General features: G+C 49.0%; 3 protein-coding genes and 1 long non-coding RNA gene across 4 annotated transcripts in view; 1 reads left to right on the top strand and 3 right to left on the bottom strand.

Moving 5' to 3' along the window:
* The first annotated feature begins 14,963 nt into the window (after window positions 1–14,963).
* Window positions 14,964–15,711, top strand: CYREN (cell cycle regulator of NHEJ). The gene is made up of 2 exons (XM_084276001.1): window positions 14,964–15,111; window positions 15,351–15,711. Exons 1-2 carry the CDS (start codon window positions 15,064–15,066, stop codon window positions 15,576–15,578), a joined length of 276 nt encoding a protein of 91 aa, XP_084132127.1. The 5' UTR covers window positions 14,964–15,063; the 3' UTR covers window positions 15,579–15,711.
* A 358-nt stretch (window positions 15,712–16,069) lies between these two features.
* TMEM140 (transmembrane protein 140) lies at window positions 16,070–22,698 on the bottom strand. The gene is given in 4 exon segments (XM_084275642.1): window positions 16,070–17,419; window positions 17,422–18,005; window positions 19,386–19,500; window positions 22,606–22,698. Coding segments are annotated over 2 exon segments (606 nt in total). The 5' UTR covers window positions 17,980–18,005; window positions 19,386–19,500; window positions 22,606–22,698; the 3' UTR covers window positions 16,070–17,371.
* A 5,484-nt stretch (window positions 22,699–28,182) lies between these two features.
* Window positions 28,183–40,952, bottom strand: LOC311201489. Its single transcript, XR_014617864.1, has 3 exons — window positions 40,874–40,952; window positions 39,568–39,712; window positions 28,183–28,735 (listed from the first exon to the last, which is right to left on the bottom strand). It is a non-coding gene; the product is annotated as an uncharacterized lncRNA (long non-coding RNA).
* A 28,702-nt stretch (window positions 40,953–69,654) lies between these two features.
* Window positions 69,655–70,360, bottom strand: part of PDE6H (phosphodiesterase 6H) — a gene marked incomplete at both ends in the record, with an annotated part of 1,433 nt that continues 727 nt past the window's right edge. Inside the window, one exon of the mRNA XM_084265546.1 lies at window positions 69,655–69,731. Within this exon, the coding sequence (XP_084121672.1) occupies window positions 69,655–69,731 (77 nt within the window). The remainder of the gene's footprint in view (window positions 69,732–70,360) is intronic.

The raw sequence follows: 70,360 nt of genomic DNA, 5'->3' as shown, positions 1-70,360 counted from the left end.
AGAGATCCAAGAAGGAGGTGCGTTGGCTCGGCTGTGTCAAGGAGCCTGTGCCAACAGACTCCTGTGCCCAGGCCCTGGTCCCTGCCTCCAGCGGGACTGCCCAGCCATCCAGCATGTCCAAGGACACCGCAGCTTGGCAGCCTGAAGCCTACGGAGGCCACATGAGTCAGTGGGGCCTCCATAATGTACGGAGCCGGCGGAGTCAGTGTAAGCTGTCTCTGCTGGGGATAAGGCCTGCTGAGCTCCACAGCAGGTCCAATGCAGGGACAAGGCTGTCAGATGGCAGGAGGGCAGGGCAGAGCAGGGCAGCGGGGAGCGTCTGCCACCTCCTGTCCCAGACTGGTTTTTCTATCTCTATATCTATAAGGCACCTATCACCGTATGGATAAACATTCTTTGGAACCCTCTGTGGAGCCGGCAGCCCAGCTCCTCGGCCCCTTGCGACTGTGCTGGGCTTTGCCGGCTCTTCCAGCCAGGGGCTTGGAACCTTTGCTACTTGTCTGTGTCCTACCCGTTGTGGCGGGGTCTCTTCCGGGACCAGCAGCAGCAGGATGGCTGCAGCGCGTCGTCCAGGTCAGGGTGGGAGGCTGGGCTGTGCAGCCCGTCCTGGCCTTTGCCCTGGTGTTCGCCGCAGGGCACGGAAGTCTGTCCCGATGGTGACTGGTCCCTCAGGCTCCGGAGGAGCCCGGCGAGGCGCTGCATGCTGCGGCGGGGATGACGGGGGCACAGCCCGCCCCACTCCGCTCTGTCCCGCTCCGCTCCGAGGTTAGAGGTTACGGGAGATGCCCGGCTGCCTCTGCTGATGTTGGACAGGGAGGGGGAGAGGACGAGCAGAGCACGGCAAGAGCTGAGCCCCGAATGCTGAGTGCCAGGTGGACGCTGTGGCTCACAGGTTCTGATGCTCCCAGCCAGAGAGGTGCTGCCGCTCCTGGTGTGGTGGCAACAGCACTGAGCGATGGCGGCTGCAGCAGGTGGCCTGGCAGCGGCCAGCGCTCGTGACATCACAAAGGAGCAGAGTGACGTCAGCTGGGAACGAGCAGCCATTGGCTCTGCCTCCACCGTCAACGCGCCATGGCCGGGCCAATCGGTTTGAATGTGTCTTCAAAAACGTGCCCCTGAGGGGAGCGAGAAGATGTGAGGAACTGCAGACACCAAGGGCAGGGAAGAAGGAGAGGAGTGGACATGAGGTGCTTCCGGTGCTGGAGAGAGAGTGTCCTGGTTTTGGTCAGGATGGAGTTAACTTCGTTTGTATCAGCGGATGGAATGCTGTGTTTGGGAGTTAAAATGAAAGCAGTGCTGATAACACCCTGATGTTTTTTGTTGCTGTCAGACAGTCAAGGACTTTCTCAGCTCTTCGCATTTCTCTATTCATGAGAAAGGAGGGGCGAAGCCAGGACAGGTGCCCTAAACCGGCCAAAGAGAGTATTCCACGCCAATTACATCCTGCCCAGGATATCAGGGGGCTGACGGGAGGAAGAGCAGGGGTGGCTCTGGGATGCGCGGTTCTTGGGGAAGGTCAGGTTCCGGGACAGCTCTGGGTGGCACGGCCTGAGTTGTGGGTTTGGTGAGAAACTGCATTGTGGATCAACAGCTTCATATATTTTTGCTCTAAAGTCCTGTTAGCATTGTTACATTGTATCTTTCTGTTATCTTAGTAAACTGTCCTTATCCCAACCCACGGGCCTTTTAGTTTCTTGGTTTTGGGGTTATTTGCCTCTTCTTTTTCCCTTCCCTTGCCTCTCACCCCCCCTTCCCTCTTTCCCTGCTCTTTTCCTTTAAGGAGCAGGCAGCTGCGTGGATCTCGGCTCTCAGCCGGGGTAAAACCACGACAGAGAGAGTCCCCTGCCACCCGTGGAGAAGACCACGGTGAAGCAGGCTGTCGTCCCCACAGTCTGCAGCCCATGGATAATGACTGGGAGCCGAGATCCCATCTACAGCCCACGGAGGACCCCACGCCAAAGCGAGTGGAAACACCTGAAGGATGCTGTGACCCCATGGCAGCCGGCATGGGAGCAAGCTCCTGGCAGCGAAACCTGCAACCCGTGGAGAGACCGACCCACATGGGAGCAGCTTTGCTGGAGGAACTTGTGACTCTGTGGGGGACCAGGCTGAAGCAGTCTGGGCCTGAAGGTCAGCGCCCCACGGAAGGGATCCAGGCTGAGGCAGTTGGTGAAGAGCTGAAGCCCCATGGACAAGGTTGAAGAAGTTTGTGGAGGACTGTCTCCCGTGGGTGGGACCCCACGCTGGAGCAGGGGGAGAGTGAGAGGAATGCCCCACCCCGGCTGAGAAGGGTGAGGAACTGGATGAAACCCCCATTTCCCGCCCATCCCTGTGCCACAATGGGGTCATGCGGGAAGAAGGGAGCGAAATCGTGACTAGAGTGAAGTCAGCTAAGAAGGGAGGGGTGGGGGAGGTGCTTTAAGATCTGGCTGCGCTTCTCATGACCCGACTCTGGTGTCACTGGGTGTGCAGTGCAGGGTAAGAAATTAGAGAGTTTTGTCTCCTTTCTTCTGTGCTGAGTCTGTTTTGACCGGGACTCTAATTGCGGACTGATCTCTCCCTGTGCTTAACTCCTGAGCCTCTCAGTATCTATTGTCTCCCCTGTCCATCTGCAAAGGGGAGTGAGAGAGTGGCTTTGGTGGGTGTCTGGCCTCCAGCCAGGGTCAAACCAGCTCAAGGTGCTATTCAAGAGCTTTACGTGCTCCCTTCTTCTCCCTTACATCCTCTGCTGTGCGCCCAGGTCCAGAGTCAGTTGAAGGACAAAGTGGGTGGTGGGGTTTGGACCGTCTTCAGGGGGCTCGGACCCTCTCGAACCTTCAGGGACCCTCTGGAGGCCATACTGGGCACGCGTCCCACCGCTGGGTGGAAGGTGTGGCTGTGCCAAGGACTTCCCGACTGTGCAAGGAGACAACACTCTAAAAAGGAACGTTCTCCCCACTGGACCAGAAGACATGGGACTGAATGGGATGCTGCAGATATTGCGCTCTCTCCCTCCCTCTCTTCCTCTTTTCCACACTTTTCTCTTCCTTCCCCCCTTCTCTTGCAGGCTTGTGTGGGCCAAATAAAAGTGACTTGATGCTCGACTCCGGTGTGAGCCTTAATTCTGTTCCCGAGAAACACCAAGACCTGGTCAGGATAAAACACCTCCTTGAACCTCACTCAGGGGTTAAGCCCAGACACCCCCAACCACCCGGAGCACTTTGAGGTCGCTTGGAACGCAGCGGGGTTTCACCTCTGCCAAATGGGTCTATGTAGTTGTGGATGGTGACATTTATTAGGGATAGTGAGCTGCAGCAGAACACTTGGGTCGAGATGTCGGGCAGCGGCTGCACGAGGCGGAAGGCCGGGGTCTCCAGGCTTCATTTGTCTCTGCGGGAGCACTGTGATTTCTGGCGCTGGCACTACCTCTGCTCCCGCAGCAGCTCACCACTGGCCGCAGGTTCCGCTGGATCTGGAGTAGGGCTGGAAAAGGAAAGGCTGCCTGTCAGTTTTACAGCAGGCTGGGCCAAAGGCGGCACCGCAAAGTGGATCCTGCAAGCGCAGCACGAGCGCGCAGATCCAGACCCCGACCAGCTTCTCCAGCTCCTGGCTTTCACTCCCGCATTTCAAAACGGAAAAGACACACCACACACAGAAGGCAGGAACAGCAGGTTTGCTGTTTCTCTGCAAACAGCCTGGGCCCCTGTCAGGAGAGTCTTTCGCTCTACCTTGGCTCAAGACCTGTCCAGTTCCTCCTGCAACTGCAGTATGTGTTCTGTCAGGTCCATGATGCGGCGCTTCTGCATTTCCAGTGAGGCTTCTGCCAGGGTGTTTTTTTGGAGAGCGCTGGCAAGCTCCCGCTGCAGCTGCCTGACCTGCCTCTAAAGGGGAAGACACGGTGTGCCGTGAGCATGGGGAAACCGGTAAGATGAAGAGAACACGAGAGCTTCTTTTCCTCGTGGGAATGCATCATTAGGTCTGCAGGGCAAGCACTGCCCAACAAAGTCCGAAGCAAGAACTTCTCTCCTTACACTGACAGGCTCTGCTTACAGGTGTCCGCATGATCCTCCCAGAGACTTACCTGGAGATCTTCTGAAAAGTCCACTTGAGTGGAAGCCTCCTTCTTTGTCTGCAGCTCTTCCCTCTCCAGTGCAGAAAGCTAAGTAGGCAAGAACACAGGCAGATAGACAGGGAGACAGTGGGGAAGGGATTCCTCAGCAACACTGCAGCACCGCACCGCATTTCAGTGCTGCAGCTACAGAATGTGACTTCTGCATGGCAGAAGTAAGTACCTCAGTCTGACAACAGGAGGCACCATCTCCATGTTGAGCTCCTGCTGCTGGAAGAACACCTATAAAGAAAGTAAGAAACATGAGGCGGCTGTGAGTGCTTATTTCACCCTGCTCTTCCCTATCCGCTTCGCTCCAGGGAAGCGCCCAAACGTAAGCGTTCAGTTCATCAGGAAGTTACCACTGTCGCGCTCCCCGGCAACGGACTGCGCGCACGCTCCAGCTCTGGGTGCAGGTAGCAGCAGAAGTACATCCCACAGATCGCTTAGATCTAGAGGTTCCATCTGTGGAATTCAAAAGGCGTGTGTGAGAACCGGCACAGACTCCTTCCCGACCCGTTTCCACGCACAAAGCTCCCGCGTCAGCGCACACACCTAACGTGGGCTGAGGCGACAGAAGGAAGGGGAAGGGCAAACGAAGCAGCGCGCTCGGCATCTCTGTTGTGCAGCCCTTTCAAAAGGGGCCGAGGTGCACCTGCCCAAGATGGAGCAGAGCTGGGCAGCAGCAGCAGTGGCCAAGCATCTAGACGGCAGGCCCTGTGGGCATTTCTTACACTTCAGCGGAGGCGAAGAGTGGCTGGGAAGCTGCTTGTTGCAAAAGGGCCTGGATGTGCTGGTGGACAGGCAGCCGAGTGTGACCGGCAGTGTGCCCAGGCAGCCAAGAAGGCCAACAGCCGCCTGGCTCCTATCAGACACTGTGTGGCCAGCAGGACTAGGGACGTGACTGTCCCTTTGCAGTCGGCGCTGGTGAGGCTGCTCCTCTACTAGTGTGTTGAGGTTGGGCCCCCTGGCTACCAGAGAGACACTGAGGTGCTGGAGCGTGTCCAGAGAAGAGCAACGAAGCTGGTGAAGGGTCTCGAGAACAAGTCAGGAGCAGCAGGTGAAGGGACCTGGGGTGGTTTAGCCTGGAGACAGGGAGTCTGAAGGAAGACCTTAGCGCTCCCTACAACTACCGGAAAGGTTGTAGCCAGGCAGGTGTCTGTCCCTTTCCCCAACAGCAAGGGACGTGGCAAGAGGAAAAGGAGTCAGGTTGTGCCAGGGGAACTTTCGATTGGTTCTCAGGACGGTTTTCTCTGCTGAGAGGGCTCTCAAGCACGGGAACAGGCTGCCCAGGGAAGTGGTTGAGTCCCCATCCCACGAGGTTATAGAAAAGATGTGGTGCTGAGGGATACGCTTGAGGGTTGGCCTTGGCCCTGCTACCTTTATGATCTCTTCCAACCTAAAGGATTCTATGAGCTATGATCCTACCCGAAGATTGAAGAGAGAGTCATTGTCCTCTTCTGCTCCTGCTGCTGGCACGATACCTACAGAGGAGGTAAGAAGCGCAAAGCTGCTATGAGTGCTTAATTCCCTCTGCTTTTCCCCTTCCATCATGCTCTGTGCTCAAAGGAACGAGTTGTCATCTTGTTACTGGGAACAGTGCTTTGTCCTCCTTGCCTCCTCCATGGAAGGAGGACGTACCTGCACCTGTCCCTGCAGGTTCCCCCAAGGGACAATCGGCAGTTTTCTCTGCACAGGAGCTCTGATGTACTGCTGGGCCTCCTGTGAACGCTGCAGAGCTCTCCCCCATCCTGTCGCAGCTCTGGCATTCGTCCTGCTGCGTGGCAATTCTGTATAGAGAGATCCAAGAAGGAGGTGCGTTGGCTCGGCTGTGTCAAGGAGCCTGTGCCAACAGACTCCTGTGCCCAGGCCCTGGTCCCTGCCTCCAGCGGGACTGCCCAGCCATCCAGCATGTCCAAGGACACCGCAGCTTGGCAGCCTGAAGCCTACGGAGGCCACATGAGTCAGTGGGGCCTCCATAATGTACGGAGCCGGCGGAGTCAGTGTAAGCTGTCTCTGCTGGGGATAAGGCCTGCTGAGCTCCACAGCAGGTCCAATGCAGGGACAAGGCTGTCAGATGGCAGGAGGGCAGGGCAGAGCAGGGCAGCGGGGAGCGTCTGCCACCTCCTGTCCCAGACTGGTTTTTCTATCTCTATATCTATAAGGCACCTATCACCGTATGGATAAACATTCTTTGGAACCCTCTGTGGAGCCGGCAGCCCAGCTCCTCGGCCCCTTGCGACTGTGCTGGGCTTTGCCGGCTCTTCCAGCCAGGGGCTTGGAACCTTTGCTACTTGTCTGTGTCCTACCCGTTGTGGCGGGGTCTCTTCCGGGACCAGCAGCAGCAGGATGGCTGCAGCGCGTCGTCCAGGTCAGGGTGGGAGGCTGGGCTGTGCAGCCCGTCCTGGCCTTTGCCCTGGTGTTCGCCGCAGGGCACGGAAGTCTGTCCCGATGGTGACTGGTCCCTCAGGCTCCGGAGGAGCCCGGCGAGGCGCTGCATGCTGCGGCGGGGATGACGGGGGCACAGCCCGCCCCACTCCGCTCTGTCCCGCTCCGCTCCGAGGTTAGAGGTTACGGGAGATGCCCGGCTGCCTCTGCTGATGTTGGACAGGGAGGGGGAGAGGACGAGCAGAGCACGGCAAGAGCTGAGCCCCGAATGCTGAGTGCCAGGTGGACGCTGTGGCTCACAGGTTCTGATGCTCCCAGCCAGAGAGGTGCTGCCGCTCCTGGTGTGGTGGCAACAGCACTGAGCGATGGCGGCTGCAGCAGGTGGCCTGGCAGCGGCCAGCGCTCGTGACATCACAAAGGAGCAGAGTGACGTCAGCTGGGAACGAGCAGCCATTGGCTCTGCCTCCACCGTCAACGCGCCATGGCCGGGCCAATCGGTTTGAATGTGTCTTCAAAAACGTGCCCCTGAGGGGAGCGAGAAGATGTGAGGAACTGCAGACACCAAGGGCAGGGAAGAAGGAGAGGAGTGGACATGAGGTGCTTCCGGTGCTGGAGAGAGAGTGTCCTGGTTTTGGTCAGGATGGAGTTAACTTCGTTTGTATCAGCGGATGGAATGCTGTGTTTGGGAGTTAAAATGAAAGCAGTGCTGATAACACCCTGATGTTTTTTGTTGCTGTCAGACAGTCAAGGACTTTCTCAGCTCTTCGCATTTCTCTATTCATGAGAAAGGAGGGGCGAAGCCAGGACAGGTGCCCTAAACCGGCCAAAGAGAGTATTCCACGCCAATTACATCCTGCCCAGGATATCAGGGGGCTGACGGGAGGAAGAGCAGGGGTGGCTCTGGGATGCGCGGTTCTTGGGGAAGGTCAGGTTCCGGGACAGCTCTGGGTGGCACGGCCTGAGTTGTGGGTTTGGTGAGAAACTGCATTGTGGATCAACAGCTTCATATATTTTTGCTCTAAAGTCCTGTTAGCATTGTTACATTGTATCTTTCTGTTATCTTAGTAAACTGTCCTTATCCCAACCCACGGGCCTTTTAGTTTCTTGGTTTTGGGGTTATTTGCCTCTTCTTTTTCCCTTCCCTTGCCTCTCACCCCCCCTTCCCTCTTTCCCTGCTCTTTTCCTTTAAGGAGCAGGCAGCTGCGTGGATCTCGGCTCTCAGCCGGGGTAAAACCACGACAGAGAGAGTCCCCTGCCACCCGTGGAGAAGACCACGGTGAAGCAGGCTGTCGTCCCCACAGTCTGCAGCCCATGGATAATGACTGGGAGCCGAGATCCCATCTACAGCCCACGGAGGACCCCACGCCAAAGCGAGTGGAAACACCTGAAGGATGCTGTGACCCCATGGCAGCCGGCATGGGAGCAAGCTCCTGGCAGCGAAACCTGCAACCCGTGGAGAGACCGACCCACATGGGAGCAGCTTTGCTGGAGGAACTTGTGACTCTGTGGGGGACCAGGCTGAAGCAGTCTGGGCCTGAAGGTCAGCGCCCCACGGAAGGGATCCAGGCTGAGGCAGTTGGTGAAGAGCTGAAGCCCCATGGACAAGGTTGAAGAAGTTTGTGGAGGACTGTCTCCCGTGGGTGGGACCCCACGCTGGAGCAGGGGGAGAGTGAGAGGAATGCCCCACCCCGGCTGAGAAGGGTGAGGAACTGGATGAAACCCCCATTTCCCGCCCATCCCTGTGCCACAATGGGGTCATGCGGGAAGAAGGGAGCGAAATCGTGACTAGAGTGAAGTCAGCTAAGAAGGGAGGGGTGGGGGAGGTGCTTTAAGATCTGGCTGCGCTTCTCATGACCCGACTCTGGTGTCACTGGGTGTGCAGTGCAGGGTAAGAAATTAGAGAGTTTTGTCTCCTTTCTTCTGTGCTGAGTCTGTTTTGACCGGGACTCTAATTGCGGACTGATCTCTCCCTGTGCTTAACTCCTGAGCCTCTCAGTATCTATTGTCTCCCCTGTCCATCTGCAAAGGGGAGTGAGAGAGTGGCTTTGGTGGGTGTCTGGCCTCCAGCCAGGGTCAAACCAGCTCAAGGTGCTATTCAAGAGCTTTACGTGCTCCCTTCTTCTCCCTTACATCCTCTGCTGTGCGCCCAGGTCCAGAGTCAGTTGAAGGACAAAGTGGGTGGTGGGGTTTGGACCGTCTTCAGGGGGCTCGGACCCTCTCGAACCTTCAGGGACCCTCTGGAGGCCATACTGGGCACGCGTCCCACCGCTGGGTGGAAGGTGTGGCTGTGCCAAGGACTTCCCGACTGTGCAAGGAGACAACACTCTAAAAAGGAACGTTCTCCCCACTGGACCAGAAGACATGGGACTGAATGGGATGCTGCAGATATTGCGCTCTCTCCCTCCCTCTCTTCCTCTTTTCCACACTTTTCTCTTCCTTCCCCCCTTCTCTTGCAGGCTTGTGTGGGCCAAATAAAAGTGACTTGATGCTCGACTCCGGTGTGAGCCTTAATTCTGTTCCCGAGAAACACCAAGACCTGGTCAGGATAAAACACCTCCTTGAACCTCACTCAGGGGTTAAGCCCAGACACCCCCAACCACCCGGAGCACTTTGAGGTCGCTTGGAACGCAGCGGGGTTTCACCTCTGCCAAATGGGTCTATGTAGTTGTGGATGGTGACATTTATTAGGGATAGTGAGCTGCAGCAGAACACTTGGGTCGAGATGTCGGGCAGCGGCTGCACGAGGCGGAAGGCCGGGGTCTCCAGGCTTCATTTGTCTCTGCGGGAGCACTGTGATTTCTGGCGCTGGCACTACCTCTGCTCCCGCAGCAGCTCACCACTGGCCGCAGGTTCCGCTGGATCTGGAGTAGGGCTGGAAAAGGAAAGGCTGCCTGTCAGTTTTACAGCAGGCTGGGCCAAAGGCGGCACCGCAAAGTGGATCCTGCAAGCGCAGCACGAGCGCGCAGATCCAGACCCCGACCAGCTTCTCCAGCTCTCGGCTTTCACTCCCGCATTTCAAAACGGAAAAGACACACCACACACCGAAGGCAGGAACAGCAGGTTTGCTGTTTCTCTGCAAACAGCCTGGGCCCCTGTCAGGAGAGTCTTTCGCTCTACCTTGTGTCTAGACCTGTCCAGTTCCTCCTGCAACTGCAGTAGGTGTTCTGTCAGGTCCATGATGCGGCGCTTCTGCATTTCCAGTGAGGCTTCTGCCAGGGCGTTTTTTTGGAGAGCGCTGGCAAGCTCCCGCTGCAGCTGCCTGACCTGCCTCTGAAGGGGAAGACACGGTGTGCCATGAGCATGGGGAAACCGGTAAGATGAAGAGAACACGAGAGCTTCTTTTCCTCGTGGGAATGCATCATTAGGTCTGCAGGGCAAGCACTGCCCAACAAAGTCGGCAGCAACAACTTCTCTCCTTACACTGACAGGCTCTGCTTACAGGTGTCCGCATGATCCTCCCAGAGACTTACCTGGAGATCTTCTGAAAAGTCCACTTGAGTGGAAGCCTCCTTCTTTGTCTGCAGCTCTTCCCTCCCCAGTGCAGAAAGCTAAGGAATCGAGAACACAGGCAGACAGACAGGGAGACAGTGGGGAAGGGATTCCTCAGCAACACTGCAGCACCGCACCGCATTTCAGTGCTGCAGCTACAGAATGTGACTTCTGCATGGCAGTTGGAAGGGTAAGTACCTCAGTCTGACAACAGGAGGCACCATCTCCATGTTGAGCTCCTGCTGCTGGAAGGACACCTATAAAGAAAGTAAGAAACACAAGGCGGCTGTCAGTGCTTATTTCACCCTGCTCTTCCCCATCCGCTTCGCTCCAGGGAAGCGCCCAAACGTAAGCGTTCAGTTCATCAGGAAGTTACCACTGTCGCGCTCCCCGGCAACAGACTGCGCGCACGCTCCAGCTCTGGGTGCAGGTAGCAGCAGAAGTACATCCCACAGATCGCTTAGATCTAGAGGTTCCATCTGTGGAATTCAAAAGGCGTGTGTGAGAACCGGCACAGGCTCCTTCCCGACCCGTTTCCACACACAAAGCTCCCGCGTCAGCGCACACACCTAACGTGGGCTGAGGCGACAGAAAGGAGGGGAAGGGCAAACGAAGCAGCGCGCTCGGCATCTCTGTTGTGCAGCCCTTTCAAAAGGGGCCGAGGTGCACCTGCCCAAGATGGAGCAGAGCTGGGCAGCAGCAGCAGTGGCCAAGCATCTAGATGGCAGGCCCTGTGGGCATTTCTTACACTTCAGCGGAGGTGAAGAGTGGCTGGGAAGCTGCTTGTTGCAAAAGGGCCTGGATGTGCTGGTGGACAGGCAGCCGAGTGTGACCGGCAGTGTGCCCAGGCAGCCAAGAAGGCCAACAGCAGCCTGGCTCCTATCGGACACTGTGTGGCCAGCAGGACTAGGGACGTGACTGTCCCTTTGTAGTCGGCGCTGGTGAGGCTGCTCCTCTACTAGTGTGTTGAGGTTGGGCCCCCTGGCTACCAGAGAGACACTGAGGTGCTGGAGCGTGTCCAGAGAAGAGCAACGAAGCTGGTGAAGGGTCTCGAGAACAAGTCAGGAGCAGCAGGTGAAGGGACCTGGGGTGGTTTAGCCTGGAGACAGGGAGTCTGAAGGAAGACCTTAGCGCTCCCTACAACTACCGGAAAGGTTGTAGCCAGGCAGGTGTCTGTCCCTTTCCCCAACAGCAAGGGACATGGCAAAAGGAAAAGGAGTCAGGTTGTGCCAGGGGAACTTTCTATTGGTTCTCAGGACGGTTTTCTCTGCTGAGAGGGCTCTCAAGCATGGGAACAGGCTGCCCAGGGAAGTGGTTGAGTCCCCATCCCGCGAGGTTATAGAAAAGACGTGGTGCTGAGGGATACGCTTGAGGGTTGGCCTTGTCCCTGCTACCTTTATGATCTCTTCCAACCTAAAGGATTCTAAGAGCTATGATCCTACCCGAAGATTGAAGAGAGAGTCATTGTCCTCTTCTGCTCCTGCTGCTGGCACGATACCTACAGAGGAGGTAAGAAGCGCAAAGCTGCTATGAGTGCTTAATTCCCTCTGCTTTTCCCCTTCCATCATGCTCTGTGCTCAAAGGAACGAGTTGTCATCTTGTTACTGGGAACAGTGCTTTGTCCTCCTTGCCTCCTCCATGGAAGGAGGACGTACCTGCACCTGTCCCTGCAGGTTCCCCCAAGGGACAATCAGCAGTTTTCTCTGCACAGGAGCTCTGATGTACTGCTGGGCCTCCTGTGAACGCTGCAGAGCTCTCCCCCATCCTGTCGCAGCTCTGGCATTCGTCCTGCTGCGTGGCAATTCTGTATAGAGAGATCCAAGAAGGAGGTGCGTTGGCTCGGCTGTGTCAAGGAGCCTGTGCCAACAGACTCCTGTGCCCAGGCCCTGGTCCCTGCCTCCAGCGGGACTGCCCAGCCATCCAGCATGTCCAAGGACACCGCAGCTTGGCAGCCTGAAGCCTACGGAGGCCACATGAGTCAGTGGGGCCTCCATAATGTACGGAGCCGGCGGAGTCAGTGTAAGCTGTCTCTGCTGGGGATAAGGCCTGCTGAGCTCCACAGCAGGTCCAATGCAGGGACAAGGCTGTCAGATGGCAGGAGGGCAGGGCAGAGCAGGGCAGCGGGGAGCGTCTGCCACCTCCTGTCCCAGACTGGTTTTTCTATCTCTATATCTATAAGGCACCTATCACCATATCGATAAACATTCTTTGGAACCCTCTGTGGAGCCGGCAGCCCAGCTCCTCGGCCCCTTGCGACTGTGCTGGGCTTTGCCGGCTCTTCCAGCCAGGGGCTTGGAACCTTTGCTACTTGTCTGTGTCCTACCCGTTGTGGCGGGGTCTCTTCCGGGACCAGCAGCAGCAGGATGGCTGCAGCGCGTCGTCCAGGTCAGGGTGGGAGGCTGGGCTGTGCAGCCCGTCCTGGCCTTTGCCCTGGTGTTCGCCGCAGGGCACGGAAGTCTGTCCTGATGGTGACTGGTCCCTCAGGCTCCGGAGGAGCCCGGCGAGGCGCTGCATGCTGCGGCGGGGATGACGGGGGCACAGCCCGCCCCACTCCGCTCTGTCCCGCTCCGCTCCGAGGTTAGAGGTTACGGGAGATGCCCGGCTGCCTCTGCTGATGTTGGACAGGGAGGGGGAGAGGACGAGCAGAGCACGGCAAGAGCTGAGCCCCGAATGCTGAGTGCCAGGTGGACGCTGTGGCTCACAGGTTCTGATGCTCCCAGCCAGAGAGGTGCTGCCGCTCCTGGTGTGGTGGCAACAGCACTGAGCGATGGCGGCTGCAGAAGGTGGCCTGTCAGCGGCCAGCGCTCGTGACATCACAAAGGAGCAGAGTGACGTCAGCTGGGAACGAGCAGCCATTGGCTCTGCCTCCACCGTCAACGTGCCATGGCCGGGACAATCGGTTTGAATCTGTCTTCAAAAACGTGCCCCTGAGGGGAGCGAGAAGATGTGAGGAACTGCAGACACCAAGGGCAGGGAAGAAGGAGGGGAGTGGACATGAGGTGCTTCCGGTGCTGGAGAGAGAGTGTCCTGGTTTTGGTCAGGATGGAGTTAACTTCGTTTGTATCAGCGGATGGAATGCTGTGTTTGGGAGTTAAAATGAAAGCAGTGCTGATAATACCCTGATGTTTTTAGTTGCTGTCAGACAGTCAAGGACTTTCTCAGCTCTTCGCATTTCTCTATTCATGAGAAAGGAGGGGCGAAGCCAGGACAGGTGACCTAAACTGGCCAAAGAGAGTATTCCACGCCAATTACATCCTGCCCAGGATATCAGGGGGCTGACGGGAGGAAGAGCAGGGGTGGCTCCGGGACACAAGGTTCTTGGGGAAGGTCAGGTTCCGGGACGGCTCTGGGTGGCACGGCCTGAGTTGTGGGTTTGGTGAGAAACTGCATTGTGGATCAACAGCTTCATATATTTTTGCTCTAAAGTCCTGTTAGCATTGTTATATTGTATCTTTCTGTTATCTTAGTAAACTGTCCTTATCCCAACCCACGGGCCTTTTAGTTTCTTGGTTTTGGGGTTATTTGCCTGGGACTGGGAGCCGAGATCCCATCTACAGCCCACGGAGGACCCCACGCCAAAGCGAGTGGAAACACCTGAAGGATGCTGTGACCCCATGGCAGCCGGCATGGGAGCAAGCTCCTGGCAGCGAAACCTGCAGCCCGTGGAGAGACCAACCCACACGGGAGCAGCTTTGCTGGAGGAACTTGTGACTCTGTGGGGGACCAGGCTGGACCAGTCTGGGCCTGAAGGTCAGCGCCCCACGGAAGGGATCCAGGCTGAGGCAGTTGGTGAAGAGCTGAAGCCCCATGGACAAGGTTGAAGAAGTTTGTGGAGGACTGTCTCCCGTGGGTGGGACCCCACGCTGGAGCAGGGGGAGAGTGAGAGGAATGCCCCACCCCGGCTGAGAAGGGTGAGGAACTGGGTGAAACCCCCATTTCCCGCCCATCCCTGTGCCACAATGGGGTCATGCGGGAAGAAGGGAGCGAAATCGTGACTAGAGTGAAGTCAGCTAAGAAGGGAGGGGTGGGGGAGGTGCTTTAAGATCTGGCTGCGCTTCTCATGACCCGACTCTGGTGTCACTGGGTGTGCAGTGCAGGGTAAGAAATTAGAGAGTTTTGTCTCCTTTCTTCTGTGCTGAGTCTGTTTTGACCGGGACGCTAATTGCGGACTGATCTCTCCCTGTACTTAACTCCTGAGTCTCTCAGTATCTATTTTCTCCCCTGTCCATCTGCAAAGGGGAGTGAGAGAGCGGCTTTGGTGGGTGTCTGGCCTCCAGCCAGGGTCAAATCACCACAAGGTGCTATTCAAGAGCTTTACGTGCTCCCTTCCTAGAATATCGAAGGCTGCTTCCTTTGCGTTCGGGTGAGGTTTCGGAGCAAAAGATGGCCTGGGCGGCTGCAGAAGGTGTTTTGTCAGCTGCCCGCGGTCGTGACATCACATAATAGCAGAGTGACGTCAGCTGGGAACGAGCAGGCATTGGCTTTGCCTCCACCCTCAGCGCGCCGGGCCCGGCCGAGCGGTTTGAATCTGTCTTCATAAACCTGCCCCGGAGGGGAGCGAGAAGATGCGGGGAGCCGCAGACTGTTTCTGCCCGCACTGCGTCCCTGCCTGCCCGCCCGGCTGCGCTGCGTCCCTCCCGTCCCGGTGCCGCGCCGGCCCCTGTCGCTACTCGGGGTTCGTTGGGGCGCTGCCTCGCCGCTGCCCCGCGCTCGCAGCTGAGCGAGGCGGAGGTGCGGGGGCGATGGGAGGGAGCTGCCTGCTGCCAGAGGCCTCCGGCTGGGGACACGGGGCGGCTTCCGGCGGCGCGGGCTCCACCCTGCTCGCCCCGCTGCTGGCGCGCGAGCAATGGCGGCGGGCTCACGGCGGCGGCTGCTGCCGGGCTGGATGGGGGCGGCGGGGGACGAGCGGGAGGCGGCGGCGGCGGCGCCCCGCCAGGCCGGGCGGCGGGCGGCGGCCGGGCTCAGGTAGCGCCTCTTGATTCGGGTGGAACGGCGGGGATGGCGAGCGGGCGAAGCGGCTTGGCGGGCCCTGCCCGCGCCCTGCCCGCGCTGAGTGCGTGTCTCCCCGCGCGGTGCTCAGGGCGGCGGCGGTGTACTGCATGACCGAGGCAGAGCTGGTGGACGTGGCCCTGGCGGTCCTGGCTGAGGTGAGCTCGGAGCCCCGGGAATGTTGCCCTGGTCCTTGCCCGGAGGCCGCTGGCTTTTGTGCCCTCGGCTGCCCCGCCGGGCACTACGGGACAGAACCAGTCTCCGGGGTGGACCTGGGGACTGGCAGGAGCTTGCCCCCCCTCCCCCGCCCCCCCCCTGCCCTGCCACCTTGGGTGCTGCCGATGTGAAGCCACTTGTAGCTGAGTCTGGCTGCTTTCCCTTTGGTCTGAATGTGCAGTGTGAGAAGGCTGAGGAGAAAGCCCTATCTAGGAGCGAGGAGAAGGGGCAGGAGGTCCAGCCAACCCCAAAGGAGCCCCCTGGAAGCACGTCCAGCACCGGGGGAGGCAGTGATCCCAGGCCGGCTCTCCCGTCTCCTCCTGATGCTGGTGCTGATGCCGAGAGACTCGGCTGGGAGGACTCTGAGGATGATGTTCTGAAATACGTCAGGGAGATCTTTTTCAGCTGACGTTGCTTCCTCTGCAGCTCCCCAGGAGCAAAGGGGACAGTAGGGAGGGTGTCCCCTCTCCCAGTACTGAGGATGGAGGGTAGAGAGTCTGGAGTGGGATACTTACCTGCTGTGTTGGTGGCCTGTGGAGTTGGTAGGAGGCCCATGAAAGCTGTGGGGGAAAAGGAAGGGGGCACTGGCTTTTCCTGGTGTGTGCTGGGTTGGGTGGGATTAAGTTAGGTCCTGGTTTTGTTTGGCATCTCAGACCAAGGACACTTGGGTTTCTGTGAGTGTCCCTTTGGTGGGCCAGTGTTTGGACTGGAGGGGAGTAGAAAATTGGAAGCCCATCAGGGTCTTTGCTGGCTCTGCAGAGCTGCATAATCATGGTTCAGCTTTGGGACTCCCTTGCCCTTGCAGCCCCTCTGTGACAGCTGTGCCACAGGAACACAACGCTCTGTGTAAGGAAGGGATCCCAGCCCGAAACGGGGATAAACCAGCCACATGAGACCAGGGCAGGTAGGAGAGCCTTTATTGGAGTGAAGAAAGAGTGAAACCAGCATCGGCAGCCACAGCCCCCTCTGTCACACACAGCAGGAGTGGTAACAGACCCTCACATTCCTAAAGGGGATGGGGAGAAAGCAGGTGCTTCTTTATGCAAGGTTACAGCTATGGCAGGGAGCAGTGCTGTGCAGCACCATGGCTGGAATGGGCCGGTCCAGTGCTCTGGCTGTGGCTGTGCCGGCCCAGCTGGGGCACTGCAAGCGGGCCTGAGGCAGCCCACCCTCACCCCCAGCACACGTGTGGTGTGTGTTGGGCTGAGCTGAGCTGAGCCTACAGTGAGCTGCCCTCACGCAGAACCAATCTCACCTGGAGTCTCAAAGGCACAACACTGTGTGTGTAGTGTAATAAATTAGAGAGTTTTCTTTCCTTCACCATGTGTTGAGTCTGTTTTGCCCGTGTCGTTGATCACAGGATGATCTCCCCTGTCCAACTAAAAAGGGAAGTGACAGACTGACTGTGGTGGGCGTCTGGCCTCCAGCCAGGCCGAAACCACCACACGCCCTCACAGAACCAGTCTCGCCTGGAGTCTCAATGGCTGGGGGAGTGCTGGGCTCAGCCCTGTAGTATCAGTGGGATGAACCCAGGACTCTGCACCAAAATCCTCTGCTTCCTTGTAGACCTCTCCCCCCACTAGGCCTGTGTTGAGGAGGTTGTTGGGCTGCCCCTCTAGCTGTGCTGCTGCTGCTGGGCTTGGATGTGGGCCGCTTCACCTCATGAGCTACAGCAGAGTCACTCCAGATACTGTTCTGGCAGGTGAAGTACACACAGGTGCTTGGGGTGTGAAGAGAGTATTAGCACTGCACCTCTGGGGCTGCCACCGCTGTGATGGCAGCGTGAAGCCCCACAGCTCCTCATGTCAAAATTTCCTCAAGAGTCCAGGAGCTGGACAAGCAGCACAGTCTCCTTGGGCGACTCCAAGAAAGGAAGCTGGCTTGCCTTTCTGCCTGCTACTACTGAGGCTGGGTATGGCCAGAGGGACGTACCCGCGGTGTGCTGCTGCTTCTGACCTGTCCCCCTCCCAGTCGTCTGGGTCAGGGCCGGAAGTGCGAGCTGGGGTGTTACAGGCGGCCGTTTCCAGGCAGCTCCCAGGCTGTGCTGTGCACGTGGGGACCTGCTGCCCACTCCCCGCAGGAGCGGCAGCATTTGCAGCTGAATGCCATGGCCTTTGGTCCAAGGAGCAAATTCCTGCCAGTGGCTAAAGCTGTAGTGGGACTGCTGTTGGGTTATCAATAGCTCTGGTATCTTTCGTGCTGTCAAATCTCATTGTCCTTCCTCAGTAAAAGGGCTTTGATACGTGTGTGTCCTTGGCCCAGCTGAGGAACATAATAGCAGTGAGAATCTGGAGCAGTAGCAGAGCCTGAGTCCCAACCAGTGCCAGAAAGCCCCCTGTGAAATCAGAGAGGTGAATCCAGTGTGAAGTTTGGAAAAGAAATATACCCAGGCCTCCGGACAGGATTATTGTCTTGATGGTGAGTATGATGATCATCACCTTCCAGTCATCTCTCTCCTCTGTGCATTTCAGATGTGCAACAAAAAGGGGGTAGAAGATGCAAAAGACCAGGCAGGTATACACACAAACCCTGGCAAACACCAGTCCTGGTAGGCTGATGCCCATCACCTGTAGCAGCTTGTAATCTAGGCACTGCAGCCCCTCGACTGTCTCATTCCACAGGCAGAAGTTGTAAAAGCCGATACGTTTGTCAGGAAGGTTGACCAGGTTCCCAGCTTCCCACAACAGCGCGTAGAGCATCAAGGCCAGTGCCCCGCCAGCCTCGAGGAGGGTCAGCACACAGGGCAGGTGCTTGCTGCTCCTCTGTCGCAGCAGACCCATCCTGGTGTCCTCATGCTTTCTTGGTACCATGGTGAAGACCGCTGCAGGGATGCCTGCTGCAAAATAGAGGGGAACCTCTTGGTTTTCATGTGCTATAGCATCCTTCCCAAGGTGTGCTCTTGAGCATGTGTCACTGAGGTCTCAGGACTACCTTTGCAGACAAAGCAGGAGTATCTGGGTCCTACCTCTTGCTGTGCTACACGTGTGCTACTGAGCCAAGGTGAGTGCATTTTTGGTCATAAGTAGCTTAATGATGTCTTGTACATGGATAAGCACTGGAAGGAGAGTGTGGCTCCCTTGGCCCCACACATGCCCTCTGTACCACCATCTCTCATTGGAGAAGAGAGGCATTTGTCAGCAAACTGCAGTGCTGGGAGGGGAGCAAAACACTGCTGTCTGGTAATGAGATGGTTAAGACCCGTGACTGGAAAATGCCTTTCTTTCAGTTCTGGTTGGACAGGACATCTCTTGTGATCTTTGGACAACTGCTTAAAATGCAGGCATGACAGGGTCTGAAGTGCAGAGCTCCTGTACCTTCCCACACCTCCCTCCCCCCCCATTGTCCTAAAATATGTGGTGCCATGGAGAAGGACTTGGGGATTCTGATAGATGAGAAACTTAACATGAGCCAGCAGTGTGCTCTTGCAGCTCGCAAGGCCAATGGTATCCTGGGCTCCATCAGAAGAGGGGTGGCCAGCAGGGACAGGGAGGTGATTGTCCCTCTCTACTCTGCCCTCCTGAGGCCCCATCTGGACTCCTGTGTCCAGATCTGGGGCCCACAATACAAGAAAGATGTGGAACTGTTGGAGAGGGTTCAGAGGAGGCCATGAAGATGATTAGGGGGCTGGAGCACCTTCCCTACGAGGAGAGGCTGGGGGAGCTGGGCTTGTTCAGCCTGGAGAAGAGAAGGCTACGGGGTCACCTCACTGCAGCCTTCCAGTACCTGAAGGGAGCGTAGAAACAGGAGGGGAATCAACTTTTTAAAAGGGTAGACAATGGCAGGACAAGGGGGAATGGATTAAAACTAAAGAAAGGAAGGTTTCGATTAGATATTAGGGGGGAAGTTTTTACAGAGAGAGCGGTGAGGTGCTGGAACAGGCTGCCCAGAGAGGTGGTGGGTGCCCCGTCCCTGGAAGCGTTCAAGGCCAGGTTGGATGGGGCCCTGGGCAACCTTGTGTAGATCCAGGCCTGGAGGTTGGTGGCCCTGCCTGTGGGAGGGGGGTTGGAGCTCTATGATCCTTGGGGTCCCTTCCAACCCAGACCATTCTATGATTCAATGGTTACCACCACTTTCCAGCATCCATGTGCCCCTGAGGCCCGTGCACACCCATACTTTTCTGGGCACAGCCTCGCTCCCCACTGAGGCCGGTAGACCCATCCACAGCCATTGGCCCTCCTCTGGGCTCCCTGGGGACATGGGTGCTAGGGGGACAGACCTGCGATTGCTGTGCTCCTCGCTCCTCTCTGACTGCCTGGAAAAAAACAGCTCCCTGCTCCCGTCCCAGAAAGGCGGCTTGTCCTCAGCGCCCTCTTGCAGGCTTCTGCTTCATGCTGAAAAACAGGGAAGTGGCATCACGAAAGGGTGTCACTGGCTGCATAGTCATGTGGCTGATACCACAGCACTGGCCACCCAGGTCTGCACAGAGGCACAAACATGGGGTGAGGAGCTCGGAGCCCTCGGCTTCAAGCTCAGCCTCTGGCTTGAGGCTCTGCAGACAACCGCTTTCCTGCCTTTGCCATGCGTTGGCTCCCATGAATCTTGTGCCTGCATGCTGAAGAACAAGGGTTTGTCGTGCTCCTGGTATCGCCTCTTGGTCTGTCTGTCTTTACCCATGTTCTCCTGCGGCCAGGCATTGCTGTTCTTCCTCCCCAGGTCCCACAGGGGCTCACGCCTGCCCACCGTTCTCTCTGCCATCCCGCCTTGCATCCCTCAGTGGGAGAACAAGCTGCACTAGGAGGGGGCTCTCTTAACCCATCAGCTCCCCAGCTGTTGGTGTCAGGAAGCAGAGCTGGGACCAGTGCAGCCCGGCAGGCTCCTGGCTGCGCCCACCCACCAGGTTCCGTGCGAAAGGCAGGCTTGTAGTGACAGGGGCCTTTTGTTCAATCGTCTCACGTTCCCCTTTATTTACGCCCCCTCCGTAAAATTGAAAAGCAATTAAAAATGGTCCTAGTTGCATGTGTTTACTGGAGAGGAAATGGAGAATTAAAATCCTAGCAGGTTCGTGGAAATACTTGGCAGGGGTGAAGGACAGCCACCTCAGAGGCCCTTTGCTGCTACGTGACCTCTGTGTGTGAGAGCCCAGGGAAATAACCACGGTGTCTCTGCCTGCTCCTGTGCTTTGAAGATCATGTCTTTAAGGATCTGTTTTCTTTTTGCTGCTGTGGTAGTGTGACACTACTTCCACCCCATGCCCCTACCCCACCACCCTGAACTGCTTGGTACAATTTCCACCCCCATTTCCTGGCTCACATGCCTAGGCAGCTGATTAGAGCATTAGGGTACCCCCTTAGTGTGCCTGGCACTGGCTTCGTTTGGGAAGAGTAGCAGTCTCTTACATCTGTACTTGGATCATGAAGCTCTTGCTCTCCTGTTGTTTGGGGACAGTGATGACAGTCACCTGCTGACAGCCTGCTCATGGCATTAAAAGGGCTCCTGATAGAAAAGTTCTGAGCCAGTGCAACAGGTAGAAAGTACCAGAATATTTTGCCATCCCATCTGGGCCATAGCAGAAAAGTACCTGACAGACATCAGTTATCTCAGGTCCTGTAAATAGTGATTCTAAGTGATACCCTTTGAGCTCTCCTGGATCCCAGTGGGCTGTGACCAGCGTCTCCCCTAAGATGCATGTGGGGCATGCACAAACTCCTGGAGGACTGTCGGCCAACAGAACTGATGTAAAGCCAGGGTGAAGTCACAGCCTCTGAGACTCAACCATCACCTGGCTGAGGAATGCCAGTGCATTGTATTTACTCTAAACTCAAGCAGGGAAATTTTAACTATAAGCTATCTGCCTTTATCCACCTCCCTGTCCATGTCTTTAAATATACACATTTGCTTTTATGAGTGTGGGTGTCATATGTCACTGGGCTCAAATATTTCTGTCTTCATGTACTGGCATGTTTTCTGGTCAAATATATGTATATATGTACCTATACACTTTGGTTTCAGACACTTCATAGTAAGCCAGTGTGGATAATGCACCTTCCAATCTGTAACTAAGTTGCTGTTTTTATTACAATGTAAATTACTGAATACTTTGTAAATCTTTGAATCAGTCAATCATTGAATGCTGGTAAAATTCAATCTTTGATTTAACTCATGCTATTTATAGATTTTTAATTGCTACCAAGTCACAACCATGCCAGGTACTTTCATCCCCAACACCAGCAATGCCCCCCTCTGCCAAATTGCGGGCAGAATTGCCCCTCAGTCCCCTGCTGCCTGGTCCACACCCCCCCCCCCCCCTTCCCCCAATCCCCTAGCCCAGCAGGGAAAACTGGGTGTCTAGGTGCGGCTGTGACAGGGACAGAAACACACCTGGTGCAGGTGCCCTCTGCCAGCTGGGGCAGAGACCGCAGGGCTGGCCTGGAGGCAATGTACCAGGGTGGCAGCAGGCACAGCACTCAAAGCTGGTTTGGGGGCAGCCCGACTGACATGGAGGGGATAAACAGGAAAGAGCTGTCACTGGGTGTTCAGCTGGGGCTTTTTTCAGGCTTCTGCAGCCCCTTCACCTCTTAAGGGGACACCCGTGCCTTTGGACAGGACAGGCTATGCTTCTGCCTCAAAGGGGCAAGGAAGTGGGACCTGAGCATGTCACAGCAAGTCCCAGTCTGGCTTCACCCCCTTGTTTCTGGGCAGGCATCACTGAAAGCACTGGAATTCAACATGGGCAGCTTTCTGCTTCAGTCTCCCAGGCAGAGAGAGGCTCTATGTGCGTAGCTCCAGAGCTCCCTGGGGTGCCTGTGTACAAGATGGGGTTCGTAGGAGCCCTCTATGCTGCTGGGACGGCGAGGCCCTTTGATGGCTTGCAGGCAGGTCAGCACCCTCCTAGGCTGGGGCTGTGCCTTTCCTGAAGCAAGCTGCTGGCTGAGTGCCTGGGCAAAGGCAGCGGGACAGGGAGACCAAGGCACGTAGCTCCGGCACGGGGTCTGGACTCTCTGCAGGGACAAGCATCTCTGTGGAGCTGCCGAACCCTGCTGGAGCCAACTGGCTGTTTTGAATGCGAAGGGGCGAGGGGGTGGGCATTTTCTCTTGCACTGAAAAGTCCCCCCCTCAGAAGAGCTGGCTTTCCCACATCCACCTTGTCCAGCTGCCGTGCAATAGCAGTCGGACAGGTCGGCAGTTTTGGATTTGGCACCTTTCCTTCAAGCCACCTTCACCCCCAGGATCCCTCCTTTCCCCCTCAGCAGGATCAGGTGCAGGGAAACCTCAGGTGAAGAGAGGCAGCGCACAAGCTAAGTATTACTGGCAAGTAGAAAGCAGCCAGCAGTACGAGCATTAGACTGCAGAAGAACTGCCCCAAAAGTGTCCCACAGCTGGGGACTGACCTGCTCCCTCCCACACATTTGCATCCTGCAGCACTGCCTTTTCCTCTGGCAGCTCCCCCCAATGCTGGCAGCATTAGAAAAGTGGGGAACTCAGTGGAGGATACTTACAGGCTGCCCATCCAGCTGGGTGTGGAGCCAAAACAGGCTGGAGAGGGCTGAGGTGCTGCCCTGGCGAGCTGAGCGGGTCTGTGGCTGCTTCCAGGTCCTGTGCTGTCTGGGATCTGACACCACTGCCCCCGTTGCGTCGCAGTCAGCTGCTTCTATTTTCTGTTTTGGTTTTGAGGGCCATGGGAACCATGGGATGCAGTGCTCCTCCCCGATACTGCGTCATCTACATATGAGTAAACAAGCTGAGCCTACTCAGCGCCATTGGAACTGAGGGCAGGTTTGGACTTTCTTCTCCCAGCCGTGCTAACCGAGGAGGCAAGTTTGTTTTCTTTGGATACTTCTCTAGCTGGCTGACTGTCCCAGTGCTGACCCTGGTACTGCAGTGCTGCCAGAGTTCACTGACTGGTTTGCCCTTCTTGCACTTTGAACACTGCTCCCTTCTGTCTCCGTCCCGCACCCAGCTTTGCCCCAGCTCCCCCTTGCCCACAGGCACTGCCTATGCAGGCACAGCAGAGGAGACACAAGGTGCGTGCTGCGGCGGGAAACCCATCAAACCTGGAGTTATGTAAGGGGAGAAACTCTCCTTCCTGTCATGAGCCATAACCCTTTGTCCTGTCCTATAAGCAGCCTTGGTGGTAGGTCTGTGAGGAGAGGTGTGTTTTGGGCTGGGGGGGTTGTGTGTGATATGTGTAGGACACCTAGCCATGAAGCTGTTCACAGAGTCTCACATAGTAATTCCACTTTGAGGCATAATCTGGAAAACTCCTGGGAAGTTGGGAAGGGGGACAGCCAGGACAGCTGACCTCAGCTGACTGACCGAAGGGATCATATTCCTTACTCTATGAGGTCATATAAAGCTAGGTAAAGAAGAAGGAACTGTCTGTATCCCAGCCCATGAGTTTTCTCACTTTTACCCTTCCACTTCTCTCCCCTGTCCTGCCGGGAGACAAGGATCGAGCGGCTGCGTGGTGCCTAGCTGCCAGCTGGGGTTAAACCACAACAGTCCTTTTTGGCACCTGACATGGGGCTGATTGACAGCTTTGACTGGAATGTGCTAGATGGAGTTTTTAGTCGTTATAGCTGTTTAGCTATTAATTGGCAGCGCATGCTGTGGAGCTTCCTTGCCTTTCTGTGTACTGGAGTCCAGTGCTCGTTAGCAGCTGCTCTTTGCTCTCTCTGCTCCCTGTGCTGCTGCTGTGCTGTGCTGGGAACACGCTGATAACAGCTATGGCAGTGTGCCTGGGCTGGCAGACTGCCAGGACACCGCTCCTGTTCCTGTGCTGTTGGACTCGACACGCTGGAATTCCTGTGGGACTGTGACCTGTGGATGAGCCCATGTGAAAGTGGGATACCCAGAAGCATCTGTGGCCATGAATAAATCCATGCCTCAGCAGGTATATCTCGAAGCATGAATAAGTCCATGCCTGAGCAGGTGTATCTCAAAACATCTGTGGCCATGGTTATACCTGTGCTGCAGTCCTCTGAAGGGACTGTGAGCCAAGGATAAGTCCACACTGGAAAATATACATCTTGAAGCATCTGTGGCTGTGGATAAGTCCATGCTGGAGCCCCTCGAAGCATGGGATCATGACAGAATGAGTTTACTGCTGAAGGGGCTGAGGCTGTGGACAAGGCCACGCTGGAGCAGACACGCCTCTGAAGGCACTGTGGCCCATGGAGAAGGCCACTCTGGAACAGGTGCACCTCAGAGTTACTGTGGCGGTGGATGAGCCTGTGCCGCAGCAGGTGTACCCCTGCAGAGACTGCGGCTCACAGATAAGGTTCCACGTGGAGCAGGTACAGCCCTAAGGGACTGCAGCCTGTGGGTCAGGCCAAGCCAAGGCAGGGACATGGGCAGGAGTTCCTTGCTACGTTTAACCCCGCCGTCTGGGGCAAGCCCATGACACGTGGTGGGGCTTATGGTGGGAGAAATCAGTGCAGCAGAAGGCTTGCAGCAAGTAAAGGCCAGCAGGCCACGACTTCTGAGCTGAATGTGGTGAGTAGCCGGGACACAAAAAGAAGCCTTAGGCTTCATATAATAGCTGCCATGTAGTCCTGGGGCTGCTGACTGTGAAATTGAGGGATAAGTAGAGACCACCAAGGTGAGACCTCTGTTCCAGTGACAAAGCATGCAGTGGCAGGAGGTATGTTTGTGCTCTCAGGAGAGGTGGTCACGCAGTTTGGCTTCACGCCACTCACTTTTCTGTCATTCAGGAAGGAAAAGCTGACCCACTTGTCCCTGGGAGGGCTTGTAATGATGACCTGTGCCTATGTGTCTAATTTTTTTTCTTTGTTACTGCATTTGTCTCACTATAATGCTATATAATTATTCCCCTCATCTCATACAGTGCACATGCTCTTTCCTTCCAGCAATATGTTTTAAGTATTTTAGGTATTTGGCCCATCCTTTGTTCTTGCAGATACAAATAAATTAGGTTTTATTTATTACTGGCAATTCTAACTCAGCTCCTCTGAAATGCTCAAAACTCGATGGTCCTGATTTTGCAGCAATAGGTTCTGAAATATGGATTTAAATGGCATATGCTGTAGCCACAGAGATGAGGTAGAGAGAGGAAGCCCACTGACTTGCTTACTGGGCAGTCCTCAACTGCTAGGAAATTTAAAGGAGACAAAACTGAATAACTGTCTTAAAGTGGCGTATTTTTCATATCCCAAGGGTCTTTACAATGTTACAGACATTAAGAAAATGCAAACCCTACAGGTATGTGGCTGTGACCAAAAACATATTACCCAGGTACGGTAAGAGCACGTGCATGGCCATACTGGTTTAGGCCATCTATCCCAGTACCTGGACACCAAGGTGGCATACGATGCTGGTAAAGTCCACAAAAACTTAGACCACATGGGTTGGGAACATTGGACTTCATCAGGGTCAGTGGGCAGCTGCAGATCATCAGGATCACAGTAAATAATTTCTCACACAGCTAGCTCCCTCAAGTACTGAGTACTGCAAAACACAAGGACCAATATCCCATCCACACTCAGGCTGCCCTAGAAGCACCCCAGAGCACCCTTCCCCAACCAGCCCCTTATATGGGGGAGTGATGTCAGGTGGTGTGGAAAACAGCCAGGGAGAACTCAGCTTTCCTGGGCTGGCTGCTTGGGGAGGTTGACTCTGGCCTGGCCAGAACCAGGACACCTGGTTTTACTGCTCTGGCAATATGATTTTCTATGACCACCTCGGAAAGGTTAATTCCAGTATTTCACAGAGACAGAGCATACGTCATAACGTATGACAAGCAATGTCTGGATGGCTAGAGCCTCTCCCACCAGTAACTGCAGAAGGTCAGAGTCATTATCCTTTGTCATTGGGATGAGATTTTCCAAGCTCTTTTCTATGAACTGTTCACAAAGGGGTTAATGAGCCTCCAGACCTCTAGTGTCTCACCTGGGAAGCTCCATGAAACTGTTCTTGTATCTGCCACAGCATATCAGCTGCTGCTGAACATGAAGCTTTCCAGCAGTGCTAGTGTACTAGCACTGTACTAGCACTAGTGAGAAGAGAAGACTAAGGGGGGATCTAATTAATGTCTATAAGTATCTTGAGCATGGAATGCAGGGGGAATTAGCCAGCCCCTTTTCAGTGGTCTGTGAAGACAGGACAAGGGGCAATGGCTGCAAGTTGGAGCAAAGGAAGTTCCACACCAACACGTGGAAGAACTTTTACACAGTGAGAGTGACAGAGCCCTGGGACAGGCTGCCCAGGGAGGTGGTGGGGTCTCCTTCTCCAGAGATATTCAAGACCCGTCTGGACCTCTGTCTGTGCAATATGTCCTAGGGAGCTGCTCTGGCAGGGGGGTTGGACCCGATGATCTCTTGAGGTCCCTTCCAACCCCTACAATTCTGTGATTCTGTACTGCTGCTATCTGTTGTGTGTCCTGCAGTACCTTGAGATAGCTAGACCAAGAAACCCACAAAACAGAATTAAATCCTATTCTTTATTGTATTTCAAATAGGAAAATGACAGAGAAACCTTTTAAATACTGTAATGTCTTCTCTGCTGACTTGGAGACACTGCTGATGCTGTCTTTCAACACAACGATACATCCACAGTTTGTCTTGTTCAGTTCAGTCTCAATAACTGGCTGAGGCTGATGCATTAAGTAGAGTTACAGTAAGCAGACATTGCTGGGTATCAAGCCATTTGCTCAGATGACTGGTTGTGAGGATTAAGAAATTAATCATATTGAGCAGATTTTAACTCAAATGCCCACCTCCTCTTCCCCATCTGTCACCTAATAAAGACTGTTTTTAGATAAAGACACTCGAGGCAATACCCAGTGAAGTTATTCCACTCTGCATAAAACTGGAAATCGGGACATGAAGGTGCCAAAGGCCACGTGGTTACCGTGTTTTGGTAAGCATGCAGCTCTGTTGAAGAACATGTTCTCAGCCCTAGTGTCTGCTCCAAGGCAAGCACGTATTTGACATTCAGATGACACTGGATTAGAGTCGTAACAGACATCTCCAGAGCAGGAGCACTATGTCGAGCTCCACTGGTCAAGCAGGGCAGGTTGGAGTGGCAGAGAAGAACAGCCGGTGCCACCTGACCGGTCTTGTCTGGGTACCTGTTCATGAGCTGCTCAGCTGCTGGTGCTCACAGCGGGGTGAGGTGTCATGTGAGGACAAGGCACAGGCAGTTAAGTAGCGTGGCAGCCTCCTGAGCATTGGTGCTGCTTCCTTCAGGCAGTAGATGGAAAGTACCGGTGTGATGGCAACCTTCCAGCTAGAAATTGTTTCTTCTCTCTCATATATATATATATATATATGCATATATATATTTAAAATCACCTGCCTTCACCTATACTCCCTGCTGGTAAGAGCAGTAGGAGGGAGAAAAAGGGAATGTGAAGTGTTTTCGAGGCTGTGGGATAGTACTTCAATCCAGATCTAAAAAGCACAGTAACAAAATACTAAGAGCCAGGATTTTTTTTCTTTTTTTTTTTTTTTTTTTTTTTTTTTTTCCCAAAAGGATCATTTCCAGGAAAGCCTAGAGGAACGTGATCTGTTACATTTTTACCCTTGGGTATAGTACACAATGTCTACGAACAAACAGCTGCAGCTGCAGAAGAAAGGGGTTTAAAGTCACCAAAAGACTGCAAAAAATGTTTTAAAAGGTAGATTTGATATTAATCTCCTCTTCGGCAGGCGAGCCCTCAGTAAGTGATAACACTGAAATGCACCTAACTGCATTGTACTTAAAATGCTCCTAAACTGGGCTAAACTGGGCCACCTGTCCCACTAGTACAGCTGTAGTGACTTCTGCCCATGCTTAGAGGCTGACAGAGGGGGAGAGCCGCCTTACCTCCACCACATCAGCTCCCCCTCCCTCCGTACTGCAGGCTGCTCACCTGTCCTCTTTCTCAAGGCACGGATTTCCAGCGCATCAGCTGGCGTGACAGGCACGGCCCTGGCACTGATGGCAGGTGAAGACCACATCTCCTCAAGTGGCAAAATCACTGCTGCAGCCCAGGCCCCAGACCTCTCTCTCAGGATAACCAGACCTGGCAGATCCAACTCGCTGACCAGCCGTGGACCAGGTTAGCTGTGGTTGGCTTTAGTGCTGCGCTGCAGGTGACTCATCCGCAGGGTGCCGTGAGGCAGGAAACTACCCAGTGAGGTCTGTGAGCCAAGGGTGAGAGGAACTGGGTCTGACAGTGTAATGTGGAGGCACCGCCCTTGTACACAAATAGTATCTACAACATTTTAAAGCTCCTTTTATTCTAAGCAAAGATGGGCTTTGTGCATTTGATACTGAATTTTGTAATGCTTAGCCTGCTTGGCCAAAACAAAGAAGGCAGGGCAAAACATGGGGAAACGTTCCAATTATATTTATGTGGAGTTAAAAACATACATTAAGAACACAGGATAGCCTTAATCAATTAATCCAGTCCTCCCCTATCACAGAGACATCCTTCCTACAAACCTGTTCGCAAGCCAAGTATTCATCTGTTAGTTTTCCAGCTACCATGCTACTTCATTGTGTTTTGGTTTTCTTTGTTTGTTTCTTTTCTTTTATTCTTTTTTTTTTCTTTTTTCATTTTCCTGATTAAGTTCTCCAAGACAAAAACCGAAGTAGTCATAATGTGGAATAGCTCTGGATGCACGTCTGAGAAAAATCAGAAAGGAAATTCAGAGCCAAGCACAAAGTCACTGCTAAAACACACTGCTACAGCCTGACTGTTAGATTTTCAGCACCCAAAGCCTGAAAATCACGTGAGTAAGGACTGGCCTGAGAATAAATTCCAGTATCCTTAATGTAGGCAGAGAACAAGTAATATGCTCTCACACTCCTCTGTTTAACTGATCTGTGATAGCTCGCTATGAATCCGTAAAGCCCACAGATTTATATAATACCACAGATAATGCATATGGCTATTTAAAAATATTTCTCATCTGGTCCTCATTGAGGAATTCTAGATCTCTGCTCATGAAAATAACAGCTGAAGTACTGTTCTGTGTAATTTGCTGACATGACATCTGGAAAAGATTTTAAAGCTCTTATTTCAGTGAGAAGAATTCTTTTTTTTTTTTTCTTATTTCTTTTTGTAATTCTCAGAATTTCACGAGGCTTGTTTATCTGTGTAGGAGATGTGAGAGCTGAAAATAAATGTATTATTTGCTTTGCAAAGTTCTGGCAATAATATGAGCTGCGAGAAATTTTAGTAAGTGACACGATGCTCTAACTAACGCTGCTCACAGGTGTTTATTGGAATGAGTAACAGCAATGGCAAAAATCAGTGAACGCTGACTTATGGCATGGTGAGGTGAGGTGAGGTGAGGACACGCAGCTTTCTATTCAGGTCATTCCTATTTTGCTACTTTCTTCATAGATTAACTTGCTGGTTTTGCATGCTTGAGAGAAAACTGTTTTATGGATTTGTGGGTATCTGCGAAGTCAAAGTTTGACACTAAGCACAACAGATTCTGTGGGGTTTTGGTGCTCTGTCCACAACAATATTTTCTGTTAAAATCCTACCAAAAATTCTACTGAATCCTGTCCTTCAACTCCTGGATCAAATAAACTCTGCATTCCTATAAGAATCCTATTGTGTTTTCATGTGAAATATTGAAACTGTAAGTTTATGAAAACCAGGGTTTTTAGGGCCCGAGAGAACTGCAGATCATTTCATAATTTGTTTTACCTACCATGAAAGATAGGCTAGAAATTTCATCCAGTTTTCCATGGATCCTGTTCTAGGATGTGTGTTTGACCGATGGGAGGCAGAGAGCTCACCACATCTCCCAGAGTTTGCACTAATGGGGTTCTGACTCCCTGCCAAAACATGCTTCTCTTATTTGTGATGCAAATTTGGCTGTTATTAGTTGCAGTCACAGCTTCTCATGATTTCTTTTTCATGGACTGAGGTCATCTCTATTGCTCTGAGCTGCTCTACTGAAGAATGCCACCAGGGCAACCCCCGTTTATCAATGCAGACTGGGGAATGAAGGGATTGAGAGCAGTCCTGCTCAGAAGGACTCAGAGGTACTGAAAAGCTGGACATGACCTGGCAACGTGTGCTCAGAGCCCAGAAAGCCAAACATATCCTGGGCTGCGGCAAAAGAAGCATGACCAGGAGGTTGTGGGAGGTGATTTTGCCCCTCTGCTCAGCTCTGGTGACACCCCATCTGGAGTACTGTGTCCAGATCTGGAGGCCCCAGCACAAGAAAGACCTTTTGGAGTGTTTGGAGACCAGAGGAGGGCTGCAAAGATGACCAGAGGGCTGTGAGGAAAAACCTGTGAGGAAAAGCCGAGTTGGGCATGTTCAGCCTGGAGAGGAGAAGGGTCTGGGGAGACCTTATTGTGGCCTTGCAATACTTAAAGGGGACTTAAAATAAAGATGTGGACAAACTTTTTAATAGGGCCTGTTGTGATAGGACAAGGGGCAGTGGTTTCAAACTGAAAGAGAGTGAAATCCTACTAAAGAACTCTCTACTTTGTGGGACATATTGTTTACTGAGGTTTGAAATTATAGGGACAAAAAAAAAAAAGAGCCTTATTAGATTTAGACTGGATATAAAGAAGACTTTTTTACAATGAGGGTGGTGAAACACTGGAGCCGGTTGCCCAGGGAAGTGGTAGATGCCCCAGCCCTGGAAACATTCAAGGTTGACTGGGGCTTTAAGCAACCTGATCAGGTTTTTGCTCATTGCAGGAGGATTGGACTAGATGGTCTTTAAAGGCCCATTCCAATCCACATTGTTCTATGATTTTAGGAGACAGTTTTAATCCCATAAAGCCTCATTTCATCACAAAGTGGCTGAACTCACAACTAGAGGTTGTCTCAAGATTTTAAATAGTTTGAAAGGTTCTCTTTTGCATTCTTCTTTTTTATTTTTAATAACAATGACACCAGAAGTAGTCAAAGTAATTCAGTATCAAAAAAGTTCTACAAAGAAGTCAAGAGAGTTTCCCCTCCTGTTTTCACATGGGTACAAACTGTATTTGTCCTCACTGCTCCATATGAAGATACTCACAGTGAGCTACTTGCTCACTTTAATACCTAAATCATCACCTGATTTCCTGGTGCTTGCAATGGCACAAGTCCTCCAATTCTGTTTCCCTAGCCTCCACACTTCCTTCTTTCCTTTTGTCTGTACTGTTCTGGTCAAACCCAGTTTTCCATGGGATTTTTCCTGCCTTGTTTGTCTTCAAGGAATGATTTCTCCTCCAGTTTCTCTGGAGCAAACGAACACATTACTACAAACACATGTACCCTACTGCCAATAGGAGCAAGTATTTTTTCACCTCCCTGGACTTTGCCTCAGGATCAGTTTTTCTCCAGTTAAGCTGCTCACAATCAGTAAAGCAGATTATAGCAACATGATGAACAACTGTTTAAACTTAAGAGAAATTAGCTCTTCATATGCTGGGACTGAGTGAAATCCCACCAAAGAACTCTCTACTTTGTGGGACATATTTTTTACTGAGGTTTGAAATTATAGGGAAAAAAATGCCTTATTAGGTTTTCTATTTTAAGAATTAAACAAACATATAATGTTTACATTTTTCCACTGGGGCAAGTAGCTGAAATATCTTGAGTTTCAATGCATTAAGTCTGTGAAACAGACTAGAAACACAAGTGAAGTATTAAATTCCAAAAGATTGAGAGACAAAAAGGTATTATCATCTTTATGATCAGGCACTTTGTGGCTTGTTTGAGGAATATATGCTAGGTTAGGATCAGGGAAGCTTGGTAAGGGTTCAGTAATAGGTGGGAAAAGAGTTAACATGTCAAGATCGAGCTTTTCCCTCTTCCTAGCTCTCCAAGTGGAAGGCAAGACAGGCATCCAGCTTTTGGCCTGATTTTAAAAAGCTGGGGAAACTCGGCAGCTTGTGTTTGCTTTGCAAACTATTGGGTGCTCAGCATGCTAAGTTAATTTCCTTTTCACAAAACTAGGAACAGAACATCAGACTACAATGTTTTAATCAAGGATTTCCAAATGTTTGTCACGTTTTTGAAACACTTACGTGGGATGCTGAACAGCAGTAATGGAGAAGTGATATTTTTACAACAGTTTAGATCTCATACCAACTGTTCTGACGACGACCTTTCAATAAACGTAATCCCACAGGAGCTGCTAGGCCAGCCAGTGTGGAGCACCAAATCACATACTCTGAGTGATAAGAAGGGGCATGATGCACCTTTACAAACATTGACAGCACAAATATTTCAGAGCTGGGGCTTGGTAATGATCCCAAAGTTAATTAAAAAAAAATGTTTCCTTAGAACACCCCGTGACCTTTCCCTTACTCTTCACAGCACTCCACTGGAAAACACAATAGGAAATGTTCCCAGGGACTCGGTAAAAATCTTGTTCAAATGAACCTGGAAGCAAAACAGGCCAGTCGAGGGAGTGAGGTGTTAGTAGTTTTGAAGACTGAAAAAGAGCTGCTGTAATCTCCAGCTTCAAGGCATATTCCTTGACAGAGAGATCCCAGTGCATCAGATAATACAGTCACGAGACACAACTTCACCATTTTTTCCTGCCTCAGACTTGTCACCTCGACACTTCATTGATAGATGAAATAGACAATAAAGAGCAATGGACATGGTATTCTAGGTCATCAGCTTTCGGTGACAAAATTGCTTGTTCAAAGTTAAACTGGTTGAATTAATCTGTCATATATCAGGCTCTGGTCAAAAAAGAGAGCACAATGCATCTCTACTGGGATGAAAGATTCTTGCAGTTTTGCTTTCGTGCCTTTAGTCCTTAGCAATGCTGTGAAAATGTTCTCCTGATGTTTTGGTTGGGTTTTTTTTTCCTGCACAGAAAATAGTATGCATCCATTTTGATTCATGAAGGAATGTCATAGTTAAAAAGTGGGGAAAAAAAAGAAAAAGAGTTGTAATTAAACATTATGATCACAATGCCAGAAGAAACATATGGAAGTAAGCTGCTCAAGACTGAATTCCTTATGCTGTTCTGTTCAGCAAATATTTATGAACCTGGACACAAACATATCATATTGACAAGCAACCACGCTTCCTACTCAGTTTGGATTGTTTATTTTTAGCCTGGGAACCTGGAGAGCCAGGCTTTCTCAGTAGTATTAATTGCCACTGTTTTTCTGATGTTGGGGCTTCTGAAAAGAAAGATTGGCATAAAATGTAAAAAAAGCTTGGGACGTGCCGGTCTACCTGTTGAACCAATGAAAGCATTAATGAAGACCACACAATTATAATGTGTATGTATATAGAAAGACTATTACTCATCAAAATATTCACAGATTCACAGAATTGTAGGGGTTGGAAGGGACCTCGAGAGATCATCAAGTCCAACCCCCCTGCCAAAGCAGCTCCCTAGGACAGGTCACACAGGTAGGCGTCCAGACGAGTCTTGAATATCTGCAAAGGAGACTCCACCACCCCCCTGGGCAGCCTGTCCCAGGGCTCTGTCACCCTCACTGGGAAAAAGTTCTTCTGCATATTGGTGTGGAATTTCCTGTGCTCCAACTTGAGGCCATTGCCCCTTGTCCTGTCCCCACAGACCACTGAAAAGAGACTGGCCGTTTCCCCCTGTGTCCCACACTTCAGATATTTATAAACATTGATCAGATCCCCTCTCAGGCTTCTTGTCTCGAAAAACGTGACCGCTTTCCAAGTGACAGTTTGCCTTCTTTAGGCCACAATAGCAGTGCCTCTTACATCTGAGGGCCATATAGATTTCTAGGCTGAACATTAGCAAAGTGCTGTCAAAGGCTACATATAGCTCCAACATGGACATCTGTCAAAAACTCTGCTGCACCAGTGGTATTTCTGGCTGGTCACCTTTTCTGAATGCCTTTAAGGACCTCCATCAAGAACAACAGGTATTTTAGTAAGTCTTTTGATCTAATACCCTTAATCAGTCACTGAAGTAGGTACACATGGGAAAACACACATAATCATGAAACAGACAAAACTAAGAAAATTCTGGCAGGAATCATGTACCATTCTTTCAAACTCATTTGATAAACTGTCTTTACTTTCTTTACATAGTAACAGTATCACTCTGACATGCTTTGCAAGCATCCAAAGCACCTTTAATTCACTGCATGATACACGCATGAATGTGATTCATGCAATTTCACTGCATGAAGTATGTCTTTGCCTGTGTTTCAGCACAGATATTACAGAAGAGGACCTAGTGAAGTTCCACTTGAAACTAGTAGTTTTGTGGTATATCATGGTGTTTGTAGGTATTGGCAGGCATACCCTCACAGAATCAGGCTCTTCTGCAACCAAAGCCACGTTCAGTCCTGAGCATGCTCATCCTTTCCTAAAACAGGCACGTGATGGGATGGGCTCTGTACCCCGAGTGATCTCTGCTGGAAAACTCTTCTCTTTGTTGTGGATTAAATTAGTGACTCATTTCTAAAATGCAGTCACTTTTAAAGTAGGGAGGTTTGAATAATCACTTAAAACTGTGTTTTCACAGACAGATGAGATCTCCTAAGGGTTTCCCGCTACTGAAGGAAAAAGCCTCTTTTCCTTTGTCCTTTGATCCCGCCTCCCCCACTCCAAACTCTGCCTCTGTGGTCACTGCTGCTAGCTAGTGTTTTCCTCCATCCTTTGAACTGTCCCCTGATGCTCAAAAACAATCTTGTGTGAGCTGATTTAGCTCATTATGCCAGCAGAAAACAATCATTCCTCTTGCTGGGTTTGTTTCCCAGCAGATTAACTTGTTAAATCAGGTCATGACAGGGACTGAACATCAGAGGGATATAAGTGGAAGGAATACACAACAAGGAACAGTGGCAGGAGTAGACAAGGGAGGACAGAAGGTGGTTGTTAAATGGCTAGTTACAGCCTGTGAAAAGTCTTTCTGGATGAGCAATATACTAATCCATTGTTTGGTACAGACCCTGAAATAATTAAGCTTTAACAAATGCTCTTGTGTGGGTTCTGTAATGATGCCTCTCAAGCATATCAAGGGCATCCCCAACCTTCTTTGTCCTTCGATGTTTCTTTTATGCATATTACTAAGCAAGTTTACCAGGTTTAAAGACTAAACAGATGAGAAACAATACTCTTAACAGTGTCTCCTGTGTTTGTCTGGCCTTTGACTGTCTAAAGCAGCGTTACACCCCTCTAATTCTTTTTCTGAGTCCAAAAGTCCCCTGAAATCACAATTACCCAACAGGGATCCTGTCATCTCAATGAATCTTATTATGGGGCATTTAATCCCAGTGACTGGGATGAAAACCCCGCACAGATGTTTTGCAATAAGCAGTAGTTATGAATGAGAGTCATGTGGCAGCTCGATCTACAGCTTAGTCACAGACCTCAGGCAAACCCACCTGCCTTGCGGGTAACATTTATAGACCACAAGGAAATGGTGCTTATGGACATCAGAACAAAACCTGAAATCAATCCCACTGGCTGACATGGTCGGTGTTTTGACACAAACAAGGTTATTTTTAGCAAACAAAGTGGAAAGTCTCAGAGTTTTAGGCAAATTTATCTCAAGTTCCCAGTCTGCACACCTGCCAGACCCATGTCACGTGCCCATCCATGCACAGGCCTACTGCCCCCCCAACAAGAGGACACAGGGCAAGAAAGCACAAAGGGCTGAGAAGTACTAACAGGCCAAGATGCTCAGTGTTAAGCATAAAATGCTGCTAACTTTAGAGTCCATTTACCATTTTAATTCTGAAGTTTTCATTGACATTGTTTTTTAAACCCAGCACCAAGAAATGGGCCCATGTGGATCTAACATTCACATATGAATAAACTCAACCCCAAAGGCAGTGTTATAAGAAAACACAGGGGAGAAGGTGCATAGGGGAAAGAAATATCTCATTGCTCATCCCCACGCTGCTTGCTTTCATCAACCCTCTGCTACTGGTCCGTACCGTGCAGAAGAGACTTTTCATCCAAACCACTCTGGCTGACCTCCTGTAACTAACATAGTCCTGGGAATACCATAGCAGCAGCGGTGGGACATCCTGCTTGGTTCTTCAGCACTGAACAAAAGCAGGGAAGATGTTTCAAGCTGTGGATAAACATTAAAAGTTGACATCATCCTTGCAACCCTTCCATCAGAGATTACAACCTTGCAGGTGGGCTGAGCGAGTGGAAAGTCTGTCTGGACTTTGCCTCTGTAAGTAAAAAATCCTGTAGCTTTGCTTAAACTCTGGATGACAGTGGGACTAACTGGAACTGTTGGATTTTGCACAAACACGTGTTCTCATTATAAATCCTCCAGGGACAAATGCCTCCAGAGAAGGGCAGAGCACATAAAGAGATCCGTGGCCGCTTTCCTCACCACAAGTGTGTTCACCAGAGTTTGACTACATCACATTTCATGCTACCATCTCCAAAAACTGGCTCTAAAACTCCACATCATGCTGCTTTTCAACCAGCCCAGTCATCTGAAATGCCTATCTGCATGTCTTGCAAAGTTGCAGAGGTCACTTCTGTTTTACATACTCTTAGTACACAGTCTTGGTACTACTTTCCCCTTTTGCAGTTGTTTACTTACAGTATTTATGTCACAAACAGGAAGCAATGATTTACAGGAACTATTATTGTTGGCTAAAGTTCATCCACAAGCTTCCTAAAAGTAATGCACTCACAAAAGTTTGTTTTGCTTTTCTACAGGAAACATCTTGATTAATATTTTGGTAATTGCAAGCAACAGAGAAATAAACACAAAGTAAACAAGAGGAAAAACCCTCATGTTTCAGTATATTCTCAGCAAAACAAGGAAAAACAGGTATCAGGAAAATAAAAGGTCTTGCTGTCCTCCAGTGAAAGCATTTTGTTCAATCTGGGGTTACACTTGCATATGAAATTAGAAGCTGGCAGTGGGGTAGCCTGATGCTGATGACATTTTCACACCGGTGTGATGACTTGCCTGCGTGCATGAGAGGACAACACAACTCCTGAACACTCTGAAATGGGTTTCTGCAATGTGTGGCTGACACCAGCTTACATGGCCACGACACTTCTTGTGCTTAAAGCTGGTGCCCTTCTCCTCCTCCTCCCCCTCGACTCTTTGCTTACTCAGCTGGACTGCAGAACCCGACAGGTAGAAAGCTGCCTGCTTTTGGAACAAAAATATCACCTTCTGAGTGACCTGGGTTAAGCTATAGAGAAAATTAAAACTATTGCTCTGCACTGTTTGGTTGGACTGTAATTCTAAAGATGATATGTTAATTACTCTTCCAACTGACTTAATCCTAAAGTTCTTCAAAACAGAGCCTGTTAAACTCTAGTGACTCTTTCCCAGTGGCTTTCAGGACAGAGATGTAAACAGACAAGAAAAAGTCACAGCACACCTCAGTACCTAGCTGGTCTGCAACAAGACCACAGGAGTCAGGGCTGCCAGATGTTTGTCTGCTTTGAAAGATGAACATTGTTTCATTTCCAGCTTTGGTGATTTTGCAGCATTCGTTTCAGCCATCAGCATGTGTTTTCTGTAGGAGCCCTGCTTATAGAGATGTAAATGTGCTTTCCACAGGCCAGCCTTCCAGATCCACATTTTAATTTTACAGACCTGCAGCCACCTGCAGAAAGTGGACATCATCATCTCAGAGAAGGCTTGGTTACTGCAAGAGATGTGATCTATCCAGATGACACCTCCCGCTTTCACCTAGAACTCTTTTAGTTCTGCTTCACACACCTGCTCCCTCCCCTCCTAAATCCTCTCACAGAACATCATCCTCTTTGCTTCCAGTGAGCCTTGCCCTAGTTCTCTGATGATGCATTAAGTTCCTGTGTCTCTTTTTTAATGCCTTGCAGTTCAGCACCAGTTGTGAGGCTCAGCTTTTGATTTCTATACTCTGGGCATCTGAAGTTTGTTGAGACAGATCCAACCTATTAACATTTCCACCCCCCACCCCCAAAAAGTAATGTACAAAATTCTATTCCCTAACAAATGACCGTGGGACCACAGCTGTTTATAACACATAGATGCCCACCTGTCCAAAAATCACCTGCACAACTGATTCTGAAGTCACTCACAGTCAGCACTGGCAGGGGAGGAGCTGATCATGCTTCACAGGGGTATCATCTGCTCAGCCTACACGTTCTTGCACTGCTATCAATTACCCTTTCTCTATTGTAATTATATATAAAATACATCTAGCCTTGGAATAGTATCAAGAAATAGTGTATCCTCAACTCACCCATACTGATTTTAATACTGAAGAGTACACCCCCTTGTGAATAATGAGAACACTAATTAGACCTCCCCAAATGTTTGAAACATGAAGTAAAGTGCATATGCGTGCTGATGACGAGTGAGAGGTGATTGAGGAAGTTTAAGTACACCAGTCAGCTCCATCTTGTTGTTATAAAAAAGACACGCCTGACATTCTTGGTGTGACAGCCAGTGCTAGATGCCTGGCCCCCTGTTCTGGCCAGAGCTGAAATAAACAAACATCTCAGCTGGGTGTGACTGGCTCTTTGCACACCGAGTGAAGAACCCAGATATGGGATTTAGTTTATGGGCTGAAGGTTTAGTTTAACACCCGAAGGTTTAGTTTTATATCCAGAGTATCAGTGTCAATGTGACCAGAGGGCTGCGTAAGAAGTCAAGCAGATTTGTAGCAAAACTGTGGTGGCTCTCAGAGACCTCAGGATAAGCCCTGTTTGTGCTGTTATCTTGGATACAGATGCAGTGACTCAGATGCCAGGGAATCTCTGGCCACACCTGGGCCACTTGCTGCCTGAATTGTCTAGCAGAAGGGCTCAGCATGAATTGTGGCCAGAATGGAGAATGCTGACCAGAGTGAATCAGGTTTGCTTTGTCTGAACTTTTCTTTATCTGCCTGCAGCCTTATTTCACTTAATGTAGTCAGGACAGCAGTTTGACCAGGTATGTACAACTAATTTGCTTTCCTTTTGTGTACCTTGGTGTTGGCACACAGACAGCAGTAGCAAGCAGTTGTTCTGTGTAGAAATGCAAACCTAGAATAGGACAAAACTCATTTTAAGGGTAACAAAGACACCAAAGAAATAATATCTAACATATGAAAGAATGCTGTATAGGGTAAATTCAGATGTAACGTGGAGCTGCGAACCAATGAAGGAAGAGAACCAGGCAAACATGTGAAAATGACCCCAGAGTTCTTTGCATCCTGGAGTGAGGAAGAAGAAATCATCAACAGACATGCATTTCTCCCAGCAAAGGACTTGAGATGTTGACAATTTCCAACAACCAACCCTTCCCTTCCACCAGAACAGAACCTCTGCAGTGAAACTGCTGGCCTTAGGACCTGGAGGAGCAGCAGAAGGGGGAGCCAGGAAAAGGCTGTGAGTGAAGCATACACGTAACAGGTTTAATGGCATTATTATTTTTTTTTCTGTTAGCACTTAGCTCTGGACTAATAATGATCTGTCTCTTTAAGATTTCACTAGTACTAACAATAAATTCTTGGCTTTATTTATATGTAAGGGGTACTTCCTCTTTGCCCCTACAGAAGATTTTGAGCATAACGCAGTAACTTACCAATGTGCTGAATTCTGCCCTTGACCCCTTCACATTGGTGTGGCCAGTGCACAAAGGAAAACTGATCGGCAGGTGACATGTCATCCAGATTCTGAGGCTCCCCAGGACCGAGTGCCACTGCCCCAGAGCCAGACAATAACAGGATCTATAAGAAAGAGAAAGAACCCTCGTGTCAGTCTCTCTTGCTCGTCCAAGTGGAAACAGACAGTGAAGATGATGGTCTAGTGGAGGGGTGTCCCTGCCCACGGCAGAGGCGTTGGAACTAGATGATCTCTGAGGTCCCTTCCAACCCAACCCAGTCTGTGATTCTGTGATGATCTGTGATTTAGATAGCTAAGCATGGTGCATTGAAATTACATCCCGCAGGAATGTGAATTTCATACTCCGTCCTGTAAGCCATGCCAGTTTTAAAAGTAGTGTTAAACGAGCTGTTAGTTCATTAAACCACAAAGCACATCAAGCAGGGATCAGCTTATTTGGGTTCCTATAGAAAATGTTGGCACCTTTTATTATTGCTGCTTTTACTATTAGTGTGTTACGGTAGGGCCTGCGGTGTCTGAGTTCAGATCTGTACTGCACAAGAATATGCAGATACAAAGTTTATTCCCACAAAATTTACCACACAGAGTATAAACAACAAGAAGGTGGTGCTGGCTAGCACGACAGGACCGGTAACAATCTGATGCTACCAAGCATCCTGTAAAGCAAGAGAGACACTTGGAGGAGATGAGGGGCATTGCTTGGAGGCAAGGAATTCCTCAAAGTTAAGAGAAGCCACTGGAATGAAACCACAATAGGCAGAGAAAAGGCTTTGAAAAAACCCTAGGAATTGGGTGGCTGGGACTGCTGGTACTGCTTTCTGTATCACAACACTGCCCAGAGTTGGTTACTTGTCTTTGTCACAGACTGGAAAAGATGCCCTTTCAAAACCTTCCCTGTCCTTTCTACTACCTGCTTAGAGGAGCCCCCAAAAATAGGAATTTGGTTTATTTATTTATTTATTTGTTTGTTTATACTTTATTTGCTTTGGGTCTGTCGTGGTTTCACCCGGCTGAGGGCCAAGATCCACGCAGCTGCCTGCTCCTTTAAGGAAAAGAGCAGATTAAAGGGAAGGGGGGGGGATGAGAAGTAAGGGAAGGGAAAAGGAAGAGAAAGGGGCAAATAACCCCAAGATCAAGGAATTAAGAGGCCCGTGGGTTGGGATAAGGATAGTTTACTAAGATAACAGAAAGATACAATGTAACAATACTAACAGGACTTCAAAGCAAAATATATGAAGCTGTTGATACACAATGCAGTTTCTCACCAAACCATACAACTCAGGCCGTGCCACCCAGAGCCGTCCCAGAACCCGACCGTCCCCCACGAACCGCGCGTCCCGGAGCCGCCCCAGGCCTTCCTCCCATCAGCCCCCGATATCCTGGGCAGGACGTAACTGGCGTGGAATACTCTCTTTGGTCAGTTCGGTCACCTGTCCTGGCTTCGCCCCTCCTTTCTCATGAAGAGCTGAGAAAGTCCTTGACTGTCTGACAGCAACTAGAAACATCAGGGTGTTATCAGCACTACTCCCATTTTACTCTCAAACACAGCATTCATCTGCTGCTACAAATGAAATTAACTCCATCCTGACCAAAACCAGGACATTATCCACCCCTTATTCCATACCATTTACGTCATGACCAAATCCAACCATTTCTTGTTTCAGACACCCATATATGTATGTACACATGTATACGCACACATGTGCATACAGGTATTATTCCCTTAGTCTATGGACCATTCTTCTGAGCGAATGAACATTTAGTCCATGATGATCTTCAGGCCAGTCTGTGATCACTTCCACAATTCCTGGGCGATTAGGGTTTCCTATTCGAGCCCGTTGAGTAATCAGTGCAACCCACTTGCTCCACGTAGCATCAGTGGCATGGTGTGTAGAAGGGACCTTCCCTTTGAACATCCAGCCCAGCACCGGCAGTCGGGGTGCCAGGAGGAGCTGGGCTTCAGTTCCAATCACTTCTGAAGCGGCTCGAACCCCTTCATAGGCGGCCAGTATTTCCTTTTCTGTTGGAGTGTAATTGGCCTCAGATCCTTTGTAGGCCCGACTCCAAAACCCCAGCGGTCGACCTCGAGTCTCTCCTTGTGCTTTCTGCCAGAGACTCCAGGTAGGGCCATTTTCTCCAGCCGCAGTGTAAAGCACATTTTTAATGTCTGTCCCTGTCCGGACAGGCCCAAGGGCCACTGCATGGACTATCTCACGTTTGATCTGCTCAAAGGCTTGTTGCTGCTCAGGGCCCCATTGGAAATCATTCTTCTTCCGAGTTACATGGTAAAGTGGGCTCACAATGAGACTGTAGTTTGGGACATGCATTCGCCAAAAACCTATAACACCTAAGAAAGCTTGTGTTTCCTTTTTGTTGCTTGGTGGAGACATAGCTGCAATTTTATTGACAATGTCCATTGGGATCTGACGACGCCCATCCTGCCATTTTATTCCTAAAAACTGGATTTCTTGCGTAGGTCCCTTGACTTTACTTTGCTTTATAGCAAAACCAGCTTCTAAAAGGATTTGAATTATCCTTTTTCCTTTCTCAAATACTTCCTCTGCGGTATTGCCCCATACAATGATGTCATCAATATACTGCAGGTGTTCTGGGGCTTCACCCTTTTCCAGTGTAGTCTGAATTAGTCCATGGCAGATGGTGGGGCTGTGTTTCCACCCCTGGGGCAGACGATTCCACGTGTATTGGATGCCCCTCCAGGTGAAAGCAAACTGTGGCCTGCACTCTGGTGCCAGTGGTATTGAGAAGAAAGCATTTGCAATGTCAATTGTGGCATACCACTTGGCTGCCTTTGACTCCAGTTCATACTGCAGTTCCAGCATGTCCGGTACAGCAGCACTCATACCTGGAGTGACTTCATTTAGGCCACGATAATCCACTGTCAGCCTCCACTCTCCATCAGACTTCCGCACTGGCCATATGGGACTGTTAAAGGGTGAGCGGGTTCGGCTGATCACTCCTTGGCTCTCCAGTTGACGAATCAGCTTATGGATGGGGATCAGGGAATCCCGGTTAGTACGGTATTGTCTCCTGTGCACAGTTGTTGTAGCAATTGGCACTTGCTGTTCTTCAACCTTCAACAACCCCACAACAGAAGGATCCTCTGAGAGTCCAGGCAATGCACGCAATTGCTCAATTTCTTCTGTCTCCAAAGCAGCTATTCCAAAAGCCCATCGGTACCCTTTTGGGTCTTTAAAATAACCTCTACGGAGATAATCCATACCTAAAATGCATGGAGCTTCTGGGCCAGTCACAATTGGGTGTTTCTCCCAGTCCTTCCCAGTTAAGCTCATTTCAGCCTCTAACACAGTCAATTGTTGGGATCCCCCTGTCACTCCAAAAATGCTAACAGGTTCAGTCCCAACATGATTCGATGGCATTATCGTACACTGGGCACCAGTATCCACTAGAGCCTTGTACTCTTGTGGGTCTGACGTGCCAGGCCATCGGATCCACACAGTCCAATAAACACGGTTATCCCTCTCCTCCACCTGGCTGGAGGCAGGGCACCTCTATTGTTGCTGACTGTGTTGGCTGTTCACTGGTGCAACATTCTTCCTGGCAGAATCGCGTTGTGCGATCCTTTTACCTTGCAGCTCATTTACTCGTGCTTGAAGGGCTGAGGTGGGCTGCATACCCCACTTCATCATGTCCTCACCATGGTCACGCAGGTAAAACCACAGCGTCTCTCGCGGTGTGTACCCACTGTATCCTCCCTTCTGGGACGATGGACGCTTTCTCCCAATAGCTGCAACATGGCTGCATACGGGTTGGGAGATGGACACATTTTCATCAAGTCGCTTGACCAGTTTCTCTACTGCTGCGATCACAGAGAGAGAAACATTGTCCTGATATCTCCGGAGGTGGCCGGACACCTCAGATACAGTTGGTGGATATGTATCACTCCAGTCCATTGTTGCCAATGAATTGGTGTGCCCTGCTGGTGCACTTCGCACAACCTTACGCCACATAGCTGGAGTGCATAGGACGTCATCAGGATCAGAGGGAAGCTGTGAGTTGTCCAGATCATAATAAATTATCTCCCGTACAGCTAATTCTCTCAGGTGCTGGATAACTGCCTCTAGGTTGTTACACTTGGGTGTTTGACATGTAATGTATTCCTTTATGGGATACCTTTCCCTCACACTTGACAGTAGTCGCCTCCAGAGGCTGAGGATTTCAGGCTTTTCCCCAATTGCCTTATCAATGCCTCCTTCTCTAGCTAGGGATGCCAACTGCTTGGCCTCCCTGCCATCTAATTCCAGACCACTGGCTCCGTGATCCCAGCATCGGAGCAACCAAGTGATGATGTGCTCACCTGGGCGGCGGCTGAAATCTTTTTGAATTTCACGCAGCTCACTCAGGGACAGGGATCGTGTGACAACAACCTCATCCTGAGATGGTTGAGATGGAACAACCTTATCCCGGGATGGTTGAGATGGCTTTGCCTTATCCTGAGATGGTTTGGATGGCTTTGCTTTATCCTGAGATGGTTTGGATGGCCCTGCTTCATCCTGGCATTCATCAGATGACCCAGCTTTATCCTGACATTCATCAGATGACCCAGCTTTATCCTGACCTTCATCAGGTGGCCCTGATTCAATTTCATCCTCATCCTCATCCTTCGCTACAGGAACAACTTTCTTTGTGTATTTCCTCTTTCGTACGGGAGCAACAGACACTGATGTGGGCTGATTTTTTGTTTTACCGGCAGTATCTGCTGTTGGGGCAGCAGTAGCTGCAGCATCGCTTGGGCAGGTTGCAGTAGCCACAGTGCTAGTCACAGAAGTTACAGTGGCCTCAGTGTTAGTCCCAGTGCTTACAGTAGCTGCAGTTTCTGCTGGTCTGTTTTCCTTCCTTTCCCTCTGACAATGCTGACTGCTATCAAGCAGTGTTTGGTAAATAGTGGCCAGGGCCCAGCACAGTGCAGTAAGCTGTGCATCTCTGGGAAACTTACGGCAATTTCTTTTCAGATATGCAGCCACTTTATCAGGGTCCTGTAACTGTTCGGGAGTGAAACTCCAAAACATCGGACGTGAGAAAGTGCCTAGGTAGTTGCCCATACTCTGCCACGTACCCTGCCACTCATGATTATCTGGCCTCGCAGAACACTCTTGAGTGGTATTCATAAACCTTTGCTTCATATTGAACAAAAGCAGAACCACATTCACCAAACATAACAACAGCAAAATGCTAGTTTGAATATTCCAGGGATATTGGAAATTTTCAAAAACTGTTACCAGAGCTGTTGTATTTAGCCCAAAAGAAGAGAAAGCAGCGTAGATATTTCTTTCTGTACTACCACCATACCAGCTGCCATTATTAATCCCTCCCTGTCTAAAGAATAGAGAGGGCAGAAAAATCTTATACACATACCAGCACAAGTTCACGATCATCGATATCACTGTATCATAAACTGTTTTCATAAAATACACCAAGATGAGGTACGGGAACGAAAACAGGAGCTGCAGTCCCAGGATGTTAAAGGATCCTGCTAGGATTGCATACAACAGACGGTGCTTTTGCTGCCACAGCTGTGAGCACAGCCTTGTGAGGACATACCAGAGCATCGTGACCAGAGACTGCTTAAATCAAAGTGCTTATCACAACTTTGACTTAATTACAATCCAGTCAGGGTCAGGTCTACCGTTATCCCAACCTTTCGAGCCCCACGTTGGGCGCCAAAAAGACTGTCGTGGTTTCACCCGGCTGAGGGCCAAGATCCACGCAGCTGCCTGCTCCTTTAAGGAAAAGAGCAGATTAAAGGGAAGGGGGGGGGATGAGAAGTAAGGGAAGGGAAAAGGAAGAGAAAGGGGCAAATAACCCCAAGATCAAGGAATTAAGAGGCCCGTGGGTTGGGATAAGGATAGTTTACTAAGATAACAGAAAGATACAATGTAACAATACTAACAGGACTTCAAAGCAAAATATATGAAGCTGTTGATACACAATGCAGTTTCTCACCAAACCATACAACTCAGGCCGTGCCACCCAGAGCCGTCCCAGAACCCGACCGTCCCCCACGAACCGCGCGTCCCGGAGCCGCCCCAGGCCTTCCTCCCATCAGCCCCCGATATCCTGGGCAGGACGTAACTGGCGTGGAATACTCTCTTTGGTCAGTTCGGTCACCTGTCCTGGCTTCGCCCCTCCTTTCTCATGAAGAGCTGAGAAAGTCCTTGACTGTCTGACAGCAACTAGAAACATCAGGGTGTTATCAGCAGTACTCCCATTTTACTCTCAAACACAGCATTCATCTGCTGCTACAAATGAAATTAACTCCATCCTGACCAAAACCAGGACAGGGTCTGAATCAGATACTGGTGGCCATGAGACTTATTTTACCAGAAAAAAATTCTTATCATCTTTAGACCTGGTTTTCAGATGACTTCTCACAGCAAACAGAAGGGCATCGTGAGCTTCCTCTGAAGCATCTGATTTCAAGTGTAGATGACATCACATGTGAAAAGTAAACAAATTAAAACCAAACCTGCTTGACCCCTTTTTAAACTAGTGGATACCTAACTCTAATGGATACCTGGCTACTAGAATGCCAAATCAGTGACTGGAGATCAAGGGCATGCTGCAAGAAGTCACTGAGACAACTACTCACCTCTGTCAAGAGCCTTAAAGTGTGACTAGACCTAGCTCCAACTTTGTTCTGAGCTTGACAGCTATATCCTCCCTCCCCCTTTTCTTCCACCCTGTGGTCTTACAGGGAAAATGTAGGGGAATAATGGAAAAGATTCTAACCTGTCAGAGCAGCATGCTGCTGTCTGCTGCCACCACCAAGTTGGGGTTGGTCTTCATCCTAAAAATAATCAAACAGTTAACATACTAAAATAAAAGTCCACAGTAGGACAGCTTGGTTTTGTTTATTTTCAGAGAGAAGAGCTGCCTGTGTTTTAATTTATTTTCTGGCCTGAGTAAGAATCAGGCCAGATCTATGTCGTTATCCCTGTCTGCTACTCAGAGGTGACATGCTTCCACTTTGTCCTTTCTTGCTTCTCCAGTGCCTCTTATGCAGTCTTAGTATTCCTACTGTTGTGTGGAAAGCTAGAGCAGAAAACCAATAAATAATAAATGCATTAATGAGTCCCACTCATCAAGGAAACCCACTGGTGTAAGAGCAGGAGAGGCAATGGGAACTGATGCCTAAGACTGGTTGCAGCCCAGATAGACACCATTATTATCCCAGAGCAGTAAGGACTAGAATAAGGAGGTGGGGAACTTGATACTGGAGAGCTGAGTTTGAATTTGACTGCACCACTCTGCAGCCAAAGCGCATCTGGGCTGTGAAATGCAAACAACTTCCATGGGTTTAATTTGAAGCACACTGGCAAGGCAGCAGAGAGACAGCAGTGCTTGTCCCCTTCCCTGCACTTAACATGGAACATTTATTTCCTGGGTTTTCCATTGAGTCTCCTATCATTAACATAATAGTCAATTAAAACTCAAATTTCCTTCCTGAAATACGAATAAATGTGATGAAATAAAATGCATTTCACAGCTGGTAAAAATACTCTCAGCTTTATTTACTGCTCCTATTTACAATTATCACATTTGCAAATACATCACAGGGTTCCTAAACACTTGCTGGTCCAGTAGCTGATCAGGAGATTGATTTTTTTTTTCAGGTGAAGAACTGAAAACAGCTCACAGTCCAAAGCACAGGTAAAATCGTAACATAGAGGAGGTAGAAGATTTTACTTTGCTTGTTAGCCAAGAGCCACACTGCTCTCAGTAGCAGGGATAGTGCTAGGGATGACCCCCCAGGACAGGGGTCTGGCTAGTGTGATGTAGAGCAAGGTACCAGTGTTTAGTTTGTGGATGACCATGATCTGTGATGCTTTTTGGCTCCCTGTAGAAACGGTTTGCTACTGGGGCTGCTTACCGATTTTCTTGTAAGAAGCAACTGCTTTTAATGAATTACAGCTGAATTCCCTGTGATCTGAGATCACCTCAGAGAGAGAACAAGCACCTACGTCCTGCTGCCCCCTGCTGCCACCACTGGGCGTTTAGTAGGGCTATGGCCCTCCTAAAGGGATCTGAGGTACAGGCTGTGGCAAAAACTCTGCAACATCCTCCCTGTGCCTGCTGGTGCTTCTGCTGGCTTGGGCTGCGCAGGGAGAACACGTTTTGCCTTCTGTTGCACGCAAGCATTAGACCTTGAAGTCAGGGAACACTAATGGCATGGAATGTGGCCATAAACACAGCACTGATAAACTGAACACAGCGTTCTTTGCTGAGAGGGGGGTCCGGCACTGGCACAGGCTCCCCAGGGAAGTGGTCACAGCACTGAGCTTGACTGAGTGCAGGAAGCGCCTGGACGATGCGCTCAGTCCCATGCTCTGACTTGGCTGGCCCTGTGCGGAGCCAGGAGTTGGACTCAATGATCCTTATGTGTCCCTTCCAGCTCAGGATATTCTATAATTCTACGAAACCCTGTTCATTGGCATCAACCAGGCAACACCACCTCCTGTCTCCATCTATTGTCTGGCAATACTCACAACCTGGCCTGTCAAAGAGAAGCCCCCCCTGGGTAATACTTATTCCCCCTCTACAGTTGAGGCAGGGCAGGCTTAGCTGTTTGAGGAGGTGTGAGCAGGTAGCTCTGACCAGCCATGCACAGGCCAGGATAGGTTTCCCAGTCTTCCCAGTCCCGTTATGTAGTATCGTAGGTGCCTTCTGTAGAGTTTTACTTTCCCTTTCACGGGCAGAAGATGTTCTGCTGAGTAATCCGTTTGCTGGTTTGTTGTTGCAGTCTGGCAATTCTGTCACTTCAGTCTCATGGCTGCAATCACTAGATATCCTGTTTCCCACAACATTCCTTTTTTAAAAGGTAGGTAGAAGGGGATGAGGAGGCCACACTGAGCTTTAGGCATCATTGCTGGTGCCACAGCAGTGCTGCAAATGCCACATGTAGCGTGTATCTTCTTTTGGGGGGGGGGGGAGAAAAATGTTTACCTTGGTAGCTGCTTGATTTCAAATGTTTTCTTTAGGCTGGACATTGCAAACTACTTCTCCATTTCAGTCTTACTTCGTTCCTGAGTGCATCAAGGATGACAGGACTTCAGGACAAGTGCACTAAAGCTGTTTGATACCAGAGGAACCGTTCTTCATAAGTTTTAATTTTTTTTAAAGCTTCTGTGCTATCCACCCTTAAAAAAAAGAGGGTTTGTGTTTGCAAAAGGAAGCTATGGGTGCTACTTTTGAGGCCCTCATGTAAACTTTATAAAAAAAAGGTTTCTGATATGTTTTTTCTTTAACGCTACCTGCTCTACAGCCAGGGCAGCTCTCCCGCGGTGCTTTGGGCTTGCTGCTCCTTGCCCTGAAGAGCGTTTATCTCCCGTGGAACAGCCTAGGGTACGGAATTAACTCCTAAAGGTTTCTGGTGCCGCCGCTGCCAAGATGATGTCAGCGGGACGGCCACAAGGTGGAAGCAGCCTGCAAGGAAGGGCCTGGAGATGCCTCTCAGCTTTGCCTGTTGATATGGGGGGGATGTCAAACACTGCCTGTGTGCCTGACGTCACACAACGGAGCATTTGCAGGATTCAAGCAGACCTGGTCCGGGTCTGTTTCCTTGCCGTAGGTCGCTCTGAGGTAACATCGTGTGAGGCGGGGGGACGGGGGATAACGCCACAGCGCCTTTCCTGTTGGCCCGGAGGCTGACGGCACGCCGGTTTGGCCCAGGATGCCCAGTGCAAATCCCTTTCACACCTGCCAGCGTCGGGGCTTGTGTGACGTCACGGCGCTTCGGCTGGCTCGCGCCGTCCGGCGGCTTTTCGGGCGCTCCTGGCGGCATCCAGGACGCCGCAGCCCCGGGTCGCGGGGTGCTGACCCCCCCCCCCCCCCGGACTCCCGCTGCCGCCTTGGGTCTGTTCAGAGCGAATCGAACAGGTTACCCGCACACAGCCTGGCCCCCGGGAAGGGGTGGGGGGATCAGGCGTCACTCAGCCTCCCCGGGCTGTCACAGAGTGCGTGTTAATGGGAAAAGGCAGTGAGAACTCCCTCCCGCACCCTGCCTGCTTTGGGAGAATCGCAGTCGTATGCCCGCGTGTGATCGGGATTAAACTGCTGGGTGATCTGGCAGCTCGCAAACCCTTGTTAACGTGCGTGAAACCACAGGGAAGGGAAGGGAAGGGAAGGAAAGGGAAGGGAAGGGAAGGGAAGGGAAGAAAAGAAAAGATGAAAGAAGAGAAAAGGAGAGAAAAGAAAAAAAAAGAAAAGAAAAAAGAGAAGAAAAGAAAAGAAAAGAAAAGAAAAGAAAAGAAAAGAAAAGAAAAGAAAAGAAAAGAAAAGAAAAGAAAAGAAAAGAAAAGAAAAGAAAAGAAAAGAAAAGAAAAGAAAAGAAAAGAAAAGAAAAGAAAAGAAAAGAAAAGAAAAGAAGAGAAAAGGAGAGAAAAGAAAAAAAGAAAAGAAAAGAAAAGAAAAGAAAAGAAAAGAAAAGAAAAGAAAAGAAAAGAAAAGAAAAGAAAAGAAAAGAAAAGAAAAGAAAAGAGAAAAGAAAAGAAAAGAAAAGAAAAGAAAAGAAAAGAAAAGAAAAGAAAAGAAAAGAAAAGAAAAGAAAAGAAAAGAAAAGAAAAGAGAAGGGAAGGGAAGGGAAGGGAAGGGAAGGGAAGGGAAGGGAAGGGAAGGGAAGGGAAGGGAAGGGAAGGGAAGGGAAGGGAAGGGAAGGGAAGGGAAGGGAAGGGAAGGGAAGGGAAGGGAAGGGAAGGGAAGGGAAGGGAAGGGAAGGGAAGGGAAGGGAAGGGAAGGGAAGGGAAGGGAAGGGAAGGGAAGGGAAGGGAAGGGAAGGGAAGGGAAGGGAAGGGAAGGGAAGGGAAGGGAAGAAGGGAAGGGAAAGAAAAGAGGAAAGAAGAGAAAAGAGTTTTTACTCCTGCTGTTCCTGTGAAGAGAGAAAAGAAGAGAAAGGGGAGCTTCTGAGAGGTTACTGGGACAGACTGCTGCAGGGATCTTTTTGGTCCGGGTTACAATTACCAGAAAAGATAGAGGAGGTTGTTCTGTAAACTGTCTTATGGTGAAGCTGGGGAGAATTGGATGCTTTCTTGATGCATGGGAAGGGTGGGGCGGCGTGTGAGGACTGGCAGCACCAACCTACTTCTACATACTTGAGTGAAGGTTTCGTGTGCCAGCAGGACTAAATGTAAAGACAACATTCAGTTTACAACGTTATAAGGTTAATTTAACTCAGAAATGAAGCTAAGCCCTGGATTTCTTGCTGCATTGCTGTGAATAAATGCTAGCTGTACTGTGAATAGCAACAGTTTCATTGGGGTGCGGTGCTGGGACCTGCACGCTCAGACACTTTGCAGCATGCAGTGATCTTTTACAGGAACATAAACCCAACAAACCCACCAAAAACCATGTCAGTACTAGTAGGGACTCAACACTCGTCATCATTTGCTAACTGAGAACCACAACCAACAGTCTGGATTGAGATTTCCACACCCCCCCCCACCGCCACCCCGCCCTGAGTCCATCTTTACTCTTGTGCAAAGTTTTTCTCCTCGGTGCTAATTCATTGCTGGGCAAGATCCCATCCCTGGAGGCAAAAGAGGAGTGAAAATTGTCACTTAATGTTGTGGGAAATGAAGCTGTGGTTTGTATTGGGTCCCCTTTTTCCCCCGGTGCTGCAATGTATCTTGATTTCTGTAGGGCTATTCTTAGGAATAGGGTGAAATGTGCTTATGTTAAACATGCCACAGGGGCGTTTCAAAATAAGTAATGTCCTGAATTGTCCTGATTCCCTTCATTCTTGTTTTCCTTTTGCTGTAATACAGCTTATGATGTGATCAAATGCAGCACTGAAGGTAACAGTCTAGTTTGATTCTCTCTGATACAATTGGTGATACATTTTTCTATTTCTGGCTTAATTTCCATGTTTTCTTTTGATTCCACAGTTCTTAAAGGTGCATCCTCCATTTCACAGAAAGCAAACTGTTTAAGAATACATACTCCTTCTACTTTTAGTTAAATAAAAATAATATACTCTCTGGATACATGTACAGCTGGCTCATTTAAGGGATTCAATAAATCTCTGAATTTTTACAGGTGTTTGAGAAGGTCTTAGTCAAGCAAGCTCCTTTAAATCCAGTTACTTCTGCTTTGTTCTTTTCTGTTCTTTCCAGATATTTTCTTCTCTCAGGCCATCTCATAAGCGTCATATCTCTAGCTGCCAATACTCGTTCTTGTGTCCATGCTTGGGGTTTTGGGTTTTTTTCTTTCCCCAGCTCCAACTTTAATAAACCTCCTGGGCTTTCTTTGAAGATTTCATCTGCAAATGCGAACAAACCCTCACATGCTCTGGTGCTTCTATTTAGATTAAAAAGCCAATTGTTTTAAAGCCCTTGTTTTTAAGGCTGAACAAAGCACTGTTGAGGATATGTGGACTTGAGTACTCCACACACTCCTGAACTCAAACCTGGGGTAGAGAAAAAGTTAAAAAAAAATTATTAAGTCTTTTCTGCCTTCACTAACAAATTGCTCTGAGCCTGTTGCAATGTTTAGGTTCCTTCCTGTATTTACTGAGTTAAAAAGGAGTTCTGTAATTTTTGTCATTAGAGGAGGAATGTTTCTTTCTCATTTTCCTCCAAACGCTGTGGTTCTTGTATATATACAAAGAAAGTTTTCCCACATACTTGGAGAACAGATCTAATATTTGTCTTTGTTACCTCATTATGTTTTAAAGCCTTGGCTGAAGCTCTTGAGACATGTTGAAACAACCTGATCTCACTCAGAAGGAAACTTGAAATGTCTTGACTCAAACCTGGCCTTGCAATGTCAGAAAGCTTGCAAGTGACAACATACGTCCTGTTATGAAGCAAGCCTATTTTAGCACAAGTGCTTCTTAAAATCATGTTACTGCCTTCCAGCAAAGCCCCCTGAAAGAAATGGGCTGTTTCCCTCCTGGAAACAGCTAGGGGAAAAAAAAGTCAGAGAAAATGGGTGGTGACCGTGCGTGGATCTTAACTGCTCCTGCACACGTTCTCCAGGGATAGTGTCTTTTTATCGTGCAGTTGTATAACAACAAGCTAAGCTTTGAACCCTGCTAATGGTTTTTTGGATGTTTTGGGAATGTCAGTCAAAGTTGTGCTATTTTACCAATGGTTATTGTGGTGCTTTGAGAGTTTGCTTTGTTCCCACAAACAGGTTTTATTTTTATCCGTGTTCCCCAGCTGCGGATTGCTGTGACTGTTGCCTGTCACTGTTGTGCCAGGATCGCTCCTCACGGCATTCTGGATTACTTTATTTTTGGATTCTGGGTATGGCATTCACCATACCTAATCACATGCAAATTTTTTGCATCTGGACCAGGCAGCTTAAGATTTTTCCCTTGTCCGTGGAGAATTAATCAATGCAACTGAGACCAGGGCACGGCTCATCTCATGCTGAAGCAGATGCCTGTTTTTGGTTAGATGAATATGTCCTTCAACTCCAGTGGTTTTATTGACTAGATCCCCCTTGGCAGCCACTCTATTGATCCCTGAAGTTAGGAGAGATGAATCCCATCCTTAGGGAACTCTACTGTGCTGCCTGTATAACTACAGCATGGAGGTCTCGTGCCGATGGTGTCTAATCCAATCCCAGGGAGAGGGCTGGGTGCCACAGGGTCTGTAATTAATTTTTCCATAGCTCTATGCTCCCTAGAAATTTGCTATACTTAGCGAGTGGAGAAATAGTTAATGAAAGCGCTGCCATTGAGGGTAAGGACCTTCTGGCAGGCTGGTGGTAGCAGGGCTGGTGCATCCCAGTGTCAGTACAGACACAGTGAGCTTGAGACTTGCACTAAAGATTGCCCTAGTCACTCAGGACATGGACCCGCTGGGATAAGCAGCCTCTGAGGACCCTTGTGACTTACGAAGACCTCTGTAAGGTGCAGTCCAGCCAGAAGTCTTCTTTAGCTCAGAGGGAACACCCCCCAAACTGTAAAAATAAAGGCTGATCATAAGCAACATGGTGACCCCCATGCTGGGAGGAACAGTGACCAACTTTCCAAAACAGTACAGAAATAGGGGAAGCAGTGGTAAAGGCAGATGGAGAAAGATGCTCTGGGAAGGGAAAAGTTGAGAGACCTGTTTTACAAAATGGAGGGTGGGCAGACAGTATGTGCTTACTGGTGGCATGTTCTGATCCTACAGCGTGGCATCAATAAACCGGAGCATTTAAAAAGCAGCTATCCTAAACGAGTACTCTGTTAAGGATCATGAGTTTGAATACACACTTCCACAGCACACAGTGGCAGCCTAAAGCCCTCTGAAACTAACCAAGTGGTTTGCAGTCTGCTTTCCTGCCTAACTCAGCCTGGGAATGACACCGAGCCGTCACCTCATGCAATGGAAAAGAAGATTGTTTTGCTACAGCTTCCTGTTCCTGCTGGAGCACGGGCAAATGTTTCGTTATTTGCTTGTTTACATCTTTATGCAAACTTCTTGTCTAGAGGTGAGTTTGATCTGTGTCAAATGCCCTTCATCCATCCACTGGTTGCTGGACTGGCACAAATGTGGCCTGTCTGTACTTCTTAGCTCAGGTGTTTGGGAGCTGGCCCCGTTGCAGCTGGGGTATTTAAGCAGTGCTGTGCTGAGATAGCAGCCTGGATCTGGAGAACAGCACAGTGGTGTCACTAAGGACAGCATTTCTCTGCATGGAAAACTAGCTGGCAGGCAGCTGTGCTGAGGTGTTGGCCTGTTTCCTGATCCAGAGCTATTCTGGTGGGCATTAGGCCTGCGACCTTCGCACAGGGCCCTGCAGTGCCATGCAGGTAGGCTCTGTTGCCTGTTTCTGCACCAAGCAGATCAGTGATATAAAAGACATAATGACACATGTTAGGCCAGCAGAAGCTATTTTTGTCTCTTTGTTGCAGGATAGCTGCACAGTAAGGACAATATGGAGTAGATCTGGTGATTCTCAACCAGTCAAGAAGATCCAGTGCTGGGTGGGTAAATCAGCAAAGCAGAAAACCAACAGTTCAATAATGACCCTACTTTTAAGATGAGAGCAAAGCCTCCTGACTGAGCGAAATAAAAGCTGCTCTCTAGAAAAGTGATGAAACCACCACACTAGCTTTAAGCGATCTGGCATGGATGCTGCTGAGGAAGTTGGTGCAGAGGCAAGAATTCTGCATGGGCTGCAAAGTGCTGCTGAGAAGCTATATAACATCACAATAGTTTCATGCTTCATCTAGCTGACACATTTATAATCCAGAAAGTGGTATGAATGTTGTGGTTTAACCTGGCAGGCAGCTAAAACAACCACACTAGCTGTCTGCTCCATTCCCCCTCACCCACCCACCCACCCCAGCCCTGGGGAAGGGGGAGAGAATGGGAAAAAGAAAGGTAAAGCCCATGGGTTGAGATAAAGACAGTTTAATACGACAGAAAAGGAAAAATAAAATGATGATGAGAATATACAAAACAAGTGATGCACAGCACAGTTGATCACCTCCCACAGACCATCGATGCCCAGATAGTTACCAAGCCATGGTCCAAGCCCCAGCCAGCTCCCCCCAGGTCACGAACTGAACATCCTATGGTGTGGCTAATTTGGGTTAGCCATCCTGGCTGTGTCCCCTCCCAGGTTCTTGGGCACCCCTGGCTTCCTCACTGGTGGCGCAGTATGAGAAGCTGAAAAGTCCTTGACTTAGTGTAAACATTGCCTAGCAACAACCAAAATGTCAGGGTGCTATCAACATTATTCTCATCTTAAATGCAGAACACAGCACTATACCTGCTACTAGGAAGAAAATTAACTCTATCCCAGCCAAAATCGGGACAACTAAGCAGGTTGCAGCTCTTTAGGTGGATTTGTGGGGCTTTTCTAGACCACCTCCACTCATGCATTATGTCTTTTATCTTTTTGCAATATGTTTCACATTTTTTTCTAATGGTCTGTGAGTTCCTGCCCACCAAATTAAGGCACAGTGACAAGCATCTCACTTGCCTCGGTTGTTTTTCCTGGACCCTTTAGAAATAGTTCACGGGGTCCCTGGAGGCTGTAGACCACAGGCTGAAAAATCGCTCAGTAATTCTCTTTCCTGGTTCCTTTGCAGATTCCTGGGACACGGCATGTCTTTCAGCAATGAAAAACAAGGCGATGCATCCACAAATGCTTTCCTAGCTTCTGTGAGACAGAAGGCATGGTTTTTAGGTCAGGGCAGCGGGGTATGCAAGGCAAAAAGAACCTGATAGAGAACAAAAGGGATAAGTGACACTTAGGGTATAACAATGAACTATTTTCTTCATTTCTTTTTGCAATAAAAACTTTTCCTTGGGAGGTAAGGCAAGGTGAGAGGTAAGTGAGTTTGTAGGGCAGAAAACACTGGTTAAACTTACTCTGCTGTGGCTAGTTTTTTGGGGGTTCTTTGGTTGTTTTTTTTTTAATGTTGACTTGGGGTTAGGAACAGTCTGTGGCTGTTTCTTCTTGGATTGTATTTTTAACTTTTGGCATAGTCTCACCATCTTGAAGATGCTTATTTTTGTAGATTTAAGAAAAAAAAATAAAACCAAGCTATTTGTATGCCTGTGCTTGTGTCATTCAGTGTCATAACTATGACTTGTGCTGGTCAAAACAGGACCCAACAACTGTTCTTCTACAGCTGTGGAGAGCTCAGATAATACTTGCTGGTGCTAGAGGTACAATACATATTCCCCAAAGCCCTCTGTCTGTGCTTCCAGTAAGAGAAAGTTCTTATTTATGGGACAGCTGCCAAAAAGATTAAACTATGTTATAAGACTGTTTTTTTCCAAGTAAGTCCATACCAGCATCTGGCACTTCCTAGAGAGGAAATCACTGCTTCCATGGAGGGGGAATTTATGCAGGGATACACACACATTGTGAGTATTGGGGGACCCCTCTGTGCTGCTCCTGGCCCCAGGCACTATGGATTGCTCCTCTTCCACATGGTGGGGTGGGTTCCCTATGCCCGGCATTTGGGTCTCAGGTAATAATAATCCCATGGTTCCTTTTCCATCAGCTTCTGAGAACTCTCCAAATGTTTCTATGGATGAGGAATTTCGCTGGGTTTCAGTGCCAGTAATGGGAAGCTCTCTTAGAGGACTTGGTGCGCTGCCACATGTCAGATGTGGCTTTGGAGGCCAACCATTGTGCTTTTGGGGCAGTTCTGGTGGTGCATCTTAGAAGGCAAAAGCTACCCCAGCTCTCCTTTCCCCATTTTCAGATGGACTTACAGGGCAGAAAGAAAATGGACAAAGGCTGGAAGATGGCAGAGAACACTGGGGTGGGACAGTGATGCTGTATCAGGAGGGTCTTCCCTTGGCACAGCCTCACTCAGCATGATTTCACATCAAGGCCTGAGAAACATAGGCAGAGGTTTTAGGGCTCTGTTTCTGCAGCCCTTTAAAGAATGCCATTGTCATAAAAGGACCTTTCTGGTATTTCTGGATTTAAAAAGTACAATAAAAATTAAGTGGGAAAACATACCGAAGTCACACTTATTTTCTGTATTTACAGCTCCAGCTCTCAGAATACACCACAGATGTCACTGTCTAACCATACAATGCTGTGTCCTCACTAAGGACATCTCTGTGTTAAGGACGTTCCCCTTGAGTTTGGCACAGTCGGGAGCTGAGCCCCCAGCACTGTGTGCAGAGGTGGGCCAGGGCACAGTGACCCTTGGGTGAACAGGTGGCTGAACAGCTGGCAAGCATGTGGAGAGTCCAAGGAAAGCAGGACATGTTTGCCAACCCTCATCATCATCCTCCACAAGTTGCTTAAAGGAGGCAGTTTCGTACAGGGGGTAGGGAGTAAGAATCGGAGAGGGTGCCCGCTCACAGCCCTGCAGCCTCACTGCCTCCAGCACTGGAGCAAAAGCAATGCTGGGTCAGTCCCTGTCCATGCAAACCCAAGGGGTGGCCTTGCTTCTGCAACGGGGCCCTGAGGGGACAGGGGTGTCCTGGCTGCCTTCTTGTTAAGCACGCCTCGTTGCTGCAAATAAGTTATTAGCAACTCTTAGTTTTGATCCCTGCAGGAACCTACAGTTCTCCCTCTGACTCTGCTCTGTCAGATGTGGACCCTGCCTGCCGGACACACTTACCCCATCCAAACATTCATCACCCAGTTTCTGTCCGAGGTTGGTCTTGTTGACCTTTCTGAGGCAGAAATTCTCCACCACAGCCTTGCTTTGAGTAGCCCATGGAACATGGTATCCGAGGATAAGGTATTAGTGAGCGTGAGGTGGTGTCTTCTGGTTTGCCATAGCTGGCTAAAGTGTTAAACCAACAAACTGCCTTGTCTTCTCTAAAGTGTTCTCCTTGCCAGCTACTTCATGAAGGCTGAGAACTTTACTTTTTTTTTTTTAGTTTTTTCTTTCTTCATAGCAAAGCCCTCAGCCCCATTGTTTCAAGGAGCTTAGCTGGATATTACTGCTGGCATCGTCTGCCAACCCTTGGAGGAGCCCAAGGTTGATACTCTGAATACTCTTGCTGTTGGTTGATACTCTGCTGCCCCAAAAAAATAACGTGGGAAAAGAGTGCTTGCTGGAAGACAACATAGTTCCTTGAACCAGGGCACACAGGAGCACCTGAGCTTCTAAGGATGGGGAAGACTGGTCTTGTGACCAGTTGCAGTAAGTGTATGGTGACTTTTGGGAGCAAGGTAAATGTTCAGCAACAGAGGTTCTTACCCTGTGTGTAGAGGCGAGGGTGTGGAGTGTTACTTTTTCTAAATCTTGAATCTGCTGGGAGAATGCAGTAATTGTAAAGATGATCCTCCCACTGGAATTTTACTAACCCAGCTTCCAGTAACTTCTACTAATCTCTACCATGCCCTATCTGAATTCTTGAAACGCTGCTCTTGAGTAACACCAACTTAAAAAACAACCTCCCACTGTCACTTATTACAGTGTTTTTTGACTCTATTTAAAGGTGGAAGGTTTGCTGCTGTCTCTAGGTGACAAAGAATGTAGAGCTTTTGATATTTTTCAGCCAACAATGTTATAACCTGGAACCCATCATTTGCTGTTGATTACAACTGGCCAAAAATTAATGACTGCAGCATCCTGCGCTTTGGAGTAGCAAGAGAAGTAGGAAATCGTTGCTTTTGTCATGATAGTACTACTGTCTCTTCCAAGGCAACTACTGAGGAAATGTGCAGGTGACAGCAAGCAAAATGAGGTTTTTGTCTGTATTCTGAGGGAAACAAAAGGTCACATTTCTATTTATTTTTTTTAATTACGTATGAATGGGTTTATTGTGTGAACTCCTTGCCTAAAAATACTGTGGATAGTAAAGGTTTCTGTAGGTTCAGAAAGCATCTCTACTGCATCATGAAGGGAAAACATATAAAGTCCTGTGAAACACAAAGATATCAGCTTTGGCTCAGGATATCCTTGAGTGCAAATCACTTGAAGCTAATAGATTATGTCAGTGATGTGGTGTTGTATGTTCCCCTTTGCAGCCACAGCTGCAGAGAGGGTGTCAGGTTTGAGACATCTTTTGCCTGATTTGGTAGAGACACTTTTGTCTTGTTCTGCTTTTCTGAATGCTTCTGATTGAGATTAGATGTACAGAAGGCAGCAACAAAGCCCCGTTTTGTCTGTCCCATAGCAACAGGCTAGAAATTTTGCAGTGCCTGTGTTGGACTCCCTGACATCTGTTTAATGTACATACCACTCTCCATTTTTTAATGCATGAGTTTAAAGGCAACCATATTTAAACACAGATCTTGCTCATGGCCTCCCACCTGTGAGCCAATTAGTAAGTGCAGGTGATAGATTGTCAGAAGCAGCTGGGATCATCCTCATGACATCTCTTCTAAGCCCTGACTCAAAAACTTCTCCAGCGGTCCTTCACAAGACCTCTGAACTGCCTGAACCACAGATGCAAGTCACAGCTTATCTCTCCACCATCCTGTCACACAGCCTTGGTTTGCAGACCTACAGGGCACAGATCACATGGAAAGTTGTTTCTGAGGTTCATTATTTCCTCTGTCAGAAATGTGCAATGTGGCTTGTATCTGAATTTGTCAAACATCAGTTTCCAGCCACCAGATCTGATTTTGCTGATTTTATCTGATGTCCTGCTTAGAGGAAAGACTCATCTCCTGTCAGAAATGCACTCCCATGAAGACTTCGCTCGGTCTGATCAAATGGCCTTCTACCATCTCTTCAGTAAACCAGCTGGGAGTTGTGGATCCCTGATGGAAAGCAATGAAGCCATTTTGTGTTAGTGAGTGCTGCTCAGCAGCTGAGCTGCAGCAAATGCCTTGTGCTTGCGCTCAGAGCTTGCTGCCAGCAGGAAGGACACATGCAAGAGTAAGCCACCATCAGCTGTACCTTATCTGACAATTGCAGCAGCCCAAGAGGTCACCTCCTCTGACCCAGTCAGCAAGCAGTAACTTTTAAAGCTGTGGCAGTGCCCTTGCTTTGGATGCCTGTCTGAGCCCTGAGCTAACATACCCCTCCGCCCAGTGCAAATTCAGTGCCCTGTCACAAAGCTCAGGGGGCTGAAAGGCCACCAGAGATAGATTTCCTCTTTTTGTTTTGAAGGAGTGTCAAAGTGAAGATGCGTGAAGGTCAGTGAATAGTTTTTATACTGTTGTGTAGCTCCTGGCTATAGTTCTAGTTTGGAAACAAGCCAGAAGATTTGTAGTGTTGGGACCACTTGGGACCTTTATTTGGGGCTTAGAGAGAAATTCCAGGTGGATCCAACAGTATGACTTTCCTCAGTCCTTCAAATGAGGTGATTTAAAATTTGCTCTGTAATTAATATTTTATAACTAGCAGCGATTTCCTCCTGCTTGCAATTTAGTTCATATTAAATTTATCTCTATCATTTTTGTCTGTGCAAACTTGGGGATCCTGTTTTAATGGCCTAATTTAGATAAAACAAGGGATAAGGTTCTTCTGGGATTAGGTGCCTGAGGGCTCCAAGCTTCTCATGTTGAATCACTGTATTAGCCCAGGGCCAGGATAGTGAGGGTAAGGATGTATTCCTTCCTGCAGAGCTTATCAAGAGCATCTTGGGATCAAGGTAGCTAATTATTCAGGTTAAGCACTCCTTGAAGTTCTTGTGAATGCTGATTTTGTATACATAACAAAATTATGTGTTAAAAGGATATAAACCCAAATTACTTTTTCAATCAGGTGGTTCTCCACTTTGCAGTGGATTGGGGTTTTTTTGGAGCATGACCTGATCCAAAACCTGTGGAATTCAGTAGAAAACCTCCAAAGAGACCCTGGCTTTAAGTCAAGGAATTAAGTTGTATTCTTTAGTGCCGTAGGATATTATTGTGCTAAAGAGCTTATTAAGATTAAAAATGGGATTAGGTATTACCATGAATGAATACAAAAAGGTTATGTGGCTGGGATAAAGCTGCAAAGTTTTATCCTGCCTTTCAGGGAAGTGGCCCCAGAGTGGAGACAAGAAAAGAAAATTATATGTCATAGCACTGATCGCATCTTGTATTGACCAAAGCGGAGGAATCTGGCACTATGGGTGGGTTATGGAACTAAAATCTCACTGTTTGGGTTTGGTTTTTTTTCCCCAAAAAGTATTTTTTGCTGGTCAGTGAAATGAAAATGTGTCCTGGACTTCCATGCTTTTTCTTTTGAGCCTTAGACTTTTTGCTTTTTTAAACTGTTGTTATTATATTTATTTTTCCAAGTGAACCTTTGGTTGCAGTTGCTCTCTTTGTCCCTAGGGAATCAGCAGAGACCCCTGGTGCTGCAGGAAAGAGTCACAGAATCACAGAATGTGTAAGGTTGGAAGGGGCCTTTAAAGGTCCAACCCCCCTGCAGTGAGCAGGGACACCTCCACTAGATCAGGTCACTCAGAGCTTCATCAAGCCTGACCTTGAATGCCTTCAGGGATGGGGCCTCCACCACCTCTCTGAGCAACCTCTTCCAGTGCCTCACCACCCTCAGAGTGAAAAACTTCTTCCTAATGTCTAATCTAAACCTACCCTGCTCTACTTTAAAACCACTGCCCCTTGTCTTATCCCTACATGTCCTTACAAACTGTGCATCCCCAGCTCCCCTCTAGGCCCCTTCAGATACTGGAAAGCTACAATAAGGTCTCTCCTGAGCCTCCTCTTCTCTGGGCTGAACCACCTCAACTCTCTCAGCCTGTAAGAAGAAAGAGAGGGGAGAGGAGAGAGAGGTCAGCTGTACCAGCTGCTGTGAGGGGGAGCAGATAGAGGAGACCAAAGGCTTTCCTGAAGTGCCTTGACCACAAATGATGTGCAGGGATCTGCCTTCCTCCCACACCTCAGCTTGGTGGCAGGTTGCTGAGGACTGCCACTTACTGTACATGTCCACACCACACTTTCAAGGACTGGGAGGCCTTTGCTGCTGGCTTTGCTTTCTGACAGTGAAACAGCCCTGCAGCAGCAGGAGGTTGTTTGGGCCGTCTGGTGCTTGCTGAGGGCCAAGGGCTGGTATAGTCGCCTGTCCCAGGGGGCTTGCTGGGTGCTAACAGGGGTAGGGGTTGGAGCCAAAGGACCCTAATCTTTTTTTCTTTTTTTTTCTTTTTTTTTTTTTCCACAGATAAATAACTCTTGACAGGTAATAGGGAGCAGCTCAGATGTTTTTCTTTTATCATATTAATATGTTCCTATTTCATCACTGGCTTATTTGTGTCTTGTTATCGGCAGCCTACAGATGGCTGCTAAACAGAGCTACCTGTGTGCTTAACTTTGATACTGTAGTGACTGAGCATAAGTTCCATACAAAAAACAAACTTGCATCCTATACATCACTACTGTATAGCCTGAGAGAAAGCAGTGATGGTGATGGCCCAGCACAACCACCCTGCGTGCTGCAGGAACAGTGCCTAATCCGTACCAGATGTTCTCTGCAGGGGATTCTTGGATGCTTTCTACAGTCCAGTCACAAATGTCCTAAGTAACAGATCCTTCCCACTTCCCGTGGGACAAGTGGACATTTTTCCCAGGGAAGGCATTTGTTAGGACTTCTTGATAATAACTACTTTCAATTTTGATGTCTTTTTATGTTCAGACAGATTTTCCTTGTTTCATCCAAGCGAGTATTTGTCCTCCTTTGTATCCTATTCCCTACAGATACTTCCAGATGGGAACCAAAACTCCACCTGGCTGTTTCAGGGGGATGTGCATGCTGAAGCAAATTCCCTGCTGCCTGTGGAGTCTTTCCTCCTCCTTTCTTCATTTTTCAACTGCAAGCTTTCCCCTCCCTCCCCCAGCTCAGAAAGCTTAACAGTTTATTGCCTCTGTCCTCAAAATGCCTCGAACTGAATGCAGCTTTCTGGAGGGGGATGCAACAGTGCTAAACTCCTCTCAGGTTCCTCACAATATAGCTCCTTGTGGTACTGTTTCTGCACAAGCAGTTTTAGTCCAAAACTGCTTCACTTGCTGATCAGATTTCATTCTGGTTTCATTGCTGACTTACCTTCTCCTTGCTCTTGTCTGGGACTTGTGCTTACCAGATCTTCTCCTAGCTTAAGATTTGTGTTTGAAAGGATTGTTCCCCAATGCCTCCATCTGTGTGTTCCTCATCCTCACTGTCTGTATGTGACCTGGCCACATACTGACATTTTCAAAACTGTGCTGTGTCTCTGCTATTCTTCCCTTGGTAATGAAGTTCAGTATCTACAGGCTGTAGTAACACACTGGCTTGGAGATCAGGATTATTACTAATTCACTAGTTCCCAGTGGTGTACTTACCAAGTGCCCAGCATGGAAAGACCTTGATCCCAGCGAGGGTTTCTGGTAACACGGTGGTTGCTAAGGCCATATCTAACAGTTCTTATTGTTTCCCATGTGTTTCTCCTGCTGTTATTTGTCTTCCCTTACTTTCAGACAGCTCCCCCAGTGCAGACAGATGCAAGCTTGCTACACCTGTGCCAGCATCTGCCTGGATGACAAGGTGGCTGTCTGGTGTACAGGTTTGAGCTGACATGCATCCAACTAGCTTGTGAGATGAGCAAATGATCTCTTGCCTTCTTCCTGTGCCTTTCTTTCTAGAGAAACCAACCTGGGGGTTTGCTGAAGCAGTGTGAGGTTGTGCCTCAGGTCACCGGTGGGGCAGAAACCTCTGTACGGCTGAGGAACTGGTCCTGTCTCACATCTGTTCATAACCTGCTGTGCCTTGCTTCATCCTCTGTAAGCCTGCATAGTGATTCAGTGAAATGTAGTAATAAAGGATAACTGCTTAATAATCACCATGGCTATTGAGTTTTGATTCTGGCTTTTTGAGGCTTTAATTGGTAACACATCCCTAGGGATGTATGTGTTCTAGCAGCCTGTACAGGAAGGGGTCTTAACAGTCCTGGGATTTCCATCTTTTGCTCCTTCTGGTGTCCTAGTCAGAGATGAGGGTAAACAAAGCATTCTCCTAATAACACAAGATACAGTTTCTCCTACTGATGTTATTCCTGCTTACCTACTCCGTCACCCATGATTACACAGCCATTAGCCATTGTGGCATTCTGGAGCAACCCCCCACTCCCACATTTTGATGTGTTTCTCTCCACTCTCTCTTTCTTTCTGGATGACTGTGCTACTTCAGCCACTGTCTCCCAGACAGAGCAAGGCCACTTGTAAAGTTCAGCTCAGTGAATGCCCCTTGCAGATAGTTTATGCCTTGTGTGGATGCTTTTCTTCAGTACCATAACAGGCTTGGAGCTTCTGCAAGTTCTCCTTGACCATCTGCTACACTCTGCCTGGCATGGTTTGCAGGGAAGAGAGTGGTGTACTGCTTTGGCAGGCAGGTAGGTAGGTCACAGAACAGGGGCTTCACCACACTGCTGCTCTGTGCTCCCCATTGTTCTTGAAAAAACCCTTTCCTTCCTATGCACTTTTCCTGTGCTCACCACTGTCCTGACGGAACTCCCAATGTACCAAAAGCTGCCTCCACTCCCAGTGCCCCCCTGACTAAAGTCATCCCTTCCTTGGATGTTGTAGTTCATCTGCTTGTGTCGTATCCCTGGTCTGCCCAGCCATTGGGACTGGCCTGAAGTACGCTGCATAGGTGATGGTGATTACTGTGCTCAGCCACTTCATCTACAGCCTCAGGGAGGTGAGAGGCCTTCAGAAAGATGCCAGGGACAAGGAAGTGTTTTAAAATGCCTGAAGGTAATGAGCCTTCACTGTGAAGGTATTTGTTACACCCAGCAGGGGCCAAAAATCTCACCAGACTTATGCTAAACTTCAGGAAGGGGAACCACATTAAAAATGAGACCACTTGCTAAAGGTAAGCTGAAAGTTGCAACTGATAGGATTAAAGGAGTCATAAGCACTCCCAGCCTTCAGAGATGAGCACATTTCTAAGCACGTGATACTGCATTTAATTTTAATTGCATGAGCTTCTGTTCTTTTTTCCAAACCTGTCTTGATTGGCATCACAGTGATGTGGTGATGCTGAAACAAACTGTTAGCTGGAATAACCTGCCCACCTTGAGTGATGCTCAGCAAGTCATTCCTATGAGGCATTACATAAATCCTCTCAAAACACATACTGATTGTTCCTTGGACCTCCAAGCTGAGGATCTGCATCTTACTATCTCAGTGAGATCAGACTCAGAGACAGAGTGAGGCTCACTAATGAGTACTGATAGCTGAAACCACAACCCATGACAGCTGGATTTTGGACACCACAACATAATGTTAAGTACTGTGAAAAATCAGGACTTGAAGGAGATGGATACTCTTGATATTAATTTTTCTAACTCTCAGAGCCCCACTTATAAAATAGAAGAATATCCCACAAAGCACACAGTGATACTGTCAGAGTCCGTTAGGCCATACTGTGTTGTTCAATACCATAGGAAGGTGCAATAGTGGTTTGATAGCTGAGTCAAGCACTGATTTGCAAACTGTGGGAGGATGGGAATCTTACACTTCAGATCTCCTGAAGAATTCAACTGAAGATTTTTTTGGTTTTAAACTGAGGCTCCTGGGGTGATTTAGTCATAGTAGGGAAGGAAAAGCAAGACAAACACTTCTTGCTTTTCCCAAGATTCATTCTTTCTTTTTTTTTTTCTTGCAGAGATTTAGGTTTATTTAACTTTCTCACTAGAGCCAGAAACGGAGGTCAGTGAGGATGGGACTGATCTTTGAGGTCACTCTTGGTGTGATACAGAATTTTTCAGGTATCAGCTAAAACCAGCTTTATATTTGGAGCAGTAATCATGTGAAAATATTTCTCTTGACTTCCAAAGTGCAGTTGGGAAAGGATTTATACAAAGGCCCCCCTCCCCTGAATGACTCCTGGCTAACTCATTTGTATATCACAGAATAGAGAGCATTCAAAGGCAAAAGACTTTAAATTAGACGCTCAATGGTGAGTTGCTAGACAAAAAGCTCCAAAGATGGCACAAAAGAAAACACTTTCTAAGGCTGAGACCTGACAGCATACACCAAAAGGAAATAGAACCTGACCAACTCAAAACCACTAGAATGTTTAAAAAGCTCAGCAACAACAAGAAGCAAAAGGAGGTGAGAGTTGAGCTTGTTCAGCCTCCAGGGAGACCTAATTGTGGCCTACCAGTACTTAAAGGGGCCTACAGGAAAGTGGGAGAGGGACTGTTCACCCGGGAACATAGGGATAGCACAAGGGGCAGTGGCTTCAAGCTGAAAGAGGGTAGGTTTAGATTAGATGTTAGGAAGAAATTCTTCACTGTGAGGGTGGTGAGGCCCTGGCACAGAATGCCCAGAGGGGTTATGGAAACCCCATCCTTAGCAGTGTTTAAAGCCAGGTTGGGTGGGCCTTTGGTCAACCTGATCTAGTGGACAGTGTTCCTCCCCATGGCAGGGGGGTGGAACTGCATGATCTTTGAGGTGCCTTTCAACTCAAACCAGTCTGTGATTCTATTCTATGATTCTGTGAGCATTTGCAGCTCTATCTTGCAGTCATAGCAAGGAGAAGGAGCTAAGTGGCTTTCACATCTCAGTCATTTTTTTGCTGTAGGGTAGAAACATACTGGTACTCAGTTTCATAAAGGGTCCCGAGAGATATAACTGGCCAAAAGGTTTCAGTCCTAAGGAAATCATGTGCACCATGTCTGGGAGAATAGTCCAGTCATCACTCAGGGAAAAAAATGCTTCTCAGAGGATATTACAGTTAGTATTTGTTGCCTATTGTTTGGAGATAAATAGCTGGTTTTCTCTCATGAGGAGTGGTAAGTGGTTTTCAGAGCTTTCCTCAGGAAAGGGTTTTAGAATGAAAAGCTGTGTCATCTACCTTTCTCTGGATATATTTTTGTAAACAAGTCAGACCACATTCTTATGATTTTTAAGACATTTTTTTCATTTTTATTGCTTTTGACCTGTTTTTATAGTAAAAGAACAAAGAATAATGTATTACAATGTGAATGGACTGAAGTCCTTCAATAAGCTACTTTAACACTTTTGCTTTCTTGCAGTGTAGCCATCTCCCACTCATTGAAAACAGACCTTTCAGACATCATAGCTCATTAGAAAAAACTCAGAACTTCAGACAAAACAACTGTGAGGATGTTTAATGCTCCTCTTCTAACTCTCAAGATTCTTTACAAGTGAAGGATCAAATGTAATCCCTATTAACGAATATAGATATATTTTTTTTTATAACTAACAAATTGTGTTGACTCAAAGCATATTCTGATATAGCTCATCAGCCAGGCATGAAAGCTGGGGTATGTGCACATTCCGGTTGGACCCCTCTAGGAAGAAGAATGGAGTAGTTCTCTTTTGGGAGCTGGGGTTATGGCAATCAGATGTGGAACTACACCAGGACCTTCCCATTTGCTGAAATGCTCCAGTCCCTGGATTTAGGAGAACCTTGCTTTTACCCAACTAGTTTCTGACAGAGGATCTCATTAGCTTTGGACTGCGTTCCCAAGGCCTGGAATGAAAAAGCAACAGAAGAACAGACTCACAGGCTCCCCTCTTGTTGTTCTCCTGCTTGGAAAAAGGGAAAACTCAGAGACAACAGAGGCAGCCAGCTTGCAGGATCCAAAACTGGATCCAATGGATCTTTTCCCAGATAGAGAAGGAAAGACTGAGAAGGTGGGATAAGGATCACCTGCTACAGGGCGGTGTAGTGTGAAGGAAAATGTTGACACAGGAACGTTCACATTTAACCACAGAAGGAGAGGACCAGCACATGAGCTCGACAAAAAATGAAACCAGGCCCCTAGAGTAAAAGCTAAATGAAACTTCATTTACATGAAGAACACTTAGGGAAGAAGAAAAGCCTTAAAAGGTGAGAAAAGTGGGAGAAGCTGGGAGTAAATGGGAAGGACAGCCTGCCTTTGCTCACAGAAATAGCCGTGGGCTGCAATTAGCTGAACGGTATGTGACTTGTGCTGTGACTGGGTTGCGGTCCTGAACTGCTCCTTGGTTTACTGCTGGTTCCAGTGGCAGGGGTGCTGAATAATGAAAGCTGTGCTCCAGACTGCCAACAGGAATTGCCTTTAGCTCTTGGTGCTGAAACTGTATTTTAAATGAAAATTGCTAGCTTTTATTTCTGGAATAGCAGTAGCGGGTAACTATAGCACAGCCGTGGATTTATAGCAATGCTTTATGCGTGGGGATCGATCTTTTAGGCAGGATTTGCTCTCCTCTTCACAACTGCTCCTGGCTCCCATGAACATGTTCAGCATAGGAAAGATAAGCTGCCAGGAGTCAATTCTGAAGCTGAAAGCAGTGATTAAAAAAATGCCACCTCCTCTTACAAATAATGCGTGGCTACAACAAAGCTCACTCCTTGCCTCCAAAAAACCTGAAAGCCAGTCCTTAATGCCAGGGCAGCAGGGAATCTCAGTGCCTTCCCTAAGCATTTAAGTGCCTACGAGTGCCTCAGCACTCCCCAGCACTCAGGCTGCCAGGAAACGCGGATCGATGGGGTTAAGTGGATTCACTCTGTGCTTGTCTGCATGTACACATCCTAACCTCCCCCTGCCTCCCCATCTGCTCTGCTGTTAGCTCTCCCCAAGGAACCACCATTCCCAGGCAAGCTTCAGAGCTTGAAGCTGCATGGCGGTGAAGAGGAAAACCTTCCTGCTGGCAGGGGTATGTGTGAAGGGAGACTTGCCCCGTGCTAAATATGAGGAAGAGGGAGCAACTAAGGCAATGCCACCTCCTGCTAGATGCAGCAGGACTGCTGGCACTGTCCAGGACAGACTGCAATGCTTCGCTGTCTTCTTAGCTGGCTTCAAACATATCCTGGGGAATGAATGCCTCCTGTAAATACATATTGTATGGGTCTGGGGATGAGGCAAGTGTTACATGGGGGCCTCCCATCAGAGGAGAGGAAACACAATGCCATTTGGCCTGCCACTTCTTTGGAACTGCAACCACTCAGGAGCACTAAAGGGATGAATAGTAGGATTAATTCACTTAGCTATTGATCTCAGACACACACATTTTCATTTAACGTTATTGGAACAGCCAGAGTCTCATGGCTTACAGCTGATGGCCGTACAGCAGAAACAACGTTTGCAAGCCTTTTCCCCCTCTTGCTGGTGAGGTAAATCTTAGCAGCAGATTCCTTACAGTGAACCACCAATGAAGGGTCTCCTACATAAATACAGCCCAGTGTCTGGAATGGTGACTCTGATCCTGTTCTCTATAGATACACTCTCAGCAACTAACTGGTGGTCCAGATAACAAGAGGACATAGCCTCTATATAGAAAGCTGTCAGGAAGGAAGGAGAAGAATGGGCTTGATATAATTAGACCTGGACATACATGCACACCCCTGCACACAGTATCTCAGCTAACCACAAGAGAAGTTAACCAGGGGAGAAGTTCATATACAGCCTCTCCTTACTTCCATATACACAAAGATCTACAACAGTGGGAGATGACAGGATATGGTGCAGGGAGATGTTAAGACATTTGTCAGTAGTTTCATCACATGGAGCATGAGGTCTGTTCAGGGTCCTGAAAAACTTCTTTGCCAAATTAAACTGCAAAGGACTTTCTTGTAACTAGCTCTTACAAAACCACCCTGCCCATAACAAGTGGATGTAAGGGCTGAAAATAAGTGTCGAAGGTGATAAAGACCATGCTGGGATCTGTGGAGACACCAAGTGACACCAGTAGAAATGCTGGCACCTTAGATGATCCCAAACTGGGCCAGCTCGTGTAGTTCCAGGTGGCTGAAAGCTTCCCATGGGCAAATCACTGTGATATCTGAAAAAGAGAGAGAATGAGAGATGGGTTCTGGTCACTGCAGTTCTTGGATTTCTTCTGTATTAACAGAAAGGCTGAATTACTTGGGAAACATTAGAGATGGGAAGAGCAAGAAGAACGAGACTCCACTTGAAGTTTAAATGAGCAGATGAGCCCTTCAGATCTGGTACTACCTACCAGGCTGAAATAGATCAGCGTATTTTCTCCTATGCTATCTTTCTCTGTGAGAAAAACCAAACCAGCATTTCCTATCATCTCTTCAGTGACTGTGTGGACTGGTGTGAAAATTCATTCTGGTTGTGTGGCTTCTCCTGTTCTTATAAACTGCCTGTTGCCAAACTGTGATCTCCCTGAAGACACATGCAATCTTAAATCAGATGATGAATAATTTGGTCTACAACATTCAGGATCTGTAATTCATTGATAGGTGCAGTTACTGATACTAAGAAGTTCTGACTGGCTGCAGCTCCTCCAGAGTGTGTTTCTCAGTCCCAGATGGGTGCATAAAATTCTTAAAATTAGGATTCTGGTGGTAACACAAATACTTAACCAGCTGGGATTTAGTTCCTGTGATTTTTGGTATTAATAGCTTAGCATTTGGCATGTCTTTGAGAACCTTATTCTGCTGG

Source organism: Gallinula chloropus, assembly GCF_964237585.1.
Source record: "Gallinula chloropus genome assembly, chromosome: 1".
NCBI classification, from domain to species: Eukaryota; Metazoa; Chordata; class Aves; order Gruiformes; family Rallidae; genus Gallinula; species Gallinula chloropus.
This window is presented reverse-complemented; position numbering and strand designations above follow the sequence as displayed.

Coding starts and splice junctions, on each gene's coding strand:
- CYREN (XM_084276001.1), top strand. CDS start 15,064: ATGACCGAGGCAGAGCTGGTGGACGTGGCCCTGGCGGTCCTGGCTGAG. Junction 15,112..15,350: donor CCCTGGCGGTCCTGGCTGAG/GTGAGCTCGGAG, acceptor CTGAATGTGCAG/TGTGAGAAGGCTGAGGAGAA.